The sequence below is a fragment of the Vitis riparia genome, chromosome 5, assembly GCF_004353265.1.
Source record: "Vitis riparia cultivar Riparia Gloire de Montpellier isolate 1030 chromosome 5, EGFV_Vit.rip_1.0, whole genome shotgun sequence".
NCBI lineage: Eukaryota > Viridiplantae > Streptophyta > Magnoliopsida > Vitales > Vitaceae > Vitis > Vitis riparia.
In genome coordinates this window covers 16,734,995-16,794,218 of record NC_048435.1, presented here as the reverse complement: position 1 = coordinate 16,794,218, position 59,224 = coordinate 16,734,995, and the positions used below count along the sequence as shown (strand labels likewise).

The window sequence follows — 59,224 nt, the reverse complement described above, 5'->3', positions numbered from 1 at the left end:
TTCTCCAACAAATGGTACCAGGGGCGATCCTCGACTCTAATGTGGGCATTTGTTTGGTCCCATAAAGGGTATTTGTTTATTTGGCCCCACAATCCCATAGAACATAATGAGGACGTTGTGTCTACATGGGATGGTGGGGGAGAAGGGGGTGTTTGTGACATCCCACATTGAATAGGGAGGAAGTTTTTGATGCTATATGAGTATAAACTCTTCTTAACCCTGTATACACGTTTTAAAGCAGTGAGGGCCTCTTTGGATTCAAAACGGGCAATATGTACATAGTTAGGAGCAAACCATTACACACCTTAATTAGATCTAAAAAATGAATTAGTTAACTTACCAAACATTGCAATAATAAAATGAGATTAATTTATCTGAAATAAAGTGAAAAAGAAAAGTCCAATCAAATTTTGTATAAAATTTTCATTCAATTACATCTTCACATAATTTTCTCAAATAGATACGTTATTGCCTTCATCATTATTCAAAAATACAATCAATGGGAAGCCTTCCCAAGCTTGTATTTCTTCTTGAAGTAAAACATCACTTTATACCCCTTCAAAAGTACATTAAGTTCAAAATAAAGGGAGAGAAAAAAGGAGCAGCAAATGATGCAAGTGAATAATGGAAGCCATGAGGATTCAGGTAGCACAGCGTATAAACCTGTCATGAAGGCCATCACCATTGCCCCCATTGCCAACATGGTGAGGAAGAAGCCAGGGATTATGTGTTTGTTCAGAGACGCCTTCTTCACATGCCATGACATAAAAAAGAAAATGAATATAGCAGACACTGAGAGCACCATGGCTAGGGTATCCATCACCACAAATGCTTTGAAAGCTGTTTTCTTTGCTAGAGTTGCCGTGCCCTCATTGACATTGTAGCCACCAGGCAAAGTGAAACCCGCCGCAAAGGTTACGGTTGCTATGAGTGCTGCCACTATCAGATGGTTTTCACCTCTTCTCTGAATGACTTTTGAGAAGTCAGAAGATCCGTTTTTAATATTAATGCCTTTGTCCCCTTCATTGCCTTTGCCTTCACTACTACCATCGTCTTCCTTTATTTCCTCCCGCCACCACAAAGGTCCAACATACGCTTCTTTAAATCGGTAAAATCTTCGTAGGACAAAATCCTGCAAGTTGGTGATATATAAATGTATAAACAACTTTTACAAAAAAGAAAAATAAATAAATAAAAATAATAAAAAATAAAAAAAATAAAAATAAAAACCAAAAGAAAAAAGGAAGAAGAATAAAAAAGGGTACATTTAGCCCTGTGGCCTTATCAAAGGAACAAGCATTCATGAAGCCAAATATAGTGCATGTGCTATAGTTTGAGCCGCTTAACACCCTATTATATATCAACAATAATGAAAGGACACGAACTTTATGAAGATGGAAGGTGTTGAATTGGATTAATTTACAAACATTCTTACTTAAACCATTCTAGCTATTAGTACTTTTTTCCAGCTTGTCTTCATCCCAACCCATTATCTTTGAAGTGGATTGATTCCATTGTTGTTATATTTTGACTAAAATGATAAACAAATAGACTAAGTGATAATAGAAAGCCAGCTTACGTACCCTTCTTCCACAAATGTCATTGGCCCTTGAAAGTATGTCCATACCCGTGAAGTTTTGATTGTTGAAAGCCATCTTATCCACTCCAAGGTTACATATGAACGTTGGGTCATCAATTTGGTAAGACGAGATCAGGTGGAAAGGAGTGTCTCCTTCACCATTTTTCTCATTCACAACTCCTCTAACTCCTAACCAACTATTATATAAGAGATTACCCGTAGCCAACCATCGTCTCTTCAACATGGCAAAGTGAAAAACATTGTTACCCTTATCATCGACCTGCTCGCAACAATCTGGAGAATGTGATGCCAGCAACTCTACTATCTTCATATGCCCACGGTTAGCTGCAATGTGAAGGGCTGTTTTGTTGCCGTCTTTGATTCCAAGGTAAGGTACTGACTTATCTGATTTCTGTAGCAATTCTCTCACTATTGTTGGACTACAACCTAGGTATGCAGCACAGTGAAGTGGAGACCACCCAATTTCATCCACTTCTTTGGTTAGTGCTGGCTTCCATTCCAGTATCTTCTTAGTCATTACTGATCAAATAAATAAATGAACATTAGAGATAAGTATAAGTTAATTTCAGAAGACTAAAAATATAATGAGAAGCCTTTTTGTTTTGCTCCCATCTTTGATCCCATGCACACTACCTTTGTCCTTGCGAATGACAGCAGCATGCAAAGCCGTTCTACCCATGAGGCCATGGTAAGCCGGTGAAGTAGAGGTATTTTCTATGATTATTTCCACCAAATCAGAAAATCCTCTCTCTGCAGCCATGTAAAGAGGAGTCCCACCAGAGATGTTTTCACCATACATAAACTCAGGGTCTACCTTAATCAAGAACTTCACCACATCAGAATGACGATACCGCACAGCCTCGTGCAAGGCTGTGTCTTTCCCCTTGTTTCTCATTCTCACCAACGCTTTATCTGCTCCAACCCCACTTTCAATATCCATAGGAAATGCTTTTGCAGCCTCTAAAAGAGCTTTCACGACCTCCAAATGCCCTTCCCTTGCTGCAAGGTGAAGCGGAGTATCCTCTTTCAGATTAGGCCGTTGTAGTAAAGATGAAGATGAAGGTAACGTAAGGATCCAATTCACACATTCTGGTTGATCAAACTGGGCTGCGATATGGAGCACTGAATTATGCTTTGGGCTTAATTGGATCTGAAGATCATCTTCTGACAATTGCTTGAGGACATGGACATTTCCCTTCGCTGCCGCCCTGTACACACTTGAATCCATGGCTATGATCTCAGATTGAGCTGCAGCCGGGTTCCATATCTGGGTCTGGGTAGCATGATCTTGATCTGCAACGTGGTTGGAAGTGGACAGATCCATTTGTGTTTTAGCAGTGTGCAGTATTGTCCTCTACTCGATCCAATTTCTTTGTCAAAACCTCTATTTCGTTTGTGCATATTTGTACTATGAGTTGAAGCTTTACCGAAATTTTGTAAACTTAAATTTTAAGAAAATTGTTTTTTCCACCATGACAACTTCTAAATTCATCAGTTGTTTAACGGAGACCTATGAGATATTGGGTAGAAATTGCATTCACATCAAAGACATAATTTGATGACTTTTGTAGAAACATTTGAAGTTCAAAGGCTTTTAATCTAAAAAAACACCAAAAACTTGTATCACATAAGGTCAGGAATGTATGATAAAAAACTTAAGAAATATTTAGGAAGTATCAAATGAAGCTTCGGGCAATGCATCAAATGTAATCTAACTTTGTTTTCTTATATTGTTATAATACTTTATTACAATATGTTTTTTCAGACTTCTCGAAATTTATTGACCAATATATATATATATAAACACATATAGGTTCATTAATGAGGCCCCTTGGAATGTTAATTTTTCCATGCTAACAAGCCGTAGTAAAGTCATTAGTTCAACAGAATGTGGTGGTTGGTTCAAAATTTGATTTCATTTTCTTTGAAATTCACATACACGTGTCGTGTGAATAGCGCAACTTGTTTCTTTGGATTCACACTTCTCTTTGAAAAATATATATAAAAGAAAAAATCATTATCCCTATGAAATATTGGAATCTTGGGTAGGAATTGCATTCACATCAAAGAAATAATTTGATGACTTTTTTTTTATATATAGAAACTAGTATTATTATTTGACATAATTTGATGACTTTTACAAAAACTAAGGTTTTATTTGACAATTGTTTCCAAGAGCAATTTTATATTTTTCAGAACAAAAAAGCTAGAAAACAAGTTTGACAATCAAAAAACTGTTTTCTATTTTTTATTCTCAAGAACAAAAAACATGATGTTTTTAGATAATATTTTTTAATTATTTTTGATAAAAAAAAAATTTCCTTAAACTTCTAGAAAAAATGGTCAAACAAAGGGGTACTAACCAAATAATATAAAAGTCTTCCTTGGAATGTTAATTTTTCCACATTGACAAGTAGTAGTAAAGTTAATAGTTATTTAATGGAGACAACATGTGGTGGTTGATTCAAAATTTGATTCTATTTTTTTTTAAATTCAGTGGTGTGAAAAGCTCAACTTGTTTCTTTGTCTCAAGAACAAAAAATATAGTGTTTTTATAAAACATCTTTTAATTGTTTTTACTTGTTTTTTAAGAGCTGTTTTAAAAAATAATTATATAAACATGTATAATAATTAAAAATAAAGTTCTAAACATAAAAATTATTTTTAAATATATTTACAATTATTAAAAATAAATTAAAAGTACTTTAGGTTCCCAAATAGACTTTTGTTTTAAAAAACATTAAAAAAAAAAATTTCAAAAATTGTTCTCAAAAATATTTTTTAGAATTATTTTTAAAAATAGTTACCATAAGCCTAATATTGTTTTAAGTATTTTTCTTTTCAAAGAGAAGTGTTGAGCCAATAAACAAAGTTAGTTCTGCCCACTGTGTATCATTAAAAAATTGCATTCACATGATTAAAAAAAAAATGATTCAATGAATTTATATGTAGATATATATAAACTTTGATGTTGAGGTATGAACCTAAAACATCTGTTTGGCAATGGTTTTTGTTCTTAAAAAAAAAAAAAACATATTTTTGAGACTCAAAAGCACTTTTAGTAATTTTTTTGATAAAAAACAATTCATGAGAACTAGTTCTCAAAATATGGTAAAAACATATTTTAATTATTTTTATTTATTTTCTAAAGATTATTTTAAAAAGTAATTATAGAAATATCGAAAATAAAACACTTCATAAAAAATATAAAAAAAAAAATAGGCCTAAAACATTTGAAGTTCCAAAAAACTTATATTTTAGAAAACATCAAAAACTTTATTTATAAAAATATTCTCAAAACTATTTTTTTTTTTAAATTATTACCAAAAATTATTTTTAAAAAAACTATGGACCCTTTTGACCATGTTTTCTAAAACTTATTTCTCAAAACTGTTTTTAAATTAAAGAATAAAAAACATTTTTAGAAACACATGGCTAAATGGGCCCATTTTTCCTTTTGTTTTTAAAAATTGGTGAAAATATCTTGTACTTATTTCTTAAAAATTATTCTCTATTTCACTTTGTTTTAAAAAAAATATTTTTAGAGTACAAATGTCAAACAATATTAAATTTTTTTAAAAATAGTTTATATGTTTTAAAAACAGAATTACATCACACGGCCAAACAAACTCTATTTTTTTAGTTTAGAGTGAGCCAAAAATACATACAGATGGACAAATAACTCGAAGTCCTACCTAATAGAACTAATTTTTCAAACTTCTCAAAATTTATTGACTAAATTTGATGAAAAGTAAAAATTATTTATCCGGTTTTTGTGTTCAAAATATTTTGTTTATTTGAAGCGAAACAAACCATAATATGTTGCATTTAGTTTGCCTTTAAAGTCAATACTAACGCTTTCCTTTTTCTTTTCTCACTCTTTTTCTTGACCATGATAATAATATTTTTTCAACTATGAATAAAAATATTCTAATTATCACATATTTATATTCAATTACCATAATTTTAGATTGTATTATACTATTTGTGTTTACTCATCTCTATAAATAGAATAGGTTTTTTGGATCGTCATTTCCTTATTGAAAAATATTTATGAAATATTGGAGATAACCACTCAGTTGCTAGTTGTTAGAAATATCTGTAGTTTCCTAGTATTTAGTGTCATTGCAACGGTTAGTTGTTAGAATATAATCTTTGTTTCAATCTATTTCGATATTCTGATATTCTGATATCTTTGTTTTAATATTATAATATGGTGTCAGAGCTTTGAAGCCCAGTCATGGCAGAAGTCTTTTCCACAAACGTTGTCACTTCATTTGAAGTAACAAAGCTACCTTGAATTGCTATTCAAATAGCCAAACCTCTCAGTCAACTTGTTATTGTGAAATTGGATGATACAAATTATCTCTTTCTCGGAAACATCAAGTTCTTGTACAATCAAAGGTTATAGACTAGCAAATTTTATTTTAGAATCAGGTCCCTTTTTATAATTTCTTGAGGAATGTGAAACCAAAGTAATCAATCCTACGTATACTATTTTCGAAAAACAAGAAAATTTTCTTGTTTCTTGGCTATTAACCTCAATGAGCCCTAAAATGCTGTCTCAACTCATTGGATGTGACACTGCTAGAGAAGTTTGGAAAATAGTAGAACAAATTTTTTCTTTTCAATTAAAGGCAAAGGTAATGCAATACAAATTTAAGTTGTAGAATCGAAAGAAAGGTAGTTTATCAATAAGAGATTACATTATTAAAATGGAAACCTATTCAAACATATTAGCATCATCCAAACATGATATTTCCAAGGAATATCAAATTTTGACAATTTTAACTGGTCTTGGCCTATAATACAATTTTGTTGTTGTTGTGATTACTTTCTATGAAGATTCATATTCCTTGAAAGTTGTTTCATCCTTATTACTTGCTCAAGAGCATAGGACCAAACAAAATTCAACCTCTTTCACAAACACTTAGCCATCTATAAATCTATCTACACATGGTGGTCAAGGAAACAATTAACACTTCCAAGGAGGTCAAGGAGGAAACAAATATTTTCAAAGCAATTGTGGTTGCAATCGAGATCATGACAATATTTGTGGTAGAGGACCCACCTAGGGAAATTAGAAACCATAATGCCAACTATGCATAAAGTCTCGACATGGTATACACAAATACTACCATCGTCTCAACAAGTCATTTACGGGACTAAATAATAATCATGCTTCTGAATCATCCTCAATGACAGTAATGGTTGCTACTCTTAATACTGTAAATGATGACAACCAGTATCTTGATTTAGGCGCAACAAATCACATTACAAATGACCTAAATAATTTGAACTTTGGAATGAGTACCATGGTAAGAACAAGTTACATGTAAGGAATAGAGTAGGTTTACATATTAAATATATCGATCATTCTATAGTTTCTCTTCCAACATTTTCTCCTAATCAATTTCATCTTAAAAAAATTTTACATGTTCCTTCAATCACCAAAAACCTCCTTAGTGTCTCATAATTTGCTAAAGATTATCATGTTTTCTTCAAATTTTACCTCTTGTTTTATGTTGTGAATGATGAAGTGATGGGATCAACACTTCCCAAAGGAAATTTGCATTGTATAGATTCAATCTCACAACTCATCATAGCGGTGCTAAAGTTTCTTCTTCCTTTTCAAGTCAACTTGATGTCATTCTTCTTCAACATTTTGAAATCGATTATTCAATAAAGTCTAGGATCTTAAGCCTAGATCTAAATTCAATTTCCCCTAAATTTAATAACTCTATGATACATTTGTGGAACAAAAGGCTTGGACATCCTACTCAAAAAGTAGTACAACAAGTGCTAATTTTTTACAATATACTACATTATTTCAATAAAATTCCTTTAATTTGTTCAACTTGCCAAATGGGAAAAAGTTATAAACTCTATTTTCTTAAATCTTGCACCAAATGCACTACATCTCTTCAATTACTTGTTGCTAATGTGAGGGGTTTAGCTCCTATTCTTTCTTTGAATGTTTTCAATATTATGTGTCATTTGTTGATGTTTACTCTTGATACACATACAAATGTTTCCTTAGGTGCAAATATGATGTATACCAATCTTTCCTTCATTTTAAGACTTGAGTTAATGAACTACAACTACATCAGAAAATCAAAATCTTACACACCAACATAGGACTTGAGTTTAGAGGTCTCACCCTTTTCCTTAACTCTTGTGGTATCATTCATGGGCATTCTTGTCCCTGTACCTCTGAGCAAAATGGTCTAGTTGAACGTAAACATCGTCACATAGTTGAATTGGGACTTACACTCTTGCTCAAGCCTCCTTACCTTTAAAATTTTTAGTCTAAATCTTTTGTCACTATTGTATTTCTTATTAATAGATTGCCTAACATAATTTTGCAGTAGAAATCACCGTTCGAAGTATTGTTTCACATTCAGCCTTACTATAACTTCTTTAAGGTGTTTGGTTGTACTTGTTATCCTCACTTAAGACCTTACAATAATCATAAATTACAATATCATTATTTTCCTTGCACATTTCTTAGTTATAGTAATATCCATAAAGGTTATCGATGCTTAGCTCATAATGGTAGAATTTACATCTCAAGACATGTTGTATTTGATGAATTTACATTTATTTTGGCTTCAAAACCAACTACCCAAACTTTTCCTCATCTACCATTGACAACACAATGCATCCCCTCCCATCCCCTATACTACAACCTTTAGTTTCATCTAGTCACCTGTATCCACCATCCTATTGAATCTCCCATTGCAACACTTATTGCTTCCCTTTTACCTATACCAATTTCATCTAGTCACCAACCTACCCACCATCCTGTTGAATCTCCTACAACACCTATATATTGCTTTCCTTTCATTTGTACCTATTTCATCTAGTCACCAACCTATCCACCATCCAATTGAATCTCCTACTACAACACTTGTTACTTCCCTTTCACCTGTATTAACTTTGGAACTTGATTCTTCATTAAACCCCAAACATGTTCTGTCTAGGCCTATTTTAGTTTGTAGTAATGCTCCACTACCTTACTAACTTACATCTTATGGTTACTCATTCTAAAAGATATGGATCATTAAACCCTACACATGTTGTGTTTGATTCTATTCAAGTTTGTAATAATGCTCCACTACCTACTGACATACATCCTACTATTACTCATTCTAAAAGACATGGTTCAAAATGTTTAAGCCTAGTTCTTAGCCCATTATGCCCACTCCACATCTAGCCTAGTGTAGTTTGATGTGGTTGGTACAAGAGAGCTACTCTTAGTTTAAATACCCATTTTGGGTGTTATTATATTATGATATGTAATTGCATTTGAACTTTTAAAGTGCCACCCAACCAACTTTTAGATTGATGGTTAATGGACCTATGTTTAAATATATATTATATTATAAACATTATATATTGCATTCTTAAATATAAATATCTTATTTAATAATATATATATATATATAATTATTAAATAATGGGCTAAGAACTAGGCCCAAACATTTTGAACCATGTCTTTTAGAATGAGTAACCGTAGGATGTATGTTAGTAGGTAGTGGAGCATTATTACAAAATATCTCATTTAATAATATATATATATTATTAAATGAGATATTTATATTTAAGAATGCAATATATAATGTTTATAATATAATATATATTTAAACATTGATATATATATATATATTGTGTATATAGATATCATAAATTAATTAGAATCCAATTATTATAAATAAATAAATTTTAATTATCATGTCATTTACATAATAATAAAATACAAAATAAATATAAATAAATAAATAAAATTATCAATATTTTAATAAAAAAATACTTATGTATGTAACATCATTTCTTCTATGTCATTAAATACATCCAAATTAGATAGATGTATATAAAATATGTTTTAAACATTATTGCTTAATATTACAAATTATATTATACATATATTAACTTTTTCAACAAAACAACCCCAATATGCCTATCATTATTTCTTATATCGTTTTTTATACTTTTCCCAATATTTTCATAAGTTTTCATCAATTTTTACATCATTGATATTTTGTATCAAAATTTTTATCGATATTTCCTTATATACGTCGATATATTCATAAAATCAAATGACCGATATATCCGTAAAAATTGATATTTTCATCCTTACTAAAAGAGGGATTTTTAAGTCGAAATTCTATACTACAACTAATCTATCTACAAGTGAAACCATTTCTATTAATGAGACCTTAAGTTGTAATCATTGGAATACTACTATGTTAGATGAATAGGATGTCTTGCTTTAAAATAAAACTTGGTCCCTTGTAGATTTACCTCCTAATAGGAAAGTTATTGACTACAAATGGGTCTTCAAAATCAAAAGAAATCCTAATGGTTCAATTTCTAAATACAAAGCTCCATTTAGTGGCTAATTCATCAACAAGTTGACTTTGATTTTGCTGAAACCTTTAGCCCAGTGGTGAAATCAATTACAATTAAAATTGCTCTTGTATTTTCTTTAGCAAGAAAATGGGAGATTAGACACCTTGATGTTAATAATGCATTTCTCAACGAGGTTTTGCAAGAAGACATGTTTATGCAGCAATCACCTCGTTTAAAACAAAACAAACAGCAAGTGTGCAAACTACGTAAAGCATTATATGGCTTGAAACAAGCCCACCTAGCTTAGTTTAAAAGGTTTATGTCTTCCTTGCTTCAACTTGGTTTTACATCCTTTAAAGCTTTTATCCGATTTATAACCAAATCTTATGCCATTGCGGGCCCTAGTCTATGTGGATGATATTATTATCATAGGAAGTGACAATTTAGAATTGACCTAATTGATCTTTCATCTCAATGTTATTTTCTTTTGGATCTTGTAAAAATCAATTATTTTCTTAGGATAGAAGTCAAACACACTGATTACGGACTGCATTTGTACCAAAAAAAAGTATATCACTAACCTCTTAGAGAAAGTCCACAAACTAAATGTCAAACCTCTACCCACACCTATAATATCTAGTCTACAACTCTTTTCTCAAGTGGGTGATTCTATTTTGAATGCTCATGAGTACAAAACCTTGGTCGGAACATTACAATACATCACTATAACATGACCTGGGTTGTCCAATTGTATTAATAAAGTTCCCCAATTTATGCAACAACCATTGAACACTTGTTGGAAAGCTATTAAAAAGATTTTAAGATACCTAAAATGTACTATTGATTTTCATTTCTCATTTACAAGATCTGATAACTTGGGATTGACTGGATACTTAAATGTGGATTGGGAGAGTGACCTAGATAATAGGAGGTCAACAACTGGATTTTATGTATACCTTGGTAACAACATTGTTTCATGGTCTTCAAAGAAGCAACATACTATTTCCAGATCTAACACCAAAGTTGGGTATAAAAGTCTGGTTGTTGCAACCTCTAAAATTTAACGGTTACAATCATTGTTATCAAAACTTCAGATTCCTTAACTAAGGACTCTAATGATCTACTGTGACAATTTAAGTATGATACAATTTTTGCAAATCCTATACTGCATTCCAGAACAAAACATACAAAGTTAGATCTTTATTTTGTGTGTACAAAAGTCTTAGCAAAGAAGTTGGCAGTCCAACTAGTTCCTAAAGATCAAATTGTTGATATGCTGACCAAACCAATCTTTGCAACTCATTTTGTATGACTGCAAGACAAGCTCAGTGTGAAGAAAGCTCCTACCATGAGTTTGGGGGGATGTTAGAGCTAACCACTTAGCTGTTGGTTGTTAGAACTACATGTAGTTACCTAAATACTTAGGGTTGTTGCAACTATTTTCAAAATTCTGTTTCAATATTTGGATCTTTGTTTCACTCTCTATCAATATTTTTATATTCTGATATCTTTGTTTAAATATTGTAATATGAAATCCAATTTTTGCTCAATCCGAATGAACTAAACCAATACCAATTGATAGTAAATTGGATCAAAACTTTTAACTTAATTTATATTGATTAATTTGATTCAATTTTTAAGTTGATTAAGAATCCATCTAAATTCAACTATGGGCATGTGTTGTTTCATTTTTAAAAATCATTATCAAACACACTTTAAGAATCCATCCAAAGTAAACCAAAGACGTGAACATGGAAACATTGTCTTATTTTTCTTTTGGATTTACTTGTTAGTAGAAAACCTGTCAATTAAAAGTACATAAAAATGCATAACATTACAAGTCATAAGCAAAATTATAAGTCGGAACATAAAAATTATCCCCAGGTTTCAAATTCCCTCATTTTGCATCCTTTTTGAAATTTTATTGTTTAATTTTTATCTTTTTTAAAAAAATGTAATTATTTAAAATATATATCCCATCAAAACTCTGGAAGTTTGAAGAATCCCTCATGTTGCACTCTTTTGTAATTTTATTGTTTATCCTTTCTAATTATTTTTAGTGCAATAAAAAAAATAAAAAAAGAAGACCAAAAGGGAGAGTTAGTAACCAAATGTATAAATACTAAGATGAAAATGAATAAGAAGGTTTTTAGACAAATTTAAATATTATTTTTTATTATTGGAGTGGTATTTGATATAAAGTTAAAAATTAAATACTCAAAACCTGCTTTGTCTATTGATTTAAAAATGGTTTTTGTTTTTAAAAACAAAAATCTATTTAAAAACTTTATAGTTTTGTTTGTTGTTCTTTAAAAAATTGTTTAAAAAAAAAGTAAAAAAGAGAATTAATTATTCTAACTCTCAAATTAAAATAGCTATTGTCTTTAGCATTTCTAATTTCATTATCTCTAAGAGTGTCATTTAAAAATTATTTATAATTAAATCTTTCCATATTAGGTAGAGTTTCTTATATATCCCAATTTTATAATTTTTTTTATCTCCTTTGTAGAAAATGCAGAAGAAAAAAACATGTCAAATTCATCCATTTAATTATTCATAAATAAAATAGTTTTATAGATATAGCTTGAAATAGTATTTGTAAATTTAGTAACCAAATCCTAAATAAGAACAAAAATTGACTATGAATCCAAAATTCTCAGGGCTATGTTTGGTTCTCAGAAAATTTGAGGAAAAATGCAAAGGAAATAAAAAATGAAGGAAAATAAAAAATAGAGTTAAAAATGATAAATTATTTTTATTTGCTACTTCAAACTCATTTTATTTATTTTAACTCATCAATATAAAGATTAAATAATTTTAAAATGCATAAGTTTCTAACTAATTTTAATTATATTTATTTTTTTTTTTTGGAATATTTTATAGGATAACCAAACATGATAAAATCATTTTCCTTAGTTTTTTTTTTTTATTTCCTTTGTACTTTCCGGGAACCAAATATAACCTAAGGGTTTGGGACATTGGAATAAAGAATGGGAGTAGGAAATTAATTTCCCTTCACACTTAATAGCATTTAGTTTCATCTCTTTCTATATCCATGATCATTCACCTTCGTTATCATCTTATTTCCATTTTTATTCTCACATAGCAAACACACACTAAGCCCATGTTTAATACGTGTGAATGAGGAATGGAAATAAATATTTCATTATCATTCATATTTTTTCTTAGATATGAATAAATTCAATGGTTTTCTTCACACTTACTAGCATTTAGATTCATTTCTTTCTACACCGATAATCATTCACCATCATTCTCATCATATTTCCATTTTTATCCCTAAGCTCATGTTTGATACTCAAAAATGAGAAATAAAAATAAATATTTTGTTACCATTTCTTTTTCTTATTAAATATAAATGAATTCCTTGATTTCAATTATTGTATTTGGATGCACTTAAGAATATAAGATTGAAATCAATATTTGTTTATATTTCAATGTTTGATAAAAGCAAAAATATGAATAAAAATAAATAAATTGACAATAATACTTTTAACACATAATAAAGTATTTCAAAATAACATTGTTTCAATGTTTTCTTTTTAGTTAAATAATAAGATTAAAAAAATAATATTTACCTAATAAATAAAAATGAATCACAAAAAGTCATAAAAACCTAATGGAAATATAGGGGTAAAATAATATTTTAACATATTATATATCACTTCCTATACCAAACTATACAAGAAACCTCCTTATGAAAATCAATTTAATTTTACTTATTAGTGAGATTTCATTTGAAATCATTTTTTTATTTCATTCCCATTGATATTTAAGTTATGAAAACATGAATAGATGAGAAAAGAAATAAGATGCTTATTTTCGCTCTTCATCCTCCCATACCGAATATGGAAACAAGAGTTTCATATGCCTTATATTGTGGGATTATCTTAATTTATGAAAATACGATGTCTATTTTACTTTAACAAATGACAACATTGGAAATAAATTATAATAACATAAGGGAAAAAAAAAAAGGTGATGTTATATTTGTCATACGACCACCAAGGAATGTACAAGAATACTACACATATTTGGTGGAAAATTATACCACATGAAGGCTTGTAGCATCATTCCTGATTAGGTTTTCTTAACCAAATCCATTTGTTTTTTTTACTTCAACAAATAATCATCCCAATGGAATCAATTTCTACATTTCATTGGTTGATAATATGGATAATAACAACACTTGTTTCATAAAAAATTTCAGACTCTTGAATGCAAGGAAGGTAATAAATAAACCAAAACTTTGAAAGCACACTTCACCCACAACAATATTTATTCCTAGTAACCAAGCATTCTTCCAACATACAGGATTGAGGTATGCCTTTGCAATTGTGAATGAGGACTTTCTCTCAGAAATGTTCAGTTACCACCAAGTTGTAAAAGGAGTGGTTCCATCATCTCACTACAAATCGGCAAAAAAGCTACTAGAGCTGTTAAGAGATTGTCCATTACTCACTGTTTTTCTTTTGGTCTCTGCAAAGATTAAGGAGGAATGTTAAAATCAAATACAACACACACCCAAATGTCTGTCTCACAGCCCAAGGAGTTGATGAATCTATGCATCCTATCCTAGGCATGTGAAGCAAATAAATATGGAAGATACCACATTATTGGCATTCAGTTCTCCAGGACATACCTTTGGCATCCACATCCATTTCATCGCTATCACTGTCTGCCATGGCTTCTCGACTCCTTAGAGTACTTCCAGAACCTTGCAATAGATCATCCAAATCCCATAGCTACATGGAAAAGATGTGGGTAGTTGAGATTAATCAATGAAGGTCAAATGCAATATCTGATCATGATATAAGATATATAAAAAATTTGACTCATGCCAAGACAAGTCAAAACTCAATTTGGGCTAATTTTAAGAAATGTAATCTCCCAAATGGAGAATGGCTTTTGCTGAAGCATCATGAGGATTCTCATTATTTTTTTTTTTTTGTGATAAACTTATATGATAATTTAACATAATAGCATATTGTGGACCCCGTATTTCGGCTCATGCGCTTCCACTCAATGACGAGCTCGACTTTTTATTTGAAAAATGAATTTATTTGATTAAGAAAATTGACTTGGAGTCGCCACTTATTTTTGTTTTATTTTTAAAAAGGTAAACAAAATAAGAAAGAAAAACCCTAAGTGTGACTCCGTACTTTGGAAAATGTGGTCTGTGAAAAACCGGATCGGGTTCGGAGGTCAGGTTACTTATCGGAAAGGTACGGTAAAGACCGTAACACCCTTCTAAGTCCCAGGTCTCTACTAATAAAATGAAGCAATCATGGCAATTGATTAATCGAGCATGGATACCAAATGAATATCACCCGAAACAAAATAACTGAATGAATAGGAGAGACAAAGAATGTACCTGAGTGATGATCTGACTTATTTTATGGGAAACAAATGTTAGCAATTAAACACAGAATAATCGTGTGTGTATCATAGAATAGTGTAAATCAATCACATATAGCAATCAAATCAATCAATCCACCAATCAATCATAAAATCACGTGTGTGGGGCCCCCACCAAAGCCTGATCCATCTTGCACGAATTAATCTCACAAATTCCATTATTCTGGAATTATGAAAATTGCATTCATGCTTATGTAAAATCAAGAGGAACAAAAGATTATTTGAAACCCGAATGGAATTAAAAACAGTTAGAGAGGAAACTGGATTTTTCAAATTTATTTGAAAATTGGAGTCTTGGGAATTAAATTTAAGAATTGGAATTTTGGAAATTAAATTTGAAAGAAATTGAAAATCTTAAAATTATTTGAGAAGTAAAAATTGTGAAAATTAAATTTAAGATTTGAGTTTTAGAAATTAAATTTGAATTTTGAAAATTATGAGAATTAGAATTTGGAAAATTAAATTTAAGAATAGGAGTTTCGAAAATTAAATTTGAAATAAATTGGAATTTTAAAAAATTATGTGAGAATTGAAATTCTGAAAATTAAATTTAAAATTTTGAATTTTGGAAATTAAGTTTGAAAGATTGGGATTTTAAAAGTTATTTGAGAGTTTGGAATTTTAAAAAAATTAAATTTAAGAAATGGAGTTTTAAAAATTAATTTTTGAAAGAAATTGGAGTCTTGGAAATTGAATTTAAGAATGAGAATTTTGGGAGTTATTTAAAGGTTGAATTTTTAAAAGTAAGTAAATAAATAAATGAATAAAATAATGATTAAATAAATTAAAGTGAAAATTGGAATTTCGGAAATTGGAATTTAAATTTAGAAATCGGAATTTTGAAGAATTACTTAAAGATTGAATTTCTTCTTTTTTAAAAATAAATAAATTTGAGGATCGAAATTTCGAAAAATTATTTGAAATGGAAATTTGAAAATTAAATTTAAGAAAATGGAATTTTAAAGAATTATTTGAGAGTGAAATTTTTGAAAATTTGATTTGAAAGGAATTTGAGTTTCAAAAATTTATTTGAAAGTGACGTTTTAAAAATTAAATTCAGAATTGTGGAATTTTTAGAAAATTAAATTTAAAATTTTGAATCTTGGGAAATTAAATTTAAAATTAGAGTTTTAGAAAATTGTTTCGAGAATTAAAATTTGGATAATTAAATTAAAAAGAAAATTAGAGTTTTGAAAAATTGAATTTTAGAGTTGGAGTTTCGTAAGCTAAATTTAAAATCAGATTTTACAAGATAATTTTAAAAATGATTTTTTTTAAAAGGAATAAATAAATGAGTAGATAAATAAACTTAGAATTTGGGGATTTTCAAGAGTTATTTGAGAATGAAAAAAAAAAATAATAATAAATAAAGAAATAAAGCTTTTAGCATTAAAAGTTTCAAGAAAAAAAATGAATAAAAAAAATGGCATGTGCTCTCCTCCACCAAGCTCCCTGGATTTTTTTTTTTCTTTTCCCCCCCTCAAATCTCCAGCTGCTGCCCGGTTTTTCTTCTTTTCTTTCCCAGATTTTTTTCCCCCTCAAATCTCCCGCTGCTTCCCGTCTTGTCCATCACCTCTGATCTCACCCACTCCACCCAAAAAAATAATATTTTCTTGCTTCAGTTTCCAGCCAAACAAGGGGGTCCACACATATTAAAAATATTAATATATTTTCTAAAAAAGTTAAAGAAAAGAATAATATTTTTACTCTACTTTAATTTTTTTTATGTAGATATTAATAATTATTTATGGAATCATTGAAAGAAAGATTAAAAATATATTTTTAATAATTATTATTAATTAGTAAAATATAAATAATTTTAATTCAAATTATATTTTATTTATTTATATCCAACAATTTTTTGTTAATTCTAAATCTCACCCAATTTTGGTAAGATGAAGATGACATCATTCTAAAATATAATATTTAAATAAGAATTAAATTAAAAAATAATATTTCGAAGGAGGTTAGGCTGATAACCAATGATGAAAATATCGATAATTACGGATATATCGATAACTCGATTTTACGGATATATCGGAGAAATATCGACGGATATATTGGAAAAAAATTTTGGTAAGCAAAAAATTGATCAAAACTTATGGAAATGTAAAAAAACCTTATAGTAATGTAATTAGAAGTACAATAGACAATTTAAAGTTATTTTGTTGAAAATTTTGATATATATATATATATATATATAACATGATTTGTGAATCGCGATATTAGACATAATTATATTATGTCAGTTGTACTTATACAATCATTATGAAGTTTTATGAAAAACTTATTCTAATAAATATTAATAATTTATACATATTATAATATAGCTTGAGGTTCAATTCTAACCGTTGGATCGGCTTCGATTTGGACCATCATATGCACATGGGTCATGATTTGTTTCCATTTATTTTATTTTATTTCTACTAAATCTAAAAATCAAATGGGCCACACCACTTCTCTCACCCGGGCATGCCGTTTTCTGAAGATGCCCTCCGACAGAATCCCTAAAAAAACCCTATTTTCCTCTGCCACTCTCAATCCTCGCAGGTACTAATCTAAACATGTTTTTTCTTTTTTTTTGCAACCCCCGTTTGATTCCATAGAAAATCCATCCCCCATTCGATTTCCGGGTAAATTCATCCTCGTTTGATTTCCGAGAAAATCCATGCAAAGCCCCCAAAGAAAACCAAAAAAATTTCTTTTCTTTTGCTCCCTGTGTTTTCTGAATCTGTTTTAGGGTTCTCTTTGCTGTTGTGCCATTGGATTTAAATTTCACGAACCCTAAATCCACGATTTTTGAGCCAGGCTGAAAAACACAAGCTTTGCCTGCAAATCATGATCAGATTTTGTATCCTGTGCGCGGGCTGGACTGGTAGGAAAATTTCTGTTTTTTTGGCCGAAAAATCGCCGAAATAAACCGAAACAAAACGATTTTTCTCTGAAATTTTCCAACCGGAGGCGATTTTTTCAAAAAATCGCCGAAATTTCTCCTTTTACCGAAATTTATCTGAAATTTCTCCGATTTTTGGCGAAATTTACGGATAATTCTTCCGTCGACATTTCGCCCCCTCTTTCGTTTCGCCGACCTCCGAAACACGAAATTTCGCCGAAATTTCGGCGAAAAAAACAGAAATTTTCATCCTTGGGCCATAACACAAGATTTCCATTTAAAACCCCCTTAAAACCCTAGCTACGGTGAAGCGCTTTGTTCTCTGCCCTGGGTGTCTTTCGGGGAGGAGAAACTCAGTTTCGAACTGGTCGCCGGAAGTAAACCCTCTGCCGGTCGGTTGGCCGAGACCAAGAGAGAACGCAAATACCGGTTATCTGAATTGGAATATATCTCCAATGGAGATTAATTTGGGAAAGCTTCCATTCGATATTGATTTCCATCCTTCCAACACGCTCGTTGCTGCAGGTCTGATTAATGGAGACCTTCACTTGTAAGTTGTGATGTCGATAATTATTTTGCTCTTTGTTAGGAAAAAAAAAAAGGAATGGTCTATTATCATATGGATCTCTTTTGTTACAGGTATCGTTATGGTGCCAATTCCTTACCACAAAGGTACATATAAGAAAACCCGTTATTTGAAAGTTTATTGTCCAGCATGTTGGGTGAAATATTAAAAATTTTCTTTTGTTTTTGTTTACGATCATATTAGGCTATTGGAGGTTCACGCCCATGGCGAAGAATCTTGTAGAGCTGTTCGTTTTATCAACGAGGGACATGGTAATAATATATCACATGTTTCATTTGTTTTGATTTACTTTATTTTATTTATTTTCATTTTTATTGCTCTTTACAGTCTTAGTGCCATGTGAACTTATGTTGGATAGCTTGCCTCTTAGTTGATTCTCATGGTTAATATGTGCGTGTTTAGCAATTGTGACCGGTTCTCCAGACCGCTCAATTCTTGCCACGGATGTGGAAACTGGATCAGCTATTGCTCGGCTTGAACATTCTCATGGGTGGGTTTTGATGTGGAATCATGTTACTTCCATGTGCCATTGAATGATTATATGCAAGCCTATTGCTATTATATGTTATGTAGCTCTGTAATTGAAGTTTTAGTCGTTCAGTTGTGTTGGCTATTGTCATTACTTGAAAATTGATGTGGTATAATATTCTCTTGCAGGGCTGCCATTAATCGATTGATCAACTTGACTGAAACAACCATTGCCTCGGGAGATGATGAAGGATGTATTAAGGTGCCTTTTCTCTCTCATTTTTTTTCCCCTTTTTTTGGCTTTTGTTTCTGTTACATTATTTCAATTGTCATGCTTTTCTGTGCTTAATGCATTTCGTGTGCAAAAAGATTTAGAAAGTGTTGAATTTAATTTTTTTTTTTCCCGTTGAGAATGTTTTCTCACAACATCATGGTGGTGGAGTTTCCACAAAACTTCAGAAGAGAATTGAGGAGCCTGGAAATTTTTGAGATAAGTGAGGATGTGGAAATTTTTGAGATAAGTGAGGATAGGTGAGGACTGTCTCAGCTTGGATCTACCAGGGGAGGAGATCTGTTCATATTGTCTTTATGCAAGTTGGCTTCCTTTAGTTGTTTTGTGGAAATGGCATGGGGGTGATTTGAGGAGTGGAAAGTCTCCTTTTAGATTCGAGAATATGTGGCTTAAAGTTGAAGGGTTCAAAGGCCTAGTGAGGAATTGGTGGATTGGTTATAACTTTAGAGGCTCTCATAGTTATGTTCTTGTATTGAAGTTAAAGGCCCTCAAATAGGACCTAAAAAGATGCAACAAGAGGTTTTTGGAAATGTCACCACTAGAAAAGGGGAGGCCTTAAAGCAAATTGGATTTGGGAACTCCAAAGAGAAGGAAATGGCTCTATCCGTTGATGAATTAGAAGCTAGAAGGGTAGCCATGGATGTATTTAGCAGGTAGGCTACATTGGAAGAATGTAAATTGAGGATAAAAATATCAACTTCTTCCATTAAATGGCCAATGAATAGAGACGAAGACATTTCTTAGCCAATGTTAGAGTAAATGGTGTTTGGTTTTCTAAAGAGGATGCCATAAATAAATGAGAGGGTGACTAGAGAGCTTTTCAAAGTCTCCTATTCAAAGTGAGGGATTAGAGATCTGGTATTAGTGGAATGAGCTTTGAAGCATTGGGGAATGAGGAAACTACAAGTATGGGGATTTTATTCACTGAGGAGGAACTTTAGGTTGCTTTATGGCCGATGAATGTAGACAACAAAATTTCTTAGCCAAAGTCAGAGTAAATGGTGTTTGGTTTTCTAAAGAGGCTGACATAAATAAAGGAGAGGATGACTAGAGACTTTTCAAAGTCTCTTGTTCGAGGTAAGGGATTAAAGATCCGGTATCAGTAGAATAAGCTTTGAAGCATTAGGGAACGAGGAAACTACGAGTATGGAGACTTTATACACTAAGAAGGAAGTTTAGGTCACTTTATTAGATTCATGTGGGGATAAAGCCCTAGGGCCAAAGTGACTTCACCATGACATTTTGACAATTTTGCTTGGGTTTTGTTAAGTAGGAGATGATTGAGTTTTTCAGGGAGTCTTTTTATTTATTTTTTATTTTTTTATAATAGTTTCTTCAAGAAAAGTCTAGATGTTACTTCCTTAGTTTTGATCTTGAAGAAATGTGGAGTAGAGGACTTAAAAGATTTCAAACCAATTGGCTTAGTGAGGGGGCTAAATAAGCTATTGGTGAAAGCTTTGGCTAACAAACTGAAAAAGGTGATGGGAAAAGTGGTATCAAACTACCAACACTCCTTGGTGGAGGGTAGACAAGTCTTGAATGTAGTTCTCATAGCCAATGAGGCCATAGATTAAAAGTGGTGTTATTTGCAAAATGGCATTGAAGAGGCATACGATCATGTCAATTGGGATTTTTTTAATGGTGGTCTTAGAGAAAATGAGTTTGAGACAAAAGTGGATTAGATGGAACAAATGGTGCATTTGTTCAACAAAATTTTGCATTTGTTCAACAAAATTTTCAATTTTAGTTATCAGGACCTCATTTGGATTCTTTCAAAGCTCTAGGAGTTCAGATAGTGGGTCCCTCTTTCTCCTTTTTTATTCATATACTCGTGGAAGTTCTTAGTTGGATTCTGTGGAGGGCTAGGTTGGGCCTCTTCATCTTGGGCTTCAAAGTGGGTGGTAGAGGGTGAGGGATTTGAGATGATCTATCTCTTGTTTGTTGAAGATACCTTGATCTTCTGTGACATTAGTCAATAATTTTTGGAGTATATGAGTTTGTCTTTTATGCAGTTTGAGGTCATATCGAGATTGAAAATTAATTTGGAGAAAAGTAAGCTTATTTCAGTTGGAGTAGCTGGAAATGTGGAGGCTTTTGCTGCTACATTGGTATGTAGGGTAGGGCATCTTCCTACAACATATGTAGGCTCGCCTTTTGGAGCTACTTTCAAAGTAGTGAGGGTTTGGGATAAGGTGGAAGAATGGTTCCAATAAAAGCTCAGTGTGGAAGAGATAATATCTCTCCAAAGGAAGGAGACTCACCTTGATAAAAAGCACTTTGTCAAGCTTACCAATCTACTGCATGTCTTTGTTTGTCATCTTAAAAGAGTTGAATCTAAGATCCGAGTAGATTCAGTGGAACTTCCTCTAGGGTGGGGCTGCATCAGTGAAAAAACCTCATCTATTTGAACAAAAAGAATAGAGGCCTTGATGTTAGAAACCTCTGTACTCTAAACAAGGTGCTCCTTGGCAAGTAGAGCTAGAGATGCACAATTGAGGGGGAATCCCATGAAAAAGTGTTAGCATAAAAGCTTTAGGAAGGAGAAGGGGGATGGTGTTCAAAGGTTGTGGCTGATGGTTATGAGGTGGGTGTGTGGAAGGTTATTAGAGATGTGTGAGAGCCTTTCATGAGCAAATCTCATTTCATAGTAAGCAAAGGAAGAAAGGTCAAATTTGGGAAAGAGAGATGGTATGGTGGTTAATCATTGGAAGAGTCCTTCTCAACTTGTTTCTTTATATCTAGTGATAAAGACTCATGAGCGGTAAATAGGAGAGGGAGGTTGGCGGAGTCCCTGCTTGTTTAGACAATTTCATGATTGGGAGACCAAAAAGTGACAACATTTTTATAGAATTTGCATAAGTGCCCAATTAGGGGAAGGGAAGCTAACATAATGGGATGGAAGGAATCTAAGAGTGGTGAGTTCTCAATTAAATCCTTCTACCACACATTAGCCTAAGAAAATAGTGAGTCTTTCCCTTCAAGCACAGTTTGGAATTCATGGGTACTTGTGAAGGTGGGAGTCTTTGCATGGGAAACAACATGAGCTCGGATTTTAACGATTGATCAACTTAAAAGGAGGGGATGGACAATGCCAAATTGATGCTATTTGTGTGAAGTTGAGGAAGAATCAATTGATCATTTGCTTCTTCATAGCTCTAAAGGAACTATCCTATGACAACTTGTTTTCTTTTTGTTTGGTATAGTTTGAGTAATGCACTCTACACTAACATGAAATTATTGAGTTAGAATAAATCTTTGGTGGGAAAGAAATGAAAAAAAACTTGTTGCTTGGAGGGTTACCTCTTTTGTTTGTTTTAAACATTGTGGAAGGAAAGAGACGAGGTCTTTTAAAGATTTAGAACAATTAGAATAAAAAATTAAATCTTCTTTTATGAGCATTTTTTTGAAATGGGTCAAAGTATACATAGGTGACCATTCTTTGTTCATGATAGGCTTTGTTGATTGACTTGGCTCAAATTAGGAGTTAGAGCTTGTTTTTTGTTTTCTCTTCTCCTCAAGTGTGCCTTTTTGGGCGTCAATAGTAAACATCATGTGCGCTTTTTTGTGCCATTTCCTTAGTATGTATGTATGTAAATTTGTATATGTTATTTTCCTATTATAAAAGACTTTTCTTTCATATTTTTAAATGAAATTGAAAATTTTAATTACTAAATATCAATATTTTAAAAGGCTATTAAAAGCTTATGCCTTGAGTTGTGACTCTTTGAATTAGCCTTAAGGCTATAGCATCGGTTAGGGTAATTGAGGCTCAAGCCTCATCTTGTTCTAGTTCACATCCTTGAGGCTTAAAGTTCAAGCCTCATCCTATTCTAGTTTACATCCTTGAGGCTTAAGCCTCAAATATTCAAAAGGTTTTAATGGGTTAGAGGTTATTCTATACTTTTGGTGTATGTTTTATAAGAGGCTTAAGCCTTAATATAATTCAATGAGTTTTAATGAGCCCTATGATTTTGTAGGTTTTTGGTATAGGTTTTATAAATTTTATCATGGATCTAGGCTTAGTTTAAACCTTTTATAAAATGGCTTAGTTAACTTTAAATTAACCTTTTAAATGTAGGGGTAAGAGGGAGATTAAGAGTAAGAAATAGGATAATTGTTGGTTGCTTTAGTGGCTAAGCTCATATATGATTATTATCTTATTATTATTGATTGAGAAGGACAAATATCACTACAATTGATGGATGAAAAAGAATGGGTAGACAACCATCCATTGATGGGGAGGATAGAATAAGAGGATCCTACAAGTGATAATGATGATAGTGCTGAAGACTATTTAATGAAGTTGTGGGAAAGTTGAATTTTAGTAGAGAGAAAGAGGAATTCAATTAGAAACTATTCAAAATGACAAACAATTACTTTTTTTTTTCCAATAAAATTTAAAGTTTTCTTATTATTTAATTTTTATGTGATTATATTAGTGTGTTTTTTTTTTTTTTTTTTTTTTTTGAGAATTTATTATTATTTATTTATTTGTTTAAGTTGAAGCTTGTACCTCATTCCACCTCGAGGCTTATGCCTCCCCTTATTTGGGTAAAATACCTCAGGATTATTTTTAACCTTTTAAAACATTACTAAATATGCTAACAAATGTGCTGAATATGTAGTATTCAGCATTCCATTGTGTAATATAAAACAACCCACAAGCTAGGTTTAGAGAAAAAGGAAACTCTATTAAGCTTTTAGATGAAAAAGTAAAATTTCATCTAGTCAACAGGGAAAAAAGATTGTTTGCTAGAGGGCTATGATATATGTTCAATTTTATTTTATTTTTTTTAAGTTATGTGTTTTGCATGGACAAAACCTGTTGCATTCATCTTGTGGCTGGCATTTCAGTGAAATCATAGATATACTCTGCAAAATCCACAACTTTCTGAACCAATACTGCTACTTGTGCATTAATCATAGAAATAACCCAACCAATACTTATTATGTAACGTCGCTAATTAAAAAATAAAGGATGGTATTCTTATTGCTTTATATCCGAAGATGCCTCCTTCCATGGAATTAAAGTGAAATAGAATTATACTGCTTTTATCCTATAGTTTTTTAAGTTTATGAGTTGCGTCGTTACTACTAGCTTGTAATGTGTGCTTATGTGGTGCCTGTTAGCATTGTTAATCACTAGATTCATCTATGATTTTTAGAGAATAATTTGTTCTGTTCTCAATGAAGTCAAGAAAATTCAGTATATGTTTCTCTCTCTTTTTCCTAAATGCAGGTATGGGATACCAGACAACAATCTTGCTGCAACTCCTTTGATGCTCATGAAGAATATATTTCAGATATGACTTTTGCATCTGATTCCATGAAACTTTTGGGAGTGAGGTAGTCAATACTGGACTCTTATTAACATTTCTTCCCAGTGAGTTCATGATCTGGAGTTGTAATGGAAGCAATCCATAATTTAAGCCTTATTACGAATTCTTACCACTAATTTTCTGAATATATCCAAAATGTATCAATACTTATTTTTAAAAAAATGTGGAAAAATTATAATCATACATATTATATGTTACCTGTGAATAGATTAGCTTTTAGGGGAGGTGTGTTGAATGTGCAGAAGTTAAAGAATTTTTTTGTTTGTAATCTATGGAGTTGGGCCAAATTGTATGTAGGTGAGGAGGCGTTCTCCCTTATAGGTTTCCTAGAGTGGATAGCTTCCATTTAAAGGGAGGTGATTCTTTTGTTGTTGTTTTTTGAGGCCTTAGCTGCCTTGTATACTCCCTGTATACCTTGTGGCGTTGTGCCTTTTGAATGAATATCCTTTACTTATCAAAAAAAAAAAATATGTTACCTGTGCTTAGAAGATACATTTTACCATTACATTACTGTAGACATTTTGAATGAACGTGGCCAAATAGGGTTTACTCCCAAAATGGTGAGCAATACTCTTGAAACTTACAAAAGGCAAAATGATTGGGCTGTTTGTACTAGCCATGGGACTCCTGACTGATTCTGTAAACACCTAAAATGTTTAAACAAAAAAACCTTCAACTTATATGATTCATTTAGGATGTATCATCAACTTTTTCATGAGTTCAAGTCAAGGAACTATTTGGATTGTAGAGACAAAACAGCACACTAGTTTCTGTAGTTGTTTATGAGGAGTTTTCATTGGAGCCCTTGTTTTTATGAGGAGTTCATATGTTTTGGAGTTGGATATGTGGTTTTTTTGTGTGTTGCAAGAAAGGGGGTGAGGGGCGGATTGGTTTTTCTTGGTCAAGTTATTTTACAACATGCTAAGTCTAGGTTTTTCTTACTTGTTCCTAGTTAAGGAGATATGGATTCCAAGGACTCCTTGGAAAGTTAGTTTCTTTTTTGAGGGGTAGCTTAGGGTGGAAATTCTTTTGATCGATCAGCTTCAAAAGCAAGGGCAGGCTCTTAGTTGGTGTTGGTTGTGCAAGGTTGGGAAGGAATTGGCAAACCACATTCTTAGCATTGTGGGAGGGCTAGACAACATAGTATGTTGTGTATGCTTGTTTCTGAAAGAGCCCCTGCTTGGGTGGGAGTAAAGAGATGAATGAGCATTGCAGCTAGCCCATTTAAGCTTGTTTAGTGTATTTGAAAAAAAGATGAATTCTAGAGTTGTTTATGTCTTAAAATTTGGTATATGGAGATTAAAATTTTCTAAGTTTTTATCTGCTTGATGTTGTGCTCTATAGGGTCTAACAAGTCTCTCTTTTAGATCTTACTAATAGCCTGGATTAGGGTTAGTTCGGCATACTCTTTTTGTTTGGGTCCAATTGTTTCTCTACTGCCTAAACACATTACTCGCTGATATGGCTAAAGGCCTTAAAAGGCCCATCCACAATAATGGGTCATTGGTATCAACTCTTCCATTTGCCATAGGCGAAGAAAAAGTCTTGGCCTTGCGTTGATCTTTGGATATACAAATGAAGTTGACTGGAGGAAAAGCAAATGGCTGCTGAGATTTGGTGAAACTTGGGAAAAGTAACATGTTTTGGAGGTCAATGATCAAATTTTGATGTCAAGGAAAGATGGTGATTCATACCTATCAAAAAAAAAGGAAAGATGGTGATTCATAGAGAGGAGTGCAGTAATTTTGAGAAACCATATAATTCCTAGTCAAATGCATAATGAAGAGAAAAAAGGTTGAAACTCCAAAATGAAGATGGGGAAGAGTGATTTAGGACATGAGGGACAAGGGAAATTCTAGACCGTACCAACACATAGAGACTAGGGGTTTGGACACACGAGGGTTGATTTCCCCACTAAAGATGAAAGCAAGTTCTTTTTTTTTTTATTGGAAACGACACAAAGATTTATTGATAGCTAAAAAAAGTACAAAAGAAGGATGAGGAATCCTCCTGCCAAAGAAAGCTTAACTAAAGAAAAATACACTGAAACACAAGCAACCACTCTAAAAATACCACTCCCTAAGGAGTACACACTGCTATCCAATCAAGTTGTATCACATTAAGGGGGGTCCCCTTAAAAACCTTGGAACAATAAGCCCAAAGAGAAGCAAGGAAAACAGTAGAGTCCCAAAGATACTCTGAATTCCTTGCTTTATCCTCAAAAATCCTCGCATTCCTTTCCCACCACACAATCCGAATAAGAGCGATGTTTGCAGCTTGCCACAAGGCTATCCCCCTCTTAGACGAACCAAATCCATTAAATTTGATGTGCATCATGTCAAGGATACTCCTCGGGGGGACCTAATCCATCTTAGCTAACTAAAATAGCCTGTGCCACAACCCAATCGTCAAGGAGCAATGAAGAAAAATATGATCAGCTGATTCCCCATGCTTCATGCACAGAATACAAATATCCGGACTAAGGGCTTTATAGGGTCTTCTCACTTGTAGCATGTCATTAGTATTCACCTTTTTGTGTGTCACTAACCAGATGAAGGACTGCACTTTGAAAGGAACTTGAGAATTCCAAACGAACTTAGAAGGAAAAACCTGAGGAGATCCAGAAAATTGGGATAAAGCTAGAAAGAAAGATTTAACTGAAAAAAGCCCTGAAGAAGATAAGGGCCAAAGTCTGGCATTTGGAACCAAATGAGATAAATGCAATCCATCGAGAGATCGCATGAGGCCTTCTAAGTCCTCTATCTCAGAATCTGACAGATTTCGTCGGAAATTTAAATTCCAAGAGAAAGGACGAGTAGGACCGAGAACTGAAGAAATAGGTATGTTTTTATCCAAGACTACTCTAAATAGACTTGGATATTGAGAACCCAAAGGTTGGTCCCCCCACCACAAATCTTCCCAAAATCGAATTCTTTCCCCATTTCCTACCACAAACCGAGTAAACGAGGAAAACTTCTGAAAGACTTGAGTAATAGCCTTCCAAGGACAGCGATGTGACCATCTGACTAATGTGTTAGCATCCCAACCATTGGAGTGTGAACCATAAATGCTTAGAATGACCTGATGAAAGCAAGTTCTTGTATCATCTACAATCAAAATCTGAATACACATTAGGTTATAGCTTGCCATCGACAAGTATATGACCACCTAATTTGCGTGTTTGCAGCCTAAACATTAGAATGACCCCTGTGAATGATTTTAATAATCCTGTGGCTGAGTGCATCACATTCCCTAGGAAGTCTCCTTGACTGCTTTCCCTAAAGGACATTATTTCTCCAAGTAATATTAACAATCCCCAGTCTCGCATCACCTTTGCTCTACGTACCTTACCATAAACAATTAAATAAGCTTTCTGCCCTCTCCTGGCTCTGGATTACAAGAGTCCCAAATCAATTCTCTATCCAGGAGATCACTTTAACAAGAAGGAATTTTAAATACTAACAGGAAATAGGTTGGCACTGATGTGGAACAGAAAAGCAAAAGAAAAATGATGGGACTCTAGGAATCACCCCAGAAACCTCAGGCTTCACACCTAGGTTCAGTTTACATCACACAAACAAGAAAACATTGAAAGCTAGGAGGTTTTGTGTTTTCCTTCATTGATTCTTTTAGAAAATATACTGATGAGTTTTATATTCTACAACAAAGCTGGGAAATAAGTAATTTGAACTGATAAACAAAAATTAAAAGACACTTGAAAATGAGAATGCTCCACTTTGACTAGACTCATTAAAAGGAAAAAAGAACTTACCGTATACTTGGGTGAATATCCTCAAATTTGGCTCTGGAAAAGAAGATATTGTCATTTGCAAATTGAGAATTTAGAACTCTAATACACCCTCTACCTACCATGTACTTGGGCGCACCAAACACCCTACTCCAGCTCTAAGCTTTAGTCTGCTTAGTTCCTCAACCACAATAGTGAAAATAAAAAGTGAAATCAAGTTTAATACTATAAAACAACCTCTCCTCCTAGAATCGCGTCTTGGGTGAGCTCGGGGACTTGAATCTGTGACCTCTCAAATGTGGGTGAGCACCTACCAGTTGAACTGCCAATAGTGCCCGTCTTTTGCCACATTCATTGCCTAAGGTTGCATAACTAACTGAGAACAAATAATTCATACTGTCTGTTCTCCACTCGAAAGGGGCATGGGTGGCTCAATAGGATGACATTCTTTGCTCCATAGGAATGCCTTATCCTGGGCTGACCTTGTACATGGATCTATGGGAGGGGTCATGCATCCTACGGTTTACCTTGGTATGTGTTTGTGGCTTACCCTGGTCTTGTGAAGCTGGGTTACTAGGGAAAATCCCTTCCTGTGTAGAGCATGATACAGTAAGCCCCAATTGACATGATCATAAGTTTTCTCATTCAGTTTAAAAGCAATCCACTCATCTCCCAGTTCCACTTTTATCTAGTTTCTTATTGACAATTAAGACCATATCCAATATTTGTCTCCCTTCCATGAAGGCTTCCCGCATGCTTGATATGTTCTCATGTAAGATGGCCCTAAGATGCTGAGAGAACATCTGAACTATAATCTTATTAAGATTGATTACCAAACTGATGAGTCGGAAATTGACAATCCTACTGATAGAAGTTTTCTTGGGAAGCAGTGTGATGGAAGTAGCACTGCTACTCTCATTGACAATTCGCTAGTACTATTGTAAAATTCACTAAATACTGTCAACAACTCCTCGGACAATGGACTAAATTCCTAGTGAAAAACCATCATGGCTAGGTGCTTTATTCTTTTTGATAGAAAAAAACAGCCTATCATATTTCATCAGGGAATGGTTTCTCCAGCTATCTAGAATTTACCCAGAAATAGGGGGGAATGTTCCTGCTACTCAATCCTTCACAACTATCCGATTGGCTTATTACAAAGATGACCAAAGTAACTCATATTTCCTTAATAAAACTAAAATAATTGTCTACTATTGGCCCATCTACTCTCCAGAGATTTCAGCTACTTTTTGCTCCTTCCGCCATTAGCAATTTTGTGAAAATTTTGAGTTAAGGTTGCCTCTTTTTACCCATTCAACTCTTGTTTATTTATCTCAACACACCTCATCCTTTAAATAACATTTCATCAACCCAATTTTTCTAGAAAATACTTGTTAGTTAGAACCCTTTCCTTATTTAATTCTAGCTTATTTGTCTCCAAAATGCTTCCTCCTTTAACAACTCTCTCTCTCTCTCTCATATTTTGAAATCCTCACAAGTCATTTGTTCCAAAGTTTGAACTTAGTTTTCACACATGATTTTATGAACTTGTGGTCTTCTCATTCATTGATCTAGGACTCTCTCCATACTCACTTGCAAAATTTTTGATCCGGAATGAAGGAGCCACATATTCTTGAAATAAAATGGAACTAAACCACAACTAGGATAAAAAACTGAGCTGGCAAGAGCCTCTTGAAGGCTATGAAGGAAAAGGGCTCCCTGAATACTAGAGAAAAAGAATCTATTCAGCTTTTCTTCACATTCGTTAGCCCATATCTTTTACTGTACATAGTATACATATATCTACATAAATATGGATATGTGTATGTGTGTCTATTTTAATAAAAGAATTGTGCATAACATATATGCTTCAATGGCTGAGCTTCAAGTAAGGAGAGGGAGTTTTTTACCCCTTTTCTTGGTTAGCCTTTAGGCACCTATTGTATACTCTGTGTGTGCTCTGGTGTGCCTCCCCTTAGGTGCTTCTAATATATTTTCTTTTTTGCCTATCAAAAACATATATGATTTTGATGGTTTGTATGCTTTGAGTTTGAGTAGGTTGGGAGATGACCATTCTTCTTTGTTTGAATTATTTATTGATGACTTCTTGATGCATATCTCTAAAATTTTCTCTTTTCATTGTTAAGTGGAGATGGGACTCTATCTGTTTGCAATCTTCGAAGAAATAAGGTATAAATTATATTTGCTTTAAATCTTGGGATTCTGACAGAATTTAGGAATTAGGATAATTTAGGAATTAGGATAATTTAGCTCATTTGAATACTTTAGTATTTTCCATAATCTTTCCAACTCTTCCTTTACAATCCATTTGCCATATGTTAATGGCAGGTCCAAGTTCAGTCTGAGTTTTCAGAAGATGAGCTACTGTCTGTTGTTATAATGAAGGTAGGCTTTATTTTTAACTTTTAAGCATTGGGTTCTTCTGACTCCTCTGGTTGTATCAAATGATATGTTTGTGTCATATTTGTTTGTCTGGCAACATACATTGCATGTGAATTCTTATTTGGCAAACGAAAAAAATCATATATGTTGCACTTGCTAAACGTTCTTATCAGTAGTTATTTACAATCATCTATGTAATAATTTTGTTAAAATACTTCTTCAGTTTTTTTCTATCTCTTTCTCTCTTTCTTTCCTTTTTCTTTTTTGTGTTGGTGATAAGGGTTGGGAGAGTAAAGGAAATGAATATCATTACTGAGCAAGGTTGGCAGGAGAAAAAAGAAAGGATACTAAAGTTATACTTGCATCACATTTGCCACTAAAATATTGCATCCATATTGGTATTCTTTTTGGCCAAGAAAATCTCCTTTGAGGAATTCATTACAGGATGGTTCTTGATGATAAATTAGTTCTCCAACCTCTCTTAAGCAAACTAGAGTCACCATTTGCATGAGATAGAAGTGATTAAAACTCAGTGAGTCACCTTAGAAGATTTGCTCTTATGAAGGATTGGCTCCAAGCTTTCTTGGTCATCTTTTTAACCGTTGTAATATAAAGGAGATCAGCATTAACCTGCTAGGCTGGAAAAAGCAAGCCTAAGTAGTTCCATATGGATCCCTATGGAAAACTCAAACTTTTAATACCCATCTGACCTGAATTATCCTATTGTAAGCTGTAGATAGAGTTCTCCCAAAGCTTTAGTTCCAAGTCTTTCTCAGTCATATATTTGAAGAGAAGGAGCTCAGCATGACATGGCATCCATTTACCAGCTACGGCAGAAAGGACAGAGCTGGATGGCACCATTTTTATTCCAGCACCAGCTTTCGACTTCCAAATTCAGAGCTGGATGGCATTTTGCTGGCCATCCTCTTTTTTCTTAGGCCATCCTCTTTACCAGCCATCCATATTAATCTTAAGAATTCAAAGGTGCAAACTTGGCTATTTGGCCAAAGAAAGGAACATCGCAAAATTTATCCTTGCTCTTGTTTTAGGTGATGTGGCATGAAGGGACACTTAGATTTTCAAGGAAAGTTTAACATCGGTGGCAGAGATTTTGGATAGAGAATTTTTTCCTATCTTCCTAAACGTGGTGCAGATGTGTGGATCCGCATTTTTCACGTACGTCCCCACTCGATCGGCGAGACTCGCTTTTTATTTGTGAAAAAATATTTAGTTTTGGAAAAGTTGGAGTCGCCACTTATTTTATTTTTATTTTAAAGGGAAAATAAAACAAGAAAGAAAAACCCTAAAATGTGACTCCATAATTTTTGGAAAAAGGCATGTCTTTGAAAAACCCGAGTCTAGGTTCGAGAATCAGGATACTTATTGGGAAGGTACCTCTAGGAGGTAGCACCCCTCTAAGCCCTAAAAAGGTCTCTATTAACAAAGTTGAGGGAAGTGTGGCCATTAATCAATTAATTATGGATACCTAAGTAGGCTAGGTGATTTCGAATATTGCATGCCTAACAAGAAAACCAACCATAAGAGGGAGTCAAAGTGCGTACCTGAACGGCTTCTCAAGCGCTATCATAAAACATAAGAGATTAGTTTGGGAATCTATCACACAGCATGTGTCTTATCCGAGCAAATGAAGTATGTACTTAAACACCCAAGAATCACATCATGCATGGATATGGTCACTAATCACATACGTGTCCATAGAATTCTCGAAAAAGAAAGATGAGAAGAAGCATACCTGGATAGCAAGCTAAAGCGCCTTTATGGGAAGCAAGGTTAGCCCAATAACAAATATAAAACAAATTCTAGCATATCTCCAAGAGGAATCAAAATCAATTAAATACCAAACAATCATCTTTAAAATCAATATTAGTGAAGATATCAAGAATGTAGGACCCCCCACCAAGGTCCAAATTAATTTCGCATGAGTTGATTCCATAAATTCCATGACTTGGAATTATGGAGTTTGTTCATGCTTGAGAAAATTGAGAAAAATCAAGAAAATCGGTTGAAAATCAAATAAGATAGTGAAAATGCATGCCGGAAGGAAAATGGCAGTAAGAGTGTGTTAGAATATGGATTTTATACCTAGAAAGGACCTAAGATGAATTTTTCAAAGCCGGGAATGTTTAGTTGAACAATGGTTCAAAAATTCAATTTAAAACAGTAAGTTCCCAATCAAAGAAGCAAATAGAGGAGAAGGTGTGTGTGGCAAGGTTGCCACAGTGGAATGGAGCTTGGGAATAAGATTTGGGACTGTTTTGCTGGCGTTGAATCCCCAAATACATTCTGCCTTCTTTTGTCACTTCCCGAGGCTATCCTGGCGTAATCAACTTTCCACATCTATGTTTTCCTTGGATCCGTGTGCTCAGATTGAAGCAGTTACTAAATGGATTTTTGCAGTATTAGCTAGGAAGTTCTTGGAAGTAGGAGTAACTGAATTGGCATAAATTCTGTGGTTCTGTCCAGCTCTATTTCCACATCAAACCTGAATGACCTTAAATTTCTGCATAATATCTTCAGTATTCTGCCCATCTGTTTCTTCTCGGAAAACCCGTCAGAATTGCTTTTCTTTCGATCCCATAATGTCTTCACCGATTTCTTCATTTTCCATATATGTTTCATTAAGTACCAAGACCTTGCTTTTCTTGAGTAGCACTCAGCCAAGACAAACTTGCTGCCACACAAACAAACAAATACCTCATACTTCTGTCTTACTCTCTGTGACTGAGTTATGATCAAATGTGATCTCTTCACCATATTGAATTTGACGTACAGTGTAGATTCTGATCTGGTACTGACCTTCTACAGCAGTAATGGCTTTACAATTTGGTCTGCGTAAGTGACAAATTGTAGTCTTCCCACCACCAGTTTTGCCAACAAGAAGGATGGGCTCAACGCACTCTGTAGCAGGGCTCAACAAGAAAGTACAACCCCCACATAATTTTGTCTAGATAATATCTCCAAGACTTTCAGAAGTCCATGCGTGTTTGCCTGAACTGAAAACATTGTCTCCTGCACCAAATTTCTGATGGCATAAGTTATCTTTGCCAAGTTTAACCCAGAGATGTTTCTCTAAAACAGCTAGAACTACCTTTTTCTCACCCTCATCTCTGAGTCTTTCTGTCCAAAAGGTAATGGCTATCTCTGGCCAAATCTTCATATGAATTCTTAAAAGCCCTGAAACGATCAGCCCACCGAAACAAGTCTCTAGAAGTTATAAATCCATGTTTTCCTGCAAACACTTTGCTATTTTGCCGAGGCAACTTTTAACTCCTTCATAACTTCAACCATTTTCTTAGCATAGCTTTCAGAGATTTTTGCACCACTTATCTAATATTGTGCTCAACTTGTCTTCTGGGATCTCATCAACATGAATCTCCATAAAATGGTCACGAAATGATTGAGAAAGCATTTTACATCCTCCATAGAGAATAGGGGGATTTTGAGTAGCGAAAAACATAAAATCTGGGCGTGCTGGGATTGTTTCTCTTAATTCAGGCAGGAAAAGTTCTCTGTTGTCATCTAACAATCGGTTCAAGACTTCCAGCACATCAGGTAAAACCATCTGTAGATAAAGGTTCAGTACCAAACACAGCTTTGCAGCCTATGTTCTCTCCTGGGATATCTCTAAAAGAAATAAGCGCACTGACTCCAGCTGCCACTGATTTGGGGTTAAGTTTGGTATCGTCTACTCAAGCGAAAGGCTTTGTCTCATAAATGAAAGCCCCGTGTTGGCAATTTGTTGGAGAGAGGATGTCATCCGCATAAACAGTCTCGCCAGAAGTTTGGATGGCAGCCCGAGACTTTGCGACTGGCTCATCAACTGGACGATACTGTCCTTTCAACTCGGCTTCAATAAAGCCAATAGAAGTTGTGCAGCGAGAAACCTTAGCCATTAAAGCAACATTTGAATAGGATAATACATTTCCTAACGGCCTTGATGCAGCTCGATGAGACCATCTGATTATAGATCAATAAGTAAGTTAAAGGATAAATTTAGAATCCTGAGCTTCTTGCAGTTACTCGATTCCTTTAGAATCTTTACGTTCAGCCCTGCATTGGCAGCAATATGGTAAATCAGATGTGTCAGCCTACCAAAGCTTGCAAGCAATTCGCCCTCAAAACTGTTCTATGCCATATTTAGGTAGGTCAAGTGAGATTTCTTCTGGAACTTATCCTATCAGTCTAACACTTTGGACATTGAGTACCTGAACCTCTCTCTGATTGCTAATTGTTTTCTGGTATTTCCCCAATAAAGTGGTTGTTTCTCACACATTGAATACAAGCTCATCAATCTACCCGCTTCCATTAGTGATTCCTTGTGGAACTTGCATTTTTGCTGAATGAGACAAATCTGACTGAGAGGTTCTAATTTTTCTTTTTTTTTTTCTTACCCTTGGGTGTATAATCTTTACCAGAATCAACATTAAGATTGCCTCCCATTAAAGCCGCATCTTTTATAGGTCTCTCTATGGCACCATTCTCAACTGACATGATGACCCCATCTTGAGACAGCCGCTTATCAGCATCATCCACAATACCAGTGTTAAAAGCAATAATTTTCTATTGTGATCTAGTAAGACCACTGTCAGAATTTGAGATGACATCTAAATCATGTATGGATTCTTCAGTATTTATGAGACCTTCATGAAAGTTGGTTTCCTTTTGACTGGAAAACCTTGAAGGAGGACTTAATCTGTTCCTCTTTTCTGCAAGCTCAGATACACATGCCTGACCAGAAACAATGTCAGTGACACTTTTCTCTGGAATATTCGACAGCAGGGGCTCATTCACTTTGTTATTCTTAGACGGTGCGATTACTTCATTAACACCAGTGACTGAAGTTTAAACCAACAGAAGTTATTTTCTCTTTTGGATGCGCTGTATTATTGAAGCTGGAGGCTGCAAATGGCCTAAGGGTGGAACTGCCTGGAGCTTCTCCTGGTGTCTTTGTTAATTGTGAATTTGACACACAAAAAATAGGAATCGATACTTTCTTTGTGACTTCCTTCTTCTTGGTGACCTCGAGTGAAGACATTCCACCAGAACCAATGCTGGTAGCAACCTTTTCTGAAACCATACTGTTAAGAGATCCTTCCACTCTATTGTTTTCCAATGAAATATTAGTCCCACTGGAACAAGGCTTCGTACTAAAAGTTTGCACGGTTTCAAGACCAGAAGCTGTCATTTTCTCCTTCAACTGTTTTGGGATCTTTATCACGTAAGGATGGGTCGACCACAACACTTGGCAAGCAGTCTAGTTTTACAGGTTCCTCATTGAGTTTATTCAGCTGTGAACTTGAATCATCCATATTAGGCAGTGTAATTTTCCTAAGCTCTCTGTTTCTAAGTATCAAACACAAATTTCTATCAGAAACAACCGTGGGGTTTAAAGAGGCCATAATTGCCTTGGTTACTAGTGAATTGGATTTGAAAGAAACATCAAGTTCTACTGGACTCTTTTCTCTCTCGTCTACCATTCCATAATCCAAATATTCAAGGAGATCTTTAACTCTATATTGACTGACACTGCACAAACGAGAAGCCCCAAATCTTATATTCTGATCTTGTATTTATTATCAATAGAATCTGTCATTGTTGAGACAAGTGAAAGCCTGCTAGGATTCCAGCCCAGAATTCCACGAACAGAGAAACCCAGAAATAGAAGTAAGTTCTAAGTCTCAATAGATCACATCCGGAATCCGGTTTAACAACTTTCTTGCCTTGAAGAAGAAATACCCAATCTGATTCAACAATCTGCAATCGCGTGCCAAACCCCACAAACAGCCCACATTCTACACAGCCTTCGTAAAGTTTCTACCTTTCATGAAATACTCAATGCCCTCGTGGTCTCTGTAGCCCAAACGCCAAAGGAGGGAAGAGAAATAAATACATAGAAGCAGAAGACAAGAAAATATAATCCAAAAGAAAGCAGGAGAGATAAAGACGGGTGAATAGGCAAGCCACAATTCATTGTTTTCAAAAGGGCTTAAAAAGAAACAGGTAGGGACTCTAGAGAATAAGAGAACGGGTCTTGGATATCAATATCAACGACAATCCCATACATCAGCCATTAATAATAGAGATTAGAAAGACTAGAAACAGAAACCAAAACAGAGCATGCTCAAGTTTAAATATATTCCGCAAGAGAAACGATCAGTCCTAAATCTCCACAACAATCGATAAGATAACTCCTAGACTTGTTGAATAATATGTAGAATCAATTACAAATGAGAGGATGAGAATTTCGTATAACCGTACCTAGAAGAACTGATCTTTGAGAAGTATTGCTTAGCTTCAAACGAGACCTGTTCTCCTTCTCCAAAACTCACCAAAAGTTGTGAACACCAGTCCCTCTTTTTCTTTTTTTCTTTTTTTGCTATCCTTCTTCTTCTCCCTCTCAAGACTCCAATGCGTGTCTCCCCAATGCGTCCTCTCACCAAAAAAAGAATCTCCTCCCACAATCTCCAAGAGCCCTCCTCCTTTCCTTCCTCTCCCACGTATATATATCCGCCTTTCCCTAAAACCTAAATCTCCCTAAAAAAAGGCGAAATCTCCTATTTTCTCTCTTCTTTTCTCCTTATCCTTTTTTAAATCTTCCAATTCAAAAGCAATCTTCCCAATTTCAAATTCCTCTCCAAAACCTTCCAAGGAGAGTCCCACCTTCCTTAAACTCCAATAGTAAGTTTCCTTGCAAAAAAACGTGGAATTTTTGAAGTCAAATAATTGAATGAATAGATAAGTAAGTAAATAAATTAGGAAACGGTAAAAATAAATAAATAATAAATAAATAAATAAGTTAAGGAAGATAATATAAAGAGGAAAATAACCAATAAAAAGTGAATGATAATCATAAAACTAAAACTAAAAAATAAAATAAAATAAAATAAAAATAAACCAATAAACAAAAGCCAAGCCCAAAAGCCATGTAGCCATGCAAGTCACACTAAAAATGTCCAAATGGGCCAAGTGTGCCTAAACGGCCTATGATGAGACTAAGTGGGCCTAGGGTGGTGCCTAATGGGCCAAGTGTATCTAAAAGCTATCCTAAAAAAAAACAAGAAAAGCCTAAGTCTAAGTTAGGGCTACCAAGGGTCACAATAAGGGATCAAATAATCCCTCAACCAAAATCTCCGAGGTGACTCAGAAAAAGGTAAGTGGTATGAGTAGCCATGGGCCACCAAGGAACTATTGTGGAGCATTGAAAACGAATTTTAAAGACATGTGCTAAAGGGACAAAATTGAGGGTCTACAAGATGGTTGAGACATTAAAGGCAACTCCTTTCATTCTCATCAGCTGAGTTAAGGCAGGGAGGTGAAGCTCTTGCAGATACCTTACTAAATGAGTTAGCTTGTAGACTAGTCTGTTCTAGGGGAAGATATGAGAATGATATACAGATCAATAAGGAAGTGGATTTTTTGTTGAAAAGGGGAGCCTAGCCTTTAGTGATCATCCTTATCCTCCTTGAAGGTGAGGGGTTTGGTTTTGGTCCTCGGTTTGTGTTTCAATTCTTTTAATTTCTTGGTTCTAGGAGGTGCATTTCTTGTGCAACCCTTTTTGGTTTCATTTCTTTTTTCTTTTTTCTTAAATTGATTCTCATTTTTTTTATTGCATTACTTTTTCGTGGTTTTCAGTAATTTTTTTTTCTTATTAGAAAAAAGAGGGAACTTAACGGCCTCTATTTTTTTTTTTTTCCTTTTTTTTTTTGAAGTGAGCTAATATAATTTCAATAGAAAAACCTTAGTTTGTGTTCGAAATTAAGAAATGTAAGGGAAAGTAGAGTAAAATCTTATTGAGCTCAAACAAATTTTTTATTTTCCTTGACTTTTTCTGTCATGTTTTTTATTATACTTCACTTTGCTTTCCATTTTCACCATAACCAAACAAAAGAATTTGAGATTCTTTCCTATTTTTCCCAATGTTTTGAGAGTTGGACCGGTTGTTAAATTAGAAGAGTTACTGGTTCACAGTTCAATGGTTGAACCGATGGTTAAACCACAATTGAACTGGTGATGTTATAAATGTATAATTTATATATTATTAAGAATTTAAAATATAGAAATTAAAAATTTTAGACACATTTCATATAATTGATAGTGATAGATTAAATTATAATAAGGATAAAATGAAGATTTATTAAAATTTTAATAGTTTTAGTTTTATTATATATATTTAACTTATAATTATTTTTATAAAATAAGATTTTATTATTTAAAGTTGTTTAAATTTTAATAGCTATATATTTTATTATTTTTAAAATTCTTAGTTATTTTATCTTATTATTTATTATCCTACAATATTAGATAAATCATAGTAGTTAAGATAGTTTAGTGGTGATTTGTTTTTTTTTTTCCTAAAGATCCTGGTTGACCATGCTGTGCATATTCCCTTTGTTTGTATATTGTTTTTTGCCCTTTAAATGGCCCTTTGAATCCCACATCGAAAAGGCAGTGACCCAAAGGTTCCAAGCTAGCCTATAAAATGCCATTCAAACTGCATCAATCCCAAGCATCCTATAAAGATGCCATTCATAAGTGCATCAGCCAACCTAGTCAAAGGATTGTGTAAGGGCTTCACATTGGGCCTGATATTTAGTGGGCTTTTGGAAGAACAAAAGTTAAAAATATTGGACTTTGGGCTTTCATAGAAAGGAAAAACCATTGGGCATTGGGCTATGAAATGGCTGTTCTTTTGTTCTGAACCGGCTGAGCTGGCTCAACGGTTTAGCGGTTAGGCCACTGGTCTTACCGGTTCACTGCCGATTCAACTATACTCCAGCTCAATTAAGTGAACTGAACTGGATCAAGGTCCAGTCAACGGTCTAACGGGTCGGTCCAGTCCACTTTTTAAAACATTGGTTTTCCCTTTTTTCCCTCCCTTAATAGTTTCATAGATCCAATGGAGCCACAAGGGAAGAGGGATATCAGTTCTTATATGTTCTAATTTGTGTGTTTATTATTTTCGAATCTGCTTGGCTGATGATCTTTTATGGTCAGAACGGTCGAAAAGTTATTTGTGGAACACAGAGTGGAGCTCTATTACTGTATTCATGGGGCCATTTCAAGGATTGCAGGTATTCTACATCAAACATTTTCAATAATTGATTAGTAGTAGGAAGTGTCTATCCTTGGTGGGGAAGATATTTTCTATCAGTAAGGCATATCATTTGTTTTCTTTTCATAAACCATTAATTTTTTCCTCTGGAATATGGTCTTGAATATCTTTGTTGAATTTCCAGTGACCGCTTTATTGATCTCTCTCCAAACTCCGTTGATGCTTTATTGAAGGTTAGTGTATTTTGTTATTATTGTTAGTATCAGTTGGCTTCCAAATCATTGAATATGATCCAACCAAATAGTTCCATGCTTTTTGTATCAGCTTGATGAAGATAGGGTCATTACTGGATCTGAGAATGGACTCATCAGGTGAGAAGCGCTGGAAAGGGGAGGTTCTCCACATTTTTTACTTTATCTGGTCACAAGTTTCATTTTTCTTGCTTTTCTACTTTAATTGTTGATTTCCTCTTAATTCATGTTTAGCCTGGTAGGCATATTACCAAACAGAATAATCCAACCAATTGCAGAGCATTCAGAATATCCTGTTGAGCGCCTTGGTATGTTTTGCCTTATTTTCTTTTGAGTAAGCATCTATGCCTGTGAGAGTTGTGTTTACTCTCATTTGAGGTGTTTAGATGATTAGCAGAATTTTCTCTTTAACTTACAAATTTGTTTGGTCTTGTAGCCTTTTCTTTTGATAGAAAGTATCTTGGCAGTATATCACATGACCAGATGTTGAAGGTACATAACTCTCTGTAATGAATCCATGCAACATTGTCTGTCTGATAGGGAATACTTGGTAAAATTACAGGTAGATAATTTGTAGAGTAGATATTGGATTGCATTGCATAATATGGCCATGGAGATTCTTCAACAAATTTTAAAACTATTTAATCAGGCAGTTTCTTGATTGAAAAAACTTCTTTTAGATAATCAGGTAGTTTCTATAAATCCTCTTCATTAGATGGTTTGCTATTAAAACTATTTTAATTAAGTAGTTTCTTGAGAATGTCCTGGCATCTTGGTGAGATGGTTTGCGTTGTCAAGTGATGAACCTCAATTTGTAGCACTCATGACCTAGAGATATCCTACTCTATTCTTTGTATCAATCAAAGGTTAGATTCAGGCTGTTGGACTGTGGCTTTAGGTGGTTCAGGGTTGGGGTTGGGCTAGATGTAGGTCTTGAGCCTTCAGGCTCAGTTTGGATGATGGAAAAGGAAAAAAAAAATGTTAGAAGGAATCCATATTATCTTGTTTGATTACCCTGTGGACTGTGGGAACCATAATGGAAAATAAAATATAATGAAAATTATTTAAAAATTTATTATTAAATTCTTCACTCTTCATATAGGAGAGGAAAAGAAATAAATTCAGGAAGACGTGAGAAAAAAGTTATCAAGTTTTAAACCTATTTTTTCCTCCCAATTTTTCCCCCCTGTTTTCTTCCCTTTGTATTTTCTTCAAATTTTCTAAGATCCAAATGGGGCCTTAATGTTCTAGTCTATGTATAGAAAGCGTAAGTCCAAGAGAATTTGCTTTTCATTTAAACCATGTATTTCTTTCTAATTTTTTTTATTTTGCTTTTTAATGTTCAAATTTTTTATATATCTTATATCATGATCAGATATTGCATTTGACCTTCATTGATTAATCTCAACCACCCACATCTTTTCCATGTAGCTATGGGATTTGGATGATCTATTGCAAGGCTTTGGAAGTACTCTAAGGAGTCGAGAAGCCATGGCAGACAGTGATAGCGATGAAATGGATGTGGATGCTAAAGGTATGTCCTGCAGAACTGAATGCCAATAATGTGGTATCTTCCATATTTATTTGCTTCACATGCCTAGGATAGGATGCATAGATTCATCAACTCCTTGGGCTGTGAGACAGACATTTGGGTGTGTGTTGTATTTGATTTTAACATTCCTCCTTAATCTTTGCAGAGACCAAAAGAAAAACAGCGAGTAATGGACAAGCTCTTAACAGCTCTAGTAGCTTTTTTGCCGATTTGTAGTGAGATGATGGAACCACTCCTTTTACAACTTGGTGGTAACTGAACATTTCTGAGAGAAAGTCCTCATTCACAATTGCAAAGGCATACCTTAATCCTGTATGTTGGAAGAATGCTTTGGTTACTAGGAATAAATATTGTCGTGGGTGAAGTGTGCTTTCAAAGTTTTGGTTTATTTATTACCTTCCTTGCATTCAAGAGTCTGAAATTTTTTATGAAACAAGTGTTGTTATTATCCATATTATCAACCAATGAAATGTAGAAATTGATTCCATTGGGATGATTATTTGTTGAAGTAAAAAAAACAAATGGATTTGGTTAAGAAAACCTAATCAGGAATGATGCTACAAGCCTTCATGTGGTATAATTTTCCACCAAATATGTGTAGTATTTGGTCGTATGACAAATATAACATTACTTTTTTTTTTTCCTTCTGTTATTATAATTTCTTTCCAATGTTGTCACATGTTAAAGTAAAATAGACATTGTATTTTCATTGTATTTTCATTGTCACAAATATAATTTATTTCCTGACAGACAAGTAGTAGTTTGCTTTCGGGGAAAAACTGGCTCTTAACAGACTGTACAAAGTCAGGATTCACTTTAGTGAATGGTAATCCAAAGAACAAGCCAGAAAAATTGTTGTGCACAGTCCTCTTTATAATTGTGCCTGCAGAGGCCAAAAGGGTTTAGTGAGACTCACAAGACCAATTCTGAAGGTATTATTTGGAAAGGAGTTAAAGATCTTTACCCAAGTCATTGTCCTGGTTTTCGATAAATAGAGGAACATGATAACATGACTTTATATGAGCTCGATCATATTGAGATTTGTCTCGCACGTCCAGAATTGCATTTCCCTCAACCGCTGTAAGTTTCTTGCCTTCTTCAGCATTAACAAAATTCACTTCTGCCAAGTGACTTCCCCACCATAGTCCTTCCATGGCGAGTCTCCAACATCAACCTCGACGTCCGGAAATTGCTGAAATTAAACCTCTAATCCTTTTTACTCCCATGTTCATAATCATTTGATTTTCTAATTTTTTCAAGCATAAAAAAAGCTCGAGTTAGATTTGAAAGCTTAGTCAAAATTTAACCTAATCTTATTTTTTTAGGCATGAGATTAGTTTGAGTTTGATTCAAGTAGTATATCATAAAATAGGCATGAGATGAGTCGAGTTTCATTGAAGTATTATATCATAATATATGCATTAGCCATAAGATTAGGTTTGATTGACTTGTTTATAATATTTTTATAATTTTTCTATAATAGTAAATAATAACAAAATATTTTAATAAAAAATAAATGCATATAAAACCACCGTCCGACAAAAGGATAGACCATAATTAAAGTATTGAACTCACTAAACCTGCAGATCGTATCTCTTCATCTCACTCGCCTTTATTCATCCTCCATTCCTCTTCATTCATCAATCCCACCTTCTTCACCCTCCCCATGGCTGATGCCCTCGTTTCTATTGTGCTGGAACGCTTAACTTCGGTTGTTGAACAGCAGATTCATGAACAAGTTTCTCTGGTTCCGGGTGTTGAATCAGAAATTCAAAGTCTCAAAAGCACACTCCGCTCCGTCCGAGATGTTCTTGAAGATGCCGAGAGGAGAAAAGTGAAGGAAAAATCTGTCCAAGGTTGGTTGGAGAGGCTCAAAGACATGGCCTACGAAATGATGGACGTGCTGGATGAGTGGAGCATTGCTATTTTTCAATTCCAGATGGAGGGAGTTGAAAATGCTTCCACGTCTAAGACGAAGGTAAGCTTCTGTATGCCCTCCCCTTTCATCCGTTTCAAGCAAGTTGCAAGTGAACGGACCGATTTTAATTTTGTCTCTAGTAGGAGTGAGGAGCGACCACAGCGACTTATAACTACCTCTGCAATTGATATTTCAGAGGTGTACGGTCGGGATATGGATGAAAAAATCATATTAGATCATTTGTTGGGTAAGATGCGTCAAGAGAAATCTGGCCTCTACATCGTCTCCATATTTGGGACGGGAGGCATGGGCAAAACAACTCTTGCTCGACTAGCCTACAACCACCGAAAGGTGAAGACCCATTTTGATGAAAGAATATGGGTCTGTGTCTCTGATCCTTTTGAGCCAGCCAGAATTTTTAGGGATATTGTTGAAATCATCCAGAAAGCGTCTCCTAATCTCCATAATTTGGAAGCTTTACAACAAAAAGTTCAAACGTGTGTCTCTGGAAAGAAGTTCCTTCTTGTGCTAGATGATGTGTGGACTGAAGACAATCAATTGTGGGAACAACTGAAGAACACCCTCCACTGCGGAGCAGCAGGGAGTAGAATTCTGGCGACCACACGCAAAGAGAGTGTTGTTAAGATGATGAGAACTACGTACAAGCATCCCTTGGGGGAGCTGTCTTTGGAGCAATCTCGGGCATTATTCCATCAAATAGCTTTCTCTGAAAGGGAGAAAAAGGAAGAATTAAAAGAAATTGCTGAGAAAATAGCAGACAAATGCAAGGGCTTGCCCCTCGCTATAAAAACTTTAGGGAACCTCTTGCGCATAAAAAATAGCGAGGAAGAATGGAAGTACGTATTGAATAGTGAAGTATGGCAGCTAGATGAGTTTGAGAGAGATATTTCCCCTGCTTTGTTGTTGAGTTATTATGATCTGCCCCCTGCAATTCAACGCTGCTTCTCATTTTGTGCTGTTTTTCCAAAAGCCTCGGTTATTGAGAGAGATGAGCTGATCAAGTTGTGGATGGCACAAAGCTATCTCAAATCTGATGGGAGTAAAGAGATGGAGATGATTGGGAGAACGTACTTTGAATATTTAGCTGCTCGGTCTTTCTTCCAAGATTTTGAAAAAGATACTGATGGTAATATAATACGTTGTAAGATGCATGATATAGTGCATGATTTTGCTCAATTTTTGACTCAGAATGAATGCTTTATTGTGGAGGTTGACAACCAACAAATGGAGAGCATAGATTTATCCTTCAAAAAGATTCGTCATATCACCTTAGTTGTCTGAGAGAGTACCCCTAATTTCGTCTCCACTTATAACATGAAGAATCTACACATCCTCTTGGCTAAGGAAGCATTCAAGTCAAGTGTTCTTGTAGCCTTACCTAATTTGTTAAGGCATGTGACATGTCTCAGGGCATTGGATTTGAGCAGCAATCAGTTGATTGAGGAACTACCTAAGGAGGTAGGAAAATTGATACATTTAAGATTCCTTAATCTATCAGGGTGTTTTTGGTTGAGAGAGTTGCCTGAAACAATTTGTGATTTATATAATTTGCAAACCTTAAATATTCAAGGATGTTCCAGTCTTCCGAAACTACCATAGGCAATGGGTAAACTAATTAATTTGAGGCATCTTGAAAATTCTTTTCTTAATAATAAGGGCTTGCCAAAAGGAATTGGAAGATTAAGCTCTCTTCAGACGCTGAATGTTTTCATTGTGAGTAGTCATGGCAATGATGAAGGCCAAATAGGAGACCTGAGAAACTTGAACAACCTAAGAGGAGATCTTTCCATTCAAGGGTTGGATGAAGTGAAAGATGCAGGGGAGGCAGAAAAAGCAAAATTGCAGAATAAGGTACACCTCCAAGATTTGACATTGGGATTTGATAGAGAGGAGGGGACCAAGGGTGTGGCTGAAGCTCTACAACCCCATCCAAACTTGAAAGCTCTACATATATATTATTATGGTGATAGAGAGTGGCCCAATTGGATGATGGGTTCATCATTAGCTCAACTGAAAATACTTAACCTCAAGTTTTGAGAAAGATGTCCATGTTTGCCTCCTTTGGGGCAACTGCCTGTCCTCGAGGAGCTGGGGATATGGAAAATGTACGGTGTGAAATACATAGGTAGTGAGTTTTTGGGATCATCATCAACAGTATTCCCAAAGTTGAAGGAATTGGCTATTTCTGGTTTGGATGAATTGAAGCAATGGGAAATAAAAGAAAAAGAAGAGAGGTCAATAATGCCATGTCTCAATCACTTGATTATGAGAGGCTGCCCAAAGCTGGAGGGACTGCCGGACCACGTGCTCCAAAGGACAACATTGCAGATATTGAACATCAGATCTTCTCCTATTCTGGAACGACGCTATAGAAAGGATATCGGAGAGGATCGGCACAAAATATCTCATATCCCACAAGTCAAATGTAGATGCGACTGAATGGTCATCTCACTTCACCTCATGTCGCTCTTGTTATAGGTAATTAGAATTTATCTTAGTTTTCATTTCCATTGCATCCATAATCGCACACATTAATATATTCCATAAATATTCTTTTTCTGTAGCTTTCCATTTTGCATAACATTATTATCTTGTATCCATAGGTCCATTTTGGCACATTTACAATGTTACTAAAGTGTTTATCCTATAATATCTATACCTTGCAAAATTTAAAATAAAATAAGAGAAATCTTAAAAAAAAAAAATGAAATCCTTTTGTACAAAAATACCTCATCTAAACTTGAAACCTTTTCTATTCTAAAAGTGTTTTGTTACATGATCAAATACCTTGAAAAAGCTCCAACAGCTGTGTAGAAGAGATTTTAGGTGGTCATATGTGATCTTAAGTGGACTGGTTTAGGTGACCCAAGTCCAATTTAGGATCAAGTCACTTAAGCCTAACAAAGAAACCTATAAATACCCCTTAAGGGATAGGGTTTTAGTCTTTTTTCTATCATCTTCCAAAGAGCCTTCAAAAATAAAAACCCTACTTGTCTTCAAAAGAGAAAAACTCACCATTTTCTCATGTTTATACCCTTGAAAGAGAGCGAATGGAAGAATACCGGATAAACAACTTCTACAATGGTCTTTGATATCTTCATCGGATTAGAAACGATTCAGAAACATTCAAATTGAATGTATGATTACTATATTCTCTATATCTAATTATTATAATGGTTTTTTGATGTTACATATTCTATTGCATTAGATTTAGAGAAGCCTAGGTAGATAACATACACCCTATATGATATAGGGCTAGGGAACAGAGTGATATGAAGTTCTTCGCAATTACAAATTCTACAAAACCCTATTAAAATCATTGATGAAATAGAATATGAAGGCCAAAATTAATTAAGATGATTAAAGTGACACCACAAATTGCAGTATAAAATCCTATTGAAATGATGGGTGAAATAGAAGCCAAAATTAATTGAGAAGATTAAGACCTTGTTTAATAATTGTTTTAGATAACATTTTTCTATTTTAAAAATACTTTATGTTCAAAACAAGCCATCGAAACAGCCCTTGGAGAAACAAAATAACACACGCTGGAAATTAGCTGCCAAACAGAGTTTAGGGAGAAATTCCTGAATCACCTCTCTTCTCAATTCTCATAAACCAGAGACAATAAGGATCAGAGCCAAGCTCCCTTTTTTTTTTTTGTTTATAGAGGGCTCTGTAAATTTCAGGCTTCTCCATTGAAGAGTAAGAGACGTTGAGGAAGACAATGGTTGGCGACGAACGACGGCGGCTTGGGCGATGCCGAATTATCCATGGCAGTGAAGGGCAGCATCTCCAATGATTAGTGGCGAGAACAGCTTCCGGGATGGCGGTGATGAGGCAGTAACCAGCCATAGCGGTGGGTTTGGTTGTGGCGGGAGATTTCTTCACCCAAAGGTTAGTGTTGATCTCTTCAAAATCATAGCAAGAAAACCCTAAAAGAAGATCAAAGTCGGTCAGTGTTGGATTACTACATAGCACAGAGACAAAATTAAGAAAATAGAGAAAAAAGTCTTCAATGATTAAGAGTATGGATTAACCAAGCAAGCATTATCAATTCAAACTATTTTTAAGGGAAATCGAAGAATACATGATGCCAAATAATTAACAGAAATAAATAAGTTAGTAATTACCGAAATGTGTGGACTATTCAGAGGTCTTTTTTTAGGGCATGACAATCATATATGCACAAAGTCTGCAGTTGCGTAATCCGGAGCAAGCAGTCCGGCAGGGCCTCTAGCTTGGGGCATTTATCCACTGTCAATGAACGGAGACATGGCATTATTGCAACATGGTATTCTTCTTTTACTTTCCACTTTTTCCGCCTCCATAAAAGCAAACGTCAGTTTCTTCAACTTTGGGAATGCAATTGTTGTGTTATTGTTGTTGTTCTCAAAAATTCATGACCCACATACTTCAAGGAAACCATTTCCCAAATGTCAAGCCCCTCCAACTGAGGTAGTTTTCCCAAGGAAGGCAAATGGGTGCACTTTATAGTTTATACTACCTTCCAGCTTAAGTGTTGTCAATTGGGTTAGCGATGTGGTCAACCAATTGGGGAATTTGATGTCATTGTAATGGTATATGCCTAAAGATTTCAGGTCTTGAGGGGGTTGTAGGGCTTTAGCCAGGATCTTCATCCCCTCTGTTGCTTCTTCCTTATCTGTATAGAAATTCAAATATGGAGGTGCTTCTTTTTCTTTAAGTCTGCTTTCTCTGCCACCCTTGCATCCTTGGCATTACCCAATCCACTTATTGCAAGATGCCCACAAAGATTGTCCAAGTTTTGCAGGTCTCCCACTTTGAGTGAATTATCATCACCGTCATCACCCACAACAGCAATCTCTGCCAATGTTCGAAGTGAACTTAATCTGCCAATTCCTTTGGGCAACATCCTTTTAAGAGTGCTGTCTGTTTCAAGATGTCTCAAGTTTATCAGTTTTCCCATCCCCTGAGGTAGATTCTCAAGACGCCAACATCGACTAAGTGTCAAGGTTTGCAAATTACATAATTTGCACATAGCTTCTGGCAATTCTTTCAAGCAAGCATTATTCGACAAGTTAAGATACCTGAGATGTATCAGCTGTGCTATCTCCCTGGGAAGTTCTTCAATTGAGTTGTTGGCCAATTCTAATGTTCTAAGAGATTGCAAACATTGGAATATATTAGGTAGCCCTTTATGAATGTGTAAGTTGCCTCGAGACATAACTAAGATAGTCTGTAGATTCTCTATATTGAAAATAGAGACAGGAAAGGGGCTGCTATATGAAAATACCATACTTGAATGACAACCCATTTTATAGAATGATTCTAGCCTCAGATCTTTTCCATTATCAACCTCCATGATAAAACATTCATTTTTTGTCAAAAATTGGGCGAAATCATGCACTATGTCATGCATCTTACACTATTATATTTCCATCATTGTCTTTTACAAAATCTTGGAAAAGAGAGCGCATTTCTAAGCTTTCAAAGTACTCACGACCTATGGTCTCCATCTCTTTACTTCTAGGGCTGAGGTAACTCTGGGCCATCCACAACTTGATCAAATTATCCCGCTTTATGACATGATCTTTTGGAAACAGTGCACAATACGAGAAACAACATTTCATTGCAGAAGACAGATCATAGTAACTCAGTAATAAAGCAGGGGAAAGATCTCTTTCGAACATTTCCAGTTGCCATGCTTCACTATTCAAAAACATTTACCCAGTCTTCTTTCCTCTCTTTTAAACACAAGAGACTCCCCAAAGTTTTTGTGGCAAGAGGCAAGCCCTTGCACTTGTCTGCTAATTTTTAGCCAATTTCTTCTAATTCTTCAGTACCTTTCTTAGTTTTGCCAAAAAAAAAAGCGATCTTACTGAACAGTGACCAGCATTGCTTCTTAGACAATTCTTCAAGTGGGTGTGTGTAGGTAGTTCCTATCATTCTAACCACTCCCATTTTACAGGTGGTCACCAAAATTATGCTCTCTGGTGCTCCACACTTGAGACAATTCACCAGCTCCCAAATCTGTTAGTTTTCATTCCACACGTCATCCAACACAAGGAGGAACTTCTTTCTTGCAATAGAGTTTTGAATTTCTTGTTGTAAAATTTCAAGTTCATGGAGATGACTAGAAGTTTTTCTTTCAAGTGCTTCAAGTATTGCCCTTGAAATCCTCATTGCGTCAAAAGGGTCTGACACACATACCCAAATCCTTTTGTCAAAATGGGAACACACCTTAACATCATTGTAGGCTAGTTGAGCAAGCGTTGTCTTTCCAATACCTCTCAAACCTACGATTGAGATGATATGGAGATCCAATGTTTTTTACTACTGCCACACAACAATTTGCTTATTATGATATCCTTATCCTCGCCTCGACCTTGTACCTCTGATACATCAATAAAAGAGGTAGTTTTTGGTCTCTCAGGCTCTTCCATGCCTGAAATAAAATTAAAATTATACCTATCTTTCTCCTGGGCAATCACATCTAGTCTTCCATTGATTTCTCCTATCTTAAGAGCAATGTCATGACATAGGTGGATACCATGAATAGGAAAACAAGGGAAAGGGATACAGCTGCACACTTTCTTCTTGTGAGTGAGAGTATTGTCAACTCCCTGAATTTGGAATTTGAGAATTGATGAGCTCCATTCATCCAGCACGTTGTCCATGTCATATGCCAATCCTTTGAGATCTTCTAGCCAAATTTTTACAGCTTCATCCTTAACTTGTCTCTTCTCTGCATCCACAAGAACTGCTCGGATGTTCCTGAGTGTGTTGGTGAGCTTTTGGATGTCATTTTCAGCACCCACAACCAGTCTCAACTCTGGTTGAATCTGCTGTTGGATTACTAAAGCCAACCGCTCCAAGACAATGGAAACAAGGGCATCAGCCATGCTGTGTGATGAATTGGGCAGAATTGAAAAATGAATGATGGACATAAAAGTTTCAGCTTATGTCCTCATTTGTAGCTACAATCATGTAGTTGAGTTCATAGAAAAATGGCCCAACCACCAAGTTGACTTCAAGAGGATGAGTCTTTTTTCCTTTTTCTCAAAGTGTTTATAATATGAGCATTAGTTTATTTCATTTATTTCTCAATTTCAATTTCAATTTTTCTAAATTTTATTCTTAGAAGATTCGTACGGTTATTGTGTTTGCTGATAATTGCTTTGTTTTATTTTTCAATTTTGGTTTCATTGTTGTCTTTCTTCTTGGTGTGTGGCAATGACAATCTTGAAGATAATGGTTCCCTGGGTCATGTTTGTAGCTCCTTTCTTTTGCTTCTATCTTTTTTTCTATTTTCTTTTTCTCAACTCAGGAACTAAGCATGATTTAAATATTCACCTTCAGCTTTGTTTTTACCCTCATTCTTGGGGAGGTTGGAGTCCTCATTGTTTGTTTTAGTTCAGGTCTGTTATGCATCATCGGATTCCATTAGATGGTTGACAATCAATTATTTGTTAATATAATATTAATAACATCCATTGACTATAATAGTTACGCTAATACTATTCATATTAATATTAATATTTGATTGGCAGGAAAATGGATGACAACAACCCAACAACCAGGATTTGCTTTCTTTGCCAACTCAGACCAGATCATCCTTAGCTGGTGAGTACATAAATAAATACATAAGCAAAATAATAAGTGGGTAACATCTACTCCCCTTAATACCCTTTGTTGTTTTTTTTTCTTTTAATTAATATAAGCACACTTAATGTAAACATCTATTCCCTATTTGTTTAGTTGTATACCAATTTATTACTTGTAACAAAATCACTTTTTCAAATGCTAATTCATTAGTCCACTTTCCTTATTTAAATAATTTTAGGCATAAAGATGGCCAAACTATCATTTTTATTTTTTATTTTTTATTCTTTTTTTTTTTTGAAGTTAAATTGGGTTAAAATAATTATTTAATTGATATTGAAAGAAAATTTTGTAACCCTAGCATATGAAATTACTTGGACAATGATGAATAAATATTCCCTGAATTAATCTCTAATTAAATTCTTTGTTAATAACTTTTAGTATGTCCTTTAGATACATTATTTATTAAGAGCAAACAATCTCATGTATGTATTAAAAAAAAAAAATTTGATTGTATTAATAAATATAAAATATAATATGAAAAAATCATCTAACAATATACTAAAAGGAAAATCATGCAACCATTCATCACCAAAAAATAAATATGCTTTTAGGAACTTTGTTTTTACCTTTTTAATTGTAATGTGTAGAAAATCGTAAGTGGTCTCCTAACTATTGAATAATTCATTAATTTTGAGAAATGGTAAAATAATCCACTAATTATAAGAAAAGTATACTGTTTTACTTAATTGTTAAGACCTACTAAAAAAAAAATTATTGTAAGTATGGGATTTGATTTTAGACTGCATTGTGTATAAAATCCATACCTACCACTATGTTGTGTTAGCATTTTGGCCCTCCATCACTCAAGTCTTTCTCTAGCTCCACCACTACCGTCAACACTTGCACTATCTTTTCACATCCTTACTGCATCACTTCATATGCTCTTTGGTGGAAACCCTTATTGAAGTTTCATGGTGAAATCTTTGACCATTCTTGAAACCAAATGTATTTTTAGAATGACTATTGCTCTTTTAGAGTTTTCAATCATTTTGAATGATGTCCCTGATCTTTTGAACAGTCCCATTTGACATGTTTTCAAACTATTTTCAAATGCTTTTTTAGTACTTTTTCATGTAATTGTGATTCCAAAAGTTTTATCAACTTTAAATGCATACTTACCTTGAATTTGACAACTCTGAATCAACTCGAAGCTAAATTTGATGAAGTTCAAAGTTGTCTTGAGACAAATAAGATCAAAAGAAGTAATAGGAATCTAAACAGTAAGAAATGGAGCAAAATTATCGATTAAAAAAAATTCATTAATAATCCCCCTTCAACAATTTTGTGATAAAATACAAACATTACAATGAGGTTTCTGTTGAATATAATGTATTTATAGTGTATAACCTTTCCTTGTTAATATAGGACACATATATGGTAGGACACATGTATGGTAGTTAGGACTCTTAGCCTTGTAGGACTCTTAGCCTTGTATATATATATATATATATTTCTCAATTGTAAGTAGATCATTACATTAATGAGAATCAAGGTCTTTCTTCTTTCTCTCTCTCTCAACATGGTATTAGAGCCAAGGAAGAAAACCTAATTCTTTCCTGTTTCCCGTGTCATCAACTCCGGGAAACCTTCCGGTGACCGTGTTTCATTCCAGTCACCTTCCCCATCTCCCAATACTTTCCGAACATTCGGATCGTCGACAGAAACCACTCACCGCCGGCGAACTTTTCCGGCGACGTATTTTTCCGACACCGACCATACCAGAAGGAGCGCCTAGAGGAGATCTCCAACTTTTGTGAAGGCACCAGCACCAAAAAAGCCTCCACGCGCCGCCCACGCGCAATTTTCCGGCCGGCGGCTGAATCTCACGCGCCGGCGCGTGAGGGCGCGTGAGGCCTTTCCGGCGACGCGCCTCCTCCTCCAGCTTCGCCTGACGCCGACCAGCCTCCCTACCTCCCTGGTTCTCCCATCCGAGCCCTGCACATACCTCTTTTGGGGATTTTTGTCTCCGTCGGCCCTCCAAACAGTCTTTCCGGCGAAGCTCCGACTACTTTTTCTCCACTCCAATCCCTGCACGTGCCTTGGGAAGTGTTCTTCTACCTTTCTGGTGGTACCACGCCGCGATCTGAGGTCGTCTCCCTTTTTCGGTGGTACCACGCCGCGATCTGAGGTCGTCTCCCTTTTTCGGTGGTGCCACGCCGCAATCTGAAGCCGTATTAGGGCTCTCTTCGATCCAAACATACTTCATTCTCCAGATAAGTAGATATGACTACTAAAAATTCCATTTTTCCGCTGTTATATCTGGCTCTCCTATGATTACTTCGGCGAAATTGGTTGGCAGTGACAATTATCTTTCCTGGTCTGCCTCTGTTGAACTTTGGTTTATGGGTCAAGGATATGAGGATCACTTGATTACACAGGAGGCAGATATCCCTGAGGTTGACCGCATACAGTGGAGGAAGATAGATGCACAGTTATGTAGTGTATTATGGCAATCGGTTGATCCCAAGATTCTTCTTCATCTTCGGGCCTACAAAACTTGTTTTAAATTTTGGACTCAGGCCAAAGGATTATATACGAATGATATCCAACGTCTGTATAAGGTGGCTTCTGCTATTGTCCATCTCAGCCAACAGGACTTGGATCTATCTACTTATATTGGCCAGATTGCCTCTCTTAAGGAGGAGTTCTTGACTGTGATGCCTCTTACTCCTGATGTTGGGGCTCAACAAACACAGCTTGACCAGTTCTTCATGGTTCTTACTCTTATTGGCCTCCGTCCGGATCTTGAGCCTGTCCGCGATCAGATTCTTGGTAGTTCATCAGTTACGTCCTTGGATGATGTGTTTGCTCGCCTCCTCCGTATCTCCTCCACTCAGACTTTGCCATCTGATAGTACTTCAGATTCTTCTGTGTTAGTTTCTCAAACTAGCTCTCGAGGAGGCCGCAATGGTACCCGAGGTAGAGGTCAACGTCCTCATTGCACTTATTGCAATAAACTTGGCCACACTCGCGATCGTTGCTATCAGTTACATGGACGACCTCCTCGCACTGCCCATGTGGCCCAGTCCTCTGATTCTCCGCTGCCTCAGCCTCCGAGCTCTTCCGCATCTCAGGCTTCTGTTGCCTCTGTTGCCCAGCCTGGTAATGCCTCTGCCTGCCTTACCCACACATCTTCTCTTGGACCCTGGATTCTAGATTCTGGAGCTTCCGATCACTTATCTGGTAATAAGGATCTTTTCTCCTCTATTACTATTACCTCTGCTTTACCTACTGTTACCTTAGCTAATGGTTCTCAAACTGTGGCTAAAGGTATTGGTTTGGCCCTTCCTCTACCTTCTCTACCTCTCACTTCTGTCCTTTATACTCCTGAATGTCCTTTTAATCTTATTTCCATCAGCAAATCACTCGTACTCTTAATTGCTCTATTACCTTTTCTGATAAATTTGTGACCTTGCAGGACCGGAGTACGGGGAAGATGATTGGCATAGGACGTGAGTCTCAAGGCCTCTATCACCTCACCTCGGATTCATCTCCTGCAGTTTGCATTTCCACTGATGCTCCTCTCCTCATTCACAATCGTCTGGCCACCCTAGTCTCTCCAAGTTCCAGAAGATGGTCCCTCGTTTTTCCACTTTATCGTCACTTCCGTGTGAGTCATGTCAGCTTGGGAAACATACTCGTGTCTCGTTCCCAAAGCGTTTGAATAATCGGGCAAAGTCTCCTTTTGAGCTTGTCCACACTGATGTTTGGGGTCCTTGTCGGACTGCGTCTACTTTAGGATTTCAGTATTTTGTCACTTTCATTGATGACTATTCTCGATGTACTTGGTTATTTTTAATGAAAAATCGAGCTGAGTTATTCTCTATTTTCTAGAAATTTTATGCTGAAATCCAAACCCAGTTCAATATTTTTATTCGTGTGTTACGCAGTGACAATGCCAGGGAATATTTTTCAGCACCATTTACTTCGTTTATGTCCCATCATGGGATTCTTCATCAATCTTCTTGTGCTCATACTCCTCAACAAAATGGGGTAGCTGAACGCAAGAATCGACATCTTGTTGAGACAGCTCGTACTCTCCTCCTCCACAGTAATGTTCCTTTTCGTTTTTGGGGGACGCTGTTCTTACCGCTTGTTATTTGATTAATCGTATGCCCTCCTCTGTCTTACATGATCAGATTCCTCACTCCCTTCTCTTCCCTGACCAACCACTTTATTTCCTTCCTCCTCGTGTCTTTGGTTGTACTTGCTTTGTTCATATTCTCACTCCTGGACAGGACAAGCTTTCCGCCAAAGCCATGAAGTGTCTCTTCTTAGGATACTCCAGACTTCAGAAGGGTTATCGTTGTTATTCCCTTGAGACTCATCGATACTTTATCTCCGCTGATGTCACCTTCTTTGAGGACTCACCATTCTTTTCCACCACTTCTGAGTCTCTTCCTGTTTCTGAAGTCTTGCCTATTCCCATTGTCTCTCCACCTGATGCTATGCCTCCTCGACCACTTCAGGTTTATCATCGTCGCCCTCGTGTTGTTGCTCCTCTCCCTTTTGCTGAGGCACCTGTTGACTCACTTCCTATCCCTTCGGCTTCACCTACCTCGACTCTGCCTTCTCCTAATGACTTACCCATTGCTGTTCGGAAAGGTACTCGCTTTACTCGTAATCCTCATCCTATTTACAATTTTTTGAGTTATCATCGATTATCTTCACCCTATTCTGCTTTTGTTTCTGCTATATCCTCTGTTTCTCTTCCAAAGAGCACCCATGAAGCTCTTTCCCATCCAGGCTGGCGACAGGCAATGGTGGATGAAATGGCTGCTCTGCACTCTAATGGCACTTGGGATCTTGTTGTTTTACCCTCGGGTAAATCTACCGTTGGCTGTCGTTGGGTCTACGCAGTTAAGGTTGGTCCTGATGGTCAGGTTGATCGCCTTAAGGCCCGCTTAGTTGCTAAAGGCTATACTCAGGTTTATGGTTCTGATTATGGTGACACATTCTCTCCTGTTGCCAAGATTGTTTCTGTCCGTCTGCTTCTCTCCATGGCTGCCATGTGTTCTTGGCCTCTTTATCAATTGGATATTAAAAATGTCTTCCTTCATGGTGATCTTGCCGAGGAGGTTTATATGGAGCAACCTCCTGGTTTTGTTGCTCAGGGGAGTCTGGTTTAGTATGCAGGTTACGCCGTTCTCTATATGGCTTGAAACAATCTCCTCAAGCATGGTTTGGCCGTTTTAGTTCTGTTGTTCAAGAGTTTGGCATGCTTCGCAGTACAGCAGACCATTCAGTTTTCTATCATCATAACTCTTTGGGGCAGTGTATTTATCTGGTTGTTTATGTGGACGACATCGTCATTACAGGCAGTGATCAGGATGGTATTCAGAAACTAAAGCAACACCTTTTTACCCACTTTCAGACCAAAGACTTGGGGAAACTCAAGTATTTCTTGGGAATTGAGATAGCTCAATCCAGTTCTGCTGTGGTCCTTTCCCAAAGGAAGTATGCTTTAGACATCCTGGAAGAAACCGGTATGTTAGACTGTAAACCGGTAGACACACCTATGGATCCGAATGTCAAACTTGTACCAGGACAGGGGGAGCCTTTAGGAGACCCCGGGAGATATCGACGGCTTGTAGGTAAATTGAACTATCTCACCATTACTCGTCCAGACATTTCTTTTCCTGTGAGTGTTGTTAGTCAATTCCTACAGTCACCATGTGATAGCCATTGGGATGCTGTAATCCGCATTCTTCGATATATCAAAAGTACACCAGGCCAAGGTGTGTTGTACGAGAACAAAGGTCATACTCAGGTTGTTGGTTACACAGATGCAGATTGGGCTGGCTCACCCACAGATAGACGTTCCACTTCAGGGTACTGTGTTTTTATTGGAGGTAATCTAATATCTTGGAAGAGTAAGAAACAAGATGTAGTGGCCAGATCTAGCGCTGAAGCCGAGTATCGAGCTATGGCTTTGGCAACATGTGAACTCATATGGTTGAGACATCTTCTTCGAGAGTTGAGATTTGGAAAGGATGAACAGATGAAACTCATATGTGATAACCAGGCCGCATTACATATTGCATCCAATCCAGTCTTTCATGAAAGGACCAAACATATTGAAGTTGACTGTCATTTCATTAGAGAGAAGATCGCATCAGGATGTGTTGCTACAAGTTTTGTTAATTCAAATGATCAACTAGCTGACATCTTCACTAAATCTCTCAGAGGTCCTAGGATTAAATATATTTGTAACAAGCTTAGTGCATATGACGTATATGCTCCAGCTTGAGGGGGAGTGTTGAATATAATGTATTTATAGTGTATAACCTTTCCTTGTTAATATAGGACACATATATGGTAGGACACATGTATGGTAGTTAGGACTCTTAGCCTTGTAGGACTCTTAGCCTTGTATATATATATATATATTTCTCAATTGTAAGTAGATCATTACATTAATGAGAATCAAGGTCTTTCTTCTTTCTCTCTCTCTCAACAGTTCCCATGACTCTCAAATGCACTGCCAACCTACAAGTTTAAGGTAAAGAAAAATGCAGTAGTTTGAAGGTGCAGTCTTTGCTGCAGGACCCAAAAAGGAGCATGCCATATTTGGAGAAGATGCAGTGAGTACAATAATATTTTCCCTTTTTTATTTGGATGCTGATTTCATGGCCTTAAATTTGAATAGCTAGTTGGAAAGTTAAGATCTATACCTCGAGTTCAATGGGGCTCGAATGGGGTAAAAATCAAAAAGAAAATGCTGCCATGAATGTAGAACATATGTTCAAAATATAGAAACTTGGAGGAATTCAGTATAAGGAATGTGAAAATTGAATGAACCATAGCTGATCGTCAGTTTTTGTAGGACACAAATATACCAAGAAGAGCTCTTAAACTTAAGGAAATGTCATCATTAGGATTCTTTAACCCAACAAAATGTGGTATTACTTCACAAAGATACATGGATTTCCTTAAGCTCCAGCATGAATCAATTTGTCAAAATTATTCAGTCTTCAACTGTCAAAACAGGGCAACAAACCGATTAATGGGGAATATCTGTTAAAAAGGATATTCACAGATTGTCTTTAGTTTATTTTGACAGTAAACAAGCTTTAAAACCCTTTTCTAATTCCTTTCCATCTAAGTTCTTCCCTATGAACACGATCTTGTTTACTCTTGGTTCATCTGGGCCCCATAACCGATCAGGTGAACCTTGGAATATATCATGAACTCCCTGTTATAGAATAATTCACACGTTAAAGAAAAAGAAAGAGAATAAAAATGTTCAAAACTTGAATAAAGTATCAATCAGTGCAACATGTAATTTCAAATGGAAATTCTAAGGGCAACTCAATGTAGTAAGAAACTAGAGGATATAGAAAACAAACTCATTTGTTGAAGGTAAACTCTAAATAACACCAAATAAATAAAGAAAATCTGACATGCTAAACAGAAATGATGAACAAGAGGTAACAATTTAAAAGAAATTGTTTTCACTATGTCTGGACCAATACAAAATGCAGCCTTTCATGGTAGTCTGTTCCAGGAGTAGCCATGGCTGAGTCATAACTAAAGATATAGAACTAGCATCCATCGAGATTACATTGACATATGCAATGATGCCAATCCTCAAAATGTCCACAGGTTTTCAAACAGTTGCCAGTTATATTACATGGACACTGGT

The 59,224-nt window shown here is 35.2% G+C and overlaps 3 protein-coding genes across 10 annotated transcripts; 2 read left to right on the top strand and 1 right to left on the bottom strand.

Moving 5' to 3' along the window:
• Positions 1 to 496: 496 nt before the first annotated feature.
• LOC117915212 (ankyrin repeat-containing protein At5g02620-like) lies at positions 497 to 2,924 on the bottom strand. The gene is made up of 3 exons (XM_034830777.1): positions 2,234 to 2,924; positions 1,584 to 2,119; positions 497 to 1,132 (listed from the first exon to the last, which is right to left on the bottom strand). Exons 1-3 carry the CDS (start codon positions 2,922 to 2,924, stop codon positions 497 to 499), a joined length of 1,863 nt encoding a protein of 620 aa, XP_034686668.1.
• A 15,285-nt stretch (positions 2,925 to 18,209) lies between these two features.
• LOC117914799 (WD repeat-containing protein 55-like) lies at positions 18,210 to 42,570 on the top strand. The gene is made up of 15 exons (XM_034830271.1): positions 18,210 to 18,831; positions 18,921 to 18,953; positions 19,051 to 19,118; positions 19,270 to 19,357; positions 19,525 to 19,597; positions 24,867 to 24,973; positions 30,862 to 30,904; positions 31,064 to 31,120; positions 40,133 to 40,209; positions 40,375 to 40,423; positions 40,515 to 40,561; positions 40,676 to 40,749; positions 40,878 to 40,933; positions 41,873 to 41,975; positions 42,139 to 42,570. Exons 1-15 carry the CDS (start codon positions 18,737 to 18,739, stop codon positions 42,207 to 42,209), a joined length of 1,041 nt encoding a protein of 346 aa, XP_034686162.1. The 5' UTR covers positions 18,210 to 18,736; the 3' UTR covers positions 42,210 to 42,570.
• A 672-nt stretch (positions 42,571 to 43,242) lies between these two features.
• On the top strand, positions 43,243 to 51,748 carry LOC117915050 (putative disease resistance protein RGA3). 8 transcript variants are annotated; one of them, XM_034830606.1, is made up of 5 exons: positions 43,243 to 43,407; positions 43,610 to 46,410; positions 47,622 to 47,829; positions 48,101 to 48,226; positions 51,465 to 51,748. In XM_034830606.1, exon 2 carries the CDS (start codon positions 43,660 to 43,662, stop codon positions 45,211 to 45,213), a length of 1,554 nt encoding a protein of 517 aa, XP_034686497.1. In that variant the 5' UTR covers positions 43,243 to 43,407; positions 43,610 to 43,659; the 3' UTR covers positions 45,214 to 46,410; positions 47,622 to 47,829; positions 48,101 to 48,226; positions 51,465 to 51,748. The 8 variants fall into 8 exon arrangements, with proteins under 8 accessions (XP_034686497.1, XP_034686500.1, XP_034686498.1 ...); XM_034830609.1 differs by lacking the exon at positions 48,101 to 48,226; XM_034830607.1 differs by having other exon boundaries at positions 48,134 to 51,748.
• Positions 51,749 to 59,224: the final 7,476 nt, after the last annotated feature.

Excerpts from the sequence above, each read along its gene's own strand:
- LOC117914799 (XM_034830271.1), top strand. The coding sequence starts at position 18,737 with ATGGAGATTAATTTGGGAAAGCTTCCATTCGATATTGATTTCCATCCT. Across the intron at positions 19,119-19,269 it reads TTTTATCAACGAGGGACATG|CAATTGTGACCGGTTCTCCA; the intron begins GTAATAATATAT and ends GTGCGTGTTTAG. Across the intron at positions 40,750-40,877 it reads ATATCCTGTTGAGCGCCTTG|CCTTTTCTTTTGATAGAAAG; the intron begins GTATGTTTTGCC and ends TTGGTCTTGTAG.
- LOC117915050 (XM_034830610.1), top strand. The coding sequence starts at position 43,660 with ATGGCTGATGCCCTCGTTTCTATTGTGCTGGAACGCTTAACTTCGGTT.
- LOC117915212 (XM_034830777.1), bottom strand. The coding sequence starts at position 2,924 with ATGGATCTGTCCACTTCCAACCACGTTGCAGATCAAGATCATGCTACC. Across the intron at positions 2,120-2,233 it reads TGTCATTCGCAAGGACAAAG|TAATGACTAAGAAGATACTG; the intron begins GTAGTGTGCATG and ends TTATTTGATCAG. Across the intron at positions 1,133-1,583 it reads ATGACATTTGTGGAAGAAGG|GATTTTGTCCTACGAAGATT; the intron begins GTACGTAAGCTG and ends ACCAACTTGCAG.